Below are 72,089 nucleotides of genomic sequence, written 5' to 3'. Positions count from 1 at the left end.
GATTTTGAGATAGCTATTTTGTTTATTGTAGGCTAGTTGATTTCAAGACAGAAAATATGTTTTTTGGGAGGACACTCCCCCCACAACCCTCAGGGCAAGGGTTTTAAGATATACCTTGGGGGTATATAAGGTTTTTATAAGAAGGTGTTGTTGTAGAAACTTCAAAACAGGCTCATTCAATTGGAAATTCAAAGGGCTAGTTCCCTTCTTAATAGTCGAAAGTGATTGGTGGGGAACTGGCCCCTCCCCCACGCCCATCATTCCCCCAAACACATCCAATCAAAATTTTGAGATAGCTATTTTGTTCAGCATAGTTGATTTCCAGATAGAAAATATGTTTTTGAGGAGGACACTCCCCAACCACCCTCAGGGCATGGGTTTTAAGTTATGTCCTAGGGTATATAAATTTTTTATAGAAGGCATTGTCATAGATACTTCAAAAGGGGCTCATTTGATTGGAAATTCACAGGGCTAGTGCCCTTTTTACTAGTCGAAAGTGGTTGGAGGGCAACTAGCCCCCCCCCCACATCCATCAGTCACCCAAACACATCCAATCAAAATTTTGAGATAGCCATTTTGTTTAGCATAGGCTAGATGATTTCCAGATAGAAAATATGTTTTTGAGAAGGACACTCCCCAGCAACCCTCAGGGCAAGGGTTTCAAGTTATGCCCTGGGGGCATATAAGGTTTTTATAGAAGTTGTTGTTGCAGAAACTTCAAAAAAGGCTAATTCAATTGGAAATTCAAAGGGCTCGTGCCCTTTTTAATATTTGAAAATGATTGGAGGGCAACTAGCCCCCCCCATGCCCCGCCGTCCCCCACACACATCCAATCAAAATGTTGAGATAGCCATTTTGTTCAGCGTAGTTGATTTCCAGATAGAAAATATGTTTTTGAGGAGGACACTCCCCCACAACACTCAGGGCAAGAGTTTTAAGTTATGCCCAGGGGGCATATAATGTTTTTATACAAGACGTTGTTGTAGAGACTTCAAAAACAGCTCATGCGATTGGAAATTCAAAGGGCTAGTGCCCTTTTTAATAGTCAAAAGTGATTGGAGGGCAACTAGCCCTCCCTTTGCCCCCTCCCATGCTCATCATTCCCCTAAACACATCCAATAAAAATTTTGAGATAGCCATTTTGTTCAGCATAGTTGATTTACAGATAGAATATATGTATTTGAGGAGGATACTCCACCACAGCCCTCAGGGCAAGGGTTTTAAGTTATGCCCAGGAGCATATAAGGTTTTATAGAAGGCATTGTCATAGAAACTTCAGAAGAGGGCTCATTCAATATGAAATTCAAAGGGCTAGTGCCCTTTTAATAGTCAAAAGTGATTAGTAATATTTTTTGTTGTTGTTGTTGTTTAGACCACGGCACTTTGTATTGAAGGAGTTGTCATGGGAACTTCAAAAGGGGCTCATTTGATTGAAAATAGAAAGGACTGATGCCCTTTTTAATAGCCGAAAATGGTTGTAGGGCAACTAATCCCCCTTCCACTCCCACCCTCCCATTTGCCCATTATGTTTAAAACAAAAATTTGCCTTAAGATTAAATCAAAATGCACTGTGATAATTCTAATTACCAATAAGGCATATCAGCAGTGTCCCAAGAACAACTGTGGGTATTATGTTCAAACTTTCAAGGCTACTTCTGCTCTTAAAATTTAACCAATTAAAATAGTGTAAGTGTATCCAAGCTGTCAAAGAAAGTAAACAGATTTTTTTTTTTGCAAATGGTATCAAGTTTTCCATTTCAGGTCAACTAGAGGAGGTATGCAACTAAGTTAAACAGTACTATTTATGTCCAGATTTTTAAAAGAGTGTATTTTGTTAAAAATTGCTGAAAATTTTTCTCCAGCATACAAATGGCAGGCCAAACTATAAAGTCTTAAAAAAAGAAAAGATTTAAAGTGTTTTTTTCTTTTTCCCTGAAAAGACTGTCAATATAAACAAACAGAAATTAATTATAAAAAGTTTTTCCACAAAATAAGTTTTTCAAATAAAAGTAAAGAACTCCATTAAACAAAAAATGAGCAAAAATAAAATCAAATAATCTACCAAGCATGAAACTACCACAAATCAGCATTGATAAATAATTGAAACCCAAAATGAACAGAAATTGCAATAAATAACCAAGTCAAACTCAAAACAAGCAGAAATTAACATAAGTTGGGCATTAAACCCCTATGTCTTCCCAAGGCCAGAGCAAAATTTGTACTTTACTGAAAAAATACAAATGAATGTGCATTGTCAGTTTAATATACATATACTGATATTTAGTAATAAAAATTTTAATATTATTTGATTTATTAAAGTATTAAATGCAAAAAGAATTATATTTTTTTCCGTAAATTAAAAATTTTGTCTTGGCCTTGGGAAGGCATAGGGGTTTAGCACCCAACTTATGTTAATTTCTGCTTGTTTTGAGTTTGACTCAGTTATTTATTGTAATTTATTATTATTATTATTATTATTCATTTATTGCCCGTCAAAAAAAAGGTACAAAAGGTACAATAGACGGAGTAATCACTAAAAAAAAAAAAAAAAGAAAAAAAAAAAAAAAGAAGGAAATAAACACACATTTAAAATTCAGAAAAATGACAAAAGAAAACTCTTCATTATTTAATACGAACAGTGAGTATATGCATTACATTAATATAAAAAAATTATTGTGAACAAATTGTTGACCATGGATGATTAAACTTACTTTGAAAACGGGATAGAGATTTATTAATGCTAATATTAGGGTCAGATAGCTTATACAATTGAATAATTTTACGGTTTCTGTCCAAGGGAGCAAATGTAGAAGATATTTAGCAAATCTGAAGAAGATTGATCGTAGGTGCTTTTTATCTGTAACTGTAAAGAATCTCCAGAAAGGAGCAATGTAAAGCAGATGAGGAAGGGCTGTGGCGTTGTAAATGGAAGCTAGAATATATCGGTTGAAACGTAGTTTGCTTTTTACGATTACAGCGTAAGAAATGCTAATTTTACGCTCAACGTGAGAAATCAGCAAACGACGTGTGTGGCCTATAGATTTGCCAATTGGGAGGCCCAGGTATGTAATATGGTCTGAGGGTTTAACAAGAGAACCGTCCATATTTATAAGAGGAGTAGAGGGATTTCGCCAATTGAAAAGGATTACTTCAGATTTCTCAGCTCTTCTTCTTCTTCTATTTAACAGCAGGCGGGCTTTTCAGTAACACTATTTAGCCCTTTTCCTTTTGCTTCACTCTGTGGGCTACAGAGCTACTGGCTTGATTGCCTCATATTTATTAGATATATTCAGATATCTTTCAGCAGATCTTTCGACTCTAGGAGTTCAAATATAAGATGATAGATGTCGATTTCTATACTCTGTGTGCAGGTATAGTTCGCTAGGCTCTTGGCTGATAGTGGGATTTTGTGGTGTTTGAAGTATTTTAACAGTTTAGAAAGCAAGGTATGTTGTGCAGACGTCAGCATATTACATTCAAATAGGCAATGGTCAATTGTTTCATTATTCATATTACAATGCCTGCAAAGAGGGGACAGGGGAATTGAACCACTTGAATTAGAAAGCTTATATGAGAATGCAAGGAAATTTAGTCCATTTGTTCCAGAACGAATTCTATGATAAATTTTAGAAAGATACTTATTGGGATAGGGGGAAAGGATAGGATTAATCTTATTAAAATTAATATCTGATAGCCTACATATGTAAATATCTCTAATAGGTATTGGTCTCCCACTTGTCTGGTCAATATTTATAGAATTTTTTGCTATTTCATCAACATGATGATTACCACTTATGCCAGAGTGTCTAGGAATGTACTGAAAGTAAGTTTTTATGCCACTTGAAGCAAGATTATCAATAATACTGAGACAATGATAAGTGTCAATGTCCAACTTATATTGAGGAGCTGAGGCCAGCAACTCAAGGCTTGATAAAGAGTCGGAATAAATGATAATATTATTCGAATTTTCAATCAAAGATTGGTTTTGCTTAAGGTGTTCTAATGACATGATTATGTAATTTAACTCAGCAGACATTATATATAAATTATTAAATAATATCTCGCCCATTGCAATTTTCAGGTGAGGAAGGAAAACACCACTTGCAACCTTCTCATTCATTTTTGACCCATCAACAAATATTTGGAAGTGATTTTTATAGGTAATTGTATTAAGTTCTGCAAATTTTTTCTGAACAAAAGCAATGGGGGTTAAATCTTTATTCCATTTTGAAAATTCAGTATTTATTATGGGAGATGACCAATTCCATGGAGGGGATTGGGGGAAAGTAGGTGCAATAGACTTTGCTGGTACAGGGAACTTCTTTTTAATATTGGCATACTCATCTGCAATACCTCTATACATGGCTGGATTTCTTAACCAATTATGTAATGTGTGTGAGCTATTTGATTCAATTTTTGTAAGATGTTTTATCAAGAGAAAGCTACGTCTATCTTTTATTGTTGTTAATCCACTCTCCATAAGCAGAAACTTGGTGCTTGTGGGTTTCCTAAGACCAAATATGAGACGTATTATATCATTTTGTGTTGTTTCAATTTTTTGCATCTGGGTCTTTGCACATGCACCATATACAATGAGCCCATAGTCAATATGGGGTCTTATATGTGATTTATAAAACTGGAGTAAGGTTTTCTCTTTACAACCCCAGGGTGTGGAAAGAAGTCTTTTTAGTATATTTGTTTTTCTATAGCATTTTTTTATTGTGTTTGAAATGTGGAGGTGGAAATTAAGTTTTTGGTCAAGCATGAGACCTAGGTAATTAATATTATTATCTTCTGGAATAGTTGTTTTATTTAGAGTTAGTTTTGCATTAACATGGTTTCGCTTCCTGTGAAATTGGATTATTTTTGACTTGGTGGGTGCAATGGGTAAATCTGAATGTTGAGAGAATTTTTCAAACTGGAAAAGTGACTTTTGCAGATTTGACTGTGCTATCTGAAAGGTGTTGCCAGATGACCATAGCACCAGATCATCAGCATATTGTAGATTCGTATGGGGTAGGTTCATGTCCCAGAGATATAGGGCAAATAGGAGGCAACTGAGGACTGCTCCCTGAGGTAGGCCTTTGGATATTGTCTTTTGGGGTGAAGAGGCTGAACCAACACAAACAATGAAACTTCGCACTTATATGAATGATTTAATAAAGGATACTAGCTTGGGAGGTACTCCAAGGTTTGCAAGTTTATTTAAAAGGATTTGGTGGTTCACATTGTCATATGCTCCTTCAAAATCAAGGAAAGCTGCCACTAGGATATTATTTTTTGAGAAAGATTCATTTATTGCATTTGTTAGCAAAATGAAAGCATCTGTTGAGGAGTGGTATTTCCTGAATCCAGTTTGAGTGTGTGGGATCATGTTATTTTTCTCAACAAACCAGAGGAGTCTGTGATAAATCATTTTCTCCATTATTTTCCCCATCACAGGTGTAATCATTATGGGCCTATAAGACTCAGGGTTATCTTTTGGTTTATTTTTCTTTAGGATTGGTAGGAGGGACGAACATTTCCATATATTGGGGAACCTAGAGGATGCCCAAGCGTGATTATAACAATTTAGCAGTTCTTGTTTGTATGAAGGTGTGAGATTCTTTATCCATGTAGGGTGTATATTGTCATAGCTGCTGCTAGTTTTGGACCTAATATGATGTATTGCATTATTCAATTCCTGGATTGAAAATGGATTAGTTATGTACTCGGATCCCGGGCGTGGTTGGTAACTAGGGTTCATAGGAATTGTGGACAGATTTCTTTGATTGTTTGATGTTAGCTTATTAACAAAAAGAGTTGCAAATAGGTTAGCCTTTTCAATATCATTGTCATAATGGGTATTATTATGTATGAGCTCATACAGGAGTGGTTTGGGAGAAGTCTTTTTCCCACATATGTGGCTTATGACTTTATGTATAATTGGCTCATGCGTTTCTCTGGAGAGATTATTTGCAAAATTATTCCAGTATTTATATTTAGCATCTATTATAGTCCTTTTTAGATTAGATTCTGCTTGTAATTTTTTTAAATATGTAGTAGGTGTTGGTTTTTTTATGAATTCTGTCCTAGCTGACTTTTTTATCTTCCATTTATTTAGGCACTCATTTGTCCACCATGCTTTAGGAATTTGTTTAGGGAATGTTTTCTTAGGTGTTGTCCTGGGGATAGCATGATTAGCTGTATTTATTAGTAAAGATGTCAAGGCTTCAGCATGTGTGTCAACGGTTGTGTTAGAAATGCATGAACTTTGGGCGAAACTTGTAATTTCATCATTTAGCTTATTTTGGAAAATAGACCAATTTACTTTAGTGTTGATATAATTGTAGGTATGAGATGAAGTTTCAGCAGGTTCATTTAGGGAGCAAACTATAGCAAAGTGGTCTGTACATAGACTATCAATTTTATTTATGTAAATTTTGTTCAAAAAATTTAAATACACAATTTGTAGGTCAATTGTGGAGAATTTGGCACTTTTGGGGTTAAAATATGTATTCAGGTTTGGAGGGGTAGCAACAGCTAATTCATTATTATTTGAAGTCATATGCTCAATAAATTTACCAGCTTTATTTGCTGGTTTATTCCCCCACAAAAGGCTGTGGGCATTGAAATCACCACAAATAATGATGTTTTTTAACATATTAGAATTATTTATATAATTAAAGAAATCCTTGGCATCTGAAGTTTGGCCAGTAGGGTTATAAAAGCTTATTATGTAGGTTTTTAAATTATTCAGCCAAACACTTATACCAATTACATCAACATCATTTTCAAAATCTGGAAAATTGATGCCACAAAATTTTATATTATTATTAACTAATAAAGCTACACCACCTCCTTTTCTCTCTGAAGATCTATCCTTTCTCAGGATAGTGTATCCCAGAGACTTGATTTGTTGATTTTGGGTTAAATGAGTTTCCTGGAGGCAAGCATTATTAATGGAATTATTATTCATAAAAGATATTAGTTCATTTAGCTTATTTTCTGTGAGTGATCTTACATTCCATTGGAGTATTGATAAATGTTGTTTTATTGATTTATTCTTCATATGACTGTGTATCAATGTTCAGCTTTGTTAAAAGTAAAGCAAGATCTTTTTTTGACTGAATGAGCATATCATCTGGGATGTAGATTTTTGTCAATTCTGCAATAATTTTTGTTTTATGTAGTTGATGTATGTTCATGGCCTGAACTGCATTACAGTTTAGAATGAATAAGCCTATATTTGGGGATTGCATTTTTGGTAGTGCATCCTGTTTGTTGGTTAAGGGATTGATTCCTGGTAGTGTTTCCGGTTTGTTTCTTCTTGGGAGGGAGGGCCAGGCTGGCCTCATCTCACCGGAAAACGAGGCTTGCTGGCTTGGTGATTCCTTCTGATTGGGATTTGAGCTAGGGGGCTTAGAAGATGTTGTTTTATATGGGGTGCTTGATGCATTTGGGGCATTTGACTTGGGGGTTTTGGTTGGTTTCATTACAGGCTTTATTTGGTATTGTTGGGCAGCATTTGCTTCCATTGCTGCAAAGGGGTATGGGATGGCCTTCTCTGTTGATATTTGGAGTGTTAGAGCTCTTTTCTTGTATGCAGGGCATAATGATTTATTTGTAGATTCATGTGGACCTTTGCAATTGATGCATGTAGGCTGGGTGTTTTTGCAAGTTGTCAGCTCTTTAGGATGGAAAGATTTACAATTACTGCACTCTTGGAGAATTTCATTGCATTTGTTTGTCGTGTGTCCCAGTTTGAAACACTTCTGACACTGAATAGGCTTAGGTTTGTATTCCTTGTGTGGTTTGATTTGCCCAAATAGGAATAATTTTTCTGGGATATCAATTTTATCCTTTAGTGTGAATAAGAAGGATCTACTAGTTTTTAGGCCAGTAGAATTAGGTTTTCCAAGTTGGGTAACATCCTCAACTGGGATTGTGTTTCCAGCCCTATCTGAGAGGCCTTCTTTTAACTCCTGAGTAGATATCTCTGGGGGAACATTGTAAACTACAATTTTTGTTTGTGATTGTTTTGGGTTCCAATTAGATGCAATAATTGGGATATTCAAAAGGGATTTAAGGTTAATTATTGTATCTGCTGATTTCTGATCTTCTACAGCTATAAGCAGAGATCCATCACGGTTAATGTTAAGAGAGAACATTGATTTTAGCAATTTAAAAATTGCAACTCTTATTGCAGTGATCATTTTTATTTCAAAGGGGGTATTGGGTGTAATTTTAAGGTAAATTCATAAGTTTTTGGAGGGAGGATCTTGGGCAGGGAGAGGGGAAATGCTTTTAATTGGGGAGATTTTTTTCCTTTTTTTAGAGCTTCTAGAGAGGACCTCTTGAAACCCATTATCATCATTTATGGTTGCATTAGGACCTACAGTTATCATTGTCCTATTCTCCGAATCGGAGCCATCATTAGAACTTTCAGATAATGTGCTTGACCAGCCAGGATGGGTATCTTTCACTATGGAATTTGATTTGGGATCTGGGGGGACGTTTTTTTGGAGGACTTTTGAACATTGCCTATTGGAAAAAGCTTTAAACACAAATATAAAACTAAAATAAGAAGGGAAAATAGATGATATCAAACCATCTGCACTATACTATGGGAAGGATAAACACCACAGTATAGCCCTGAGGATGACTTGAGCAGGATAGGTTTGGCACAACTACTGATTAGAAGCGATAATAATCAAGAAAACTATATTTCAATTTTCTTGTACGGTTGCTGTTGTTGTGATGGTTGTACGGTTGCTCAGCATTAAAAGACAGACCGATTTTTGAATATTCATCTTTGAGGATTTTGAAATTCTGCTCAATGCGCTGGATCGTACGGCTGAGATTCAGGATGTCATCAGCATAACAAATAAGAGACATATCGATCCTCCCAAGAATGCACGAAGGAAGACACTTTGCCTGCGCTTCCAGGACACTATTATTGAACAGGGTAGGGGAAGTGATAGCTCCCTGTCTAGTCCCTTTCTTAACGAGGATGGGGTATTGAAGATTCACAAGAATATTCGAGGGAATCGAAGAGTTTGGCCTCACACGAGAATTAATGCAATTATATATGGAAGGATGAAGAGCTGACTGCAGGGAAAAACGGGATGGAAGTTTTAAACGCACTTTTAGGTTCCTATATAAATCCCTGAGAACACGGACAACTGATCGGTTTACGCCTCGCCTTGCCATATGAAGAAGCATGGACGAATGATTTAAGGAATCGAACGCACGTTTAACGTCATGTCCTGCGAGAATCAAACTTTCTCCCGAAGATTCAGCGTCGGCGAGGGCTGTAAAAACTGCCGTAAGAGCATGAGAACAGCCAAGATTAGCCTGAAAACCGAACTGATATGGGGGACCGTAACATTTCAGTCTTAGCTCATCACGAAAAAGAAGCTCGAAAAGTTTTCATATCGTAGTAGAGACGGTGATGGGACGGAAGGAGGAACATTGCAGCTCAGATTTCCTTTTTTTGGGAATCGGAGTCAGATCACCAATGCAGAACGAGGATGGAACAATGCCTGTAACAAATATCATTTGCATGAGAAGGCTGAGATGACGCACCAATAGATAACTTCCATTAATGATGTGTAGAGTGCTCACCTTATCTATCCCACAAGACGCTTTCTTTTTAAGTTGGGAAATGGCTTTTATAACAGCGTCACAAGTAACAACAAAATCAAGGTCAGGAGATTCATCAATGAATTTGCAGAGCTCGTCACAAAATTGTGACTCTAAAACAGGATCAGGCTCTGAAAATTCATTTGAAAAATGGGAAATCCACTCGGACAATGGAATGTCATTCGGGTCTGGCAAATTGGAGGAGATAGTACGGGGTAATAGCTTCCACAGAAGATCAGGTGAATTCCTGACCTTCTCGGAATAAAGTGTCTGTATTTTAGATTGATGAAGGGCAAGTTCCTTAGCAAAACGTTTTTTTGTCATTTTTCTCAATTCATTGACTATACCTTGACGGGGGCATAGGCAATCTCTCCATAATTTATACCAAAATTTAGCACGGTCACAAGCTTCAGACAGCACGAGATTACCTGACCACCCGGGAACTTGGGTACCAACACGTATTTTTTTAAGAGGAACTGCCCTTTTTTCAGCACACAAAAGTGCATGGCAAATTTCTGCGGAGTATATATCAAGAGTTAATCTAACCTCATTAATGTCTTTATTAGAAGACTTTTGCAGAAGATGAAATGGAACTCGGATCTTGTTTAGGATACTATCTGAAATCTCGATGTACTGAGATGTGTCAATTTTATTCCAATTGCGAGAAGTATACCACCTGTGCCGGTGAACAGTATAAGCCTGTAACACTGGAATCTGAGAAGCTTCTCGTTTGAAACTAGAAGCAATAGGAAGATGGTCTGAAACTTGAAAATTGGAAACTACCTCAACACAAGGTATATCAAGGTTATATGACACAACATGGTCAAGGTTAGATGTGCAAGAGGAAGAATGAATGTAAGTAAACTGAGCAGATTTCTGTTGAACTTTAAAATCATCACCAAATATTCCTAATAGTAAAGAAGCACGGATAGAAGCTGAAGACAACCCGCAGGTTAAATCACAATTAAAATCACCTACGATCAGACACGGGATTTTCAGTTTAAGGACATCACGAAGACAAGAGCTAAGTTTACTAATTGCTAAAGCAAAATCTCTCTCTGAATCTTCATCTTTGTAATCTGTGGGTAAATACACATTTATTATTACGCACTCAACTACTCAAACAGCTAAAAAACTATCACTAGAAAAGAAAACACTAGAATTAAGATTCGATGCTACATAAGTAGCAATACCACCGGAAGCTCTGCCTTTGGAAGCACTACGTTTAGCTGGAACCAAGAAAGTTTTGAAAGTGGAACTAATGTCAAGTAAACTAAGGCTGTGGTTGGTCAGGAAATGTTCCTGCAAACAAAGAATATCATGATTATGAAGTATATTTTAAAGAATAGTTTTTTTTTTTATAATACCACCATTAATGGTCCAAGAGAGAAAACGAATATCCATTAATCTACTTAGATGCCCGTTTATCGGTTTGAGCGTTGCCAGGGCATTTGATGCTGTAACATGTGTGATTAAACTCTTTACATGTAATGCAAAACATGTTCCGAACACATGGATTATCCCTTGTGGAAGAGTGCTCCGAGGAACCACAGCGAGAGCACAGTTCTGCATTCTTACAATCAGCAGCAAAATGTCCTTGCTGATGGCATTTGAAACACCGTCTGGGTATGAATATGAAATTCTGGACAGTTAACTTTTCATAACCCACCTTCACAGAATATTTCAGAAAAGAATCAAGATCACTCCGTTGTTCAAAATAAATCTTGTAGACGCGTGACTTGCCACACTGCAAAGCTTTGACACACTTTGGAATAATTTTTTCTAGATCTTTTTCATTCATTTCTGTCGGAACGCCTTTTATTACACCGATGAAGGCGGGAGATTTAACAGAGGCTAAGAGGCCAGGTTGGAACTTTTTCATCTGGTCAGCAATTGAGGAGGCAGCGGGTTTTCTTTTTACGACAATTTTCCATTCTGATGAAGAACGTTTCACCTCTGAAATATCATTTGCAGCTTCAGGACATATTTTATCAATAAAATCTTTTCTTAATAGTGGAGATGAAAGATTGGACGGGCAATTTTTTAGCACAACAGCATAGGTAGGAGGATTGGATTGGTCCTTGGCGCAAGACGACTGAGCGGAAGAGGGCCAGGCAGAAGTTGCCTGTACTGCGAAATGTTGCTTATTTAGCTCAGACAAACTGTCAATTTTACGGGAAAGTTCATTCATGCGACAGGTTAATGTTGCAACGATCGCATCACCAATTGTTGGAATTTCGCACAGTGAGTAGATCACGAATTTTGGGATCTTACGTTTTTCTTTCGATGCCGTAGATAGCCACTTACAAATGTCAAGGACATTTTCATCGTCTTTTTGGCATCTAATTAAACGTGTTCCAATTTCTAGCAACTGATGTAAGACTTCCTTTGCCTTTAGAATGGTTTCATGACTGAAAAAGCTTGTCGACTTAGCAATTATTGTTTCTACTTTGATACCATCAATCATCGATCGAGAAATAAAATTCAATAATGGATTTAAAATAATATCTGAGTCACCCATTATTTCATAATTGCCCTTACGGTAATAATATTCAATAGACAAAAATCCACGCCAAATCAATGCCAAAAAACCGTCGCCAATATAAACTTTATCCAATCAAGCAGGCAGTGACGTCACAGTGGAGTTACAGCTTAGTAGTCCGAGAAATTGTTTTCAAGGTCACTGAATTAATGAGATTTCAAAATCTAAAAAGATAATCTCACACTGAATCTAAGTCAGGAATTGCAATCACTTACATTCCTTATGAAATATACTTGGGTTGAGTAATAAATAATCCTTTTTGTCACTTACAAATGCTATTTGTTTGGATTGATATTCACAGGACAATGGAGTTTAATGGAGTTAATGGAGTTCAATTGTTTAATGGAGTTCTTTACTTTTCTTTGAAAAATTTATTTTGTGGAAAAAGTTTTTTTAATTAATTAAATACATAACCTAGCTTAGGTATCCTTTTCTCCCCTAAACTCCAAAAAATTAAAGTTTCAATACTGTAACACAATGATAAATTAGTGTTTGCAATAGTCAGCATACAAAATCACTGTTGAAAGAACCAGTTTGACTAGTTTCTTTGGCATCTTTCCTGTACAATTTATTGTGTGGGTAGCAGCTAATAGAACAGTACCAATTCATTTGCAACAAAAATGTTTATTATATTGGGAAAGAGCATAAATAAAGGCATCAAGTGTATGTTTACTTTATTTGTAAGTCAATAATATGAACTGCTAAATATTTACCTTTTTTGCCCTGAATTCACTACTGAAAGGGTAAAATTTAGCTACTTTTTGCTATATTGAAAAGAGATTAGGTTAGGAAAACAAAAATTTCAGGGATGGGTCTACAGGCTAAAACATGCCCTGGGAAGGTATTTTGAAGTACCATGAAGTACACTCCTTCTCTATCTAGAGGATCCTGAACTTTGCCTACACAACAGGTCATCAAAACCTACTGAAATTTTGACAAAACATTTACCTTAATTTTCAGTTATGCTATTAGCCTAGTTTCTTTTTCCCTGGCTTTTGTTCTGAAAATACAATTCCTGTTATTTGAGTAGAATTTCAAGCCATATCAATTTTTTTTTCAAAATTTAGGAAATGTATATGCATATCTTTAAAACCTTGTAAATTGGGACTGAGCAAAATTGTGAAGTTGAAAACAATTTTGTTGTAGCCTAGGCTACTCTATTTAAGCAGAAGATCCATTTTGCAAGGTTTCACTTTTATAACACAGATTTTTAAATGTCAGGACCCTCTAGAGAGAGAAAGAATGGAGGTAGGTACTTCAAAATACCTTCCTAGGACATACTTTAGCTGGTAGAGCCATTCCTGAAAGTTCCATTTTCCTAACCTAACTCCTTTCCAAGATAGCCAAAAGTGGCTAAGGTAGAATTATACTTTTTTGTCAATAGATAATGTACTACATAAAATTTATATTAAAATGTTTAAGGTTGCATAGCCATAGTTTCAATTGTTTCCCATAGGCCTACCTTACATGTAAATCTTCCTGACCTGATCGAAAACGAACATATAAATAATAAGCTTATTATAACGGCACATACTTAAGTGTATACCAATGGTTCAAATCTTAAGTACACTTCAGTAGATTTACCTTTGCAGTGAGCCTACCGCGCTAACCTCGCTTTAAAGTCTTAAACAGTGTTGCCAGGTTTTTGGCATAACGTATAGCCCAAAGAGGAGCAATCATTAGCCCAAAAATAGCCCAAAGTAGCCCAAAAATAGCGAACGCTATTATAACCCTATTATAGCGCTGTTATGGGTAAAACGAGGAGAGATACAATTGGCATATCAGATAACCTAAACTTAAGGATAGGTCAAAAGCAAAAAAGAGCTCTGTGAGCGAACAAAAATAACAAATCTTCTACGTATGACGTCGTAAAATTGACAAGTGCTTCCCTGAAAACAAAAAGGCAATGTATTCTTTAGACACTTGGTTTATTTTATACATACCATGATATCATTGAAAAACAATGTTATGTGAGCTTAAAAGAATACCTAGTAACAAACAGAAAATTCACATCTGCACTGTTTTGTTCCAAGCTTTTAGCATATCACTGGCGAATTTACCGGATATATATGCTCCAGAGGCTCAGAGGCGATAATCGATAATACGTACAGCCCACTAAGTGGCTGTTTTTTTTTTAGCAGTGAGAGAACAACCTTTCTTCCATTTTTTTTTGCTTTCAGTAAATCGATAGTAAATCTATGACGTCACAAGTAGAGGGGTAATAACTTTGTTCGTTTTAAGTTTCAACTTCACTCTATCAACCCATTTAATCCATGGAGCGTATATACTTAATTATTATGTATTGTTAGGCATTCAATCCTTATCCGATATTTTAAAACCTAGAATAAAAGAAAATCAGACTGAAACCACAATTACAGAAAGTTTTATTGTTAATCTGGGTTAAAACTTACGAAATACAAGGAAATCCAATACATGAGGCTCTATTCTAGCCATGAGGCTCCTTAGCCGATCCTTAACCGCTTTGTTGGTCTTAATAAAAACAGTTCGATATTTCGTCGTCAGGATGAAAGGTCGAACGACGTTTAAAACGCTCTATAAGCGCAAATACTCAAGCAAAAAACATGTTAAAAGAAACACTGCAGAAATCCAATTAGTGAGCCACTTCGGTAAGAGGATCAAGATGTTTTTTATTGAAAACTGGAAAATCACAGGTACTGTCGCTTCAATGCCGACTAGTTAAATTATTGGAATCTTTTGATTAAAAAACGTGTGACGTGAACGATACGAGACTTTGGGCGTCTTTTTTCGCTATGTTCACCAATAACTAAGACACTTTTTATACCGCATTCACCGGACATGACGAAGAAAACAGACATAGAAGAAAAATATTAACTGGGGTTTTTCAAAGTACCCTTACTTTTCCATGTGCGAATATTTCAGCTGGACTTGCACCAAGAGTCTTCGGCGAGAAAACTCTGCATCTTCCATGAGGCTCTATTCTTTTGCACTGAAGACAGTTGGTGGAAGTCCAGCCGTAATCATTAACGCGAGTCCGATGATAGCGAAAAATACGCCCTGAGTCTAAATAATTAGAAGCAAAATATTATCCAGCAACAAATGCACCACAGAAAAAATACACAACTGTGGGTTATCACTCCTCAAAAAACTCATCTAACAGTTCAAAAACCGCGATGTCTTCATCTTCAGTTTCAGCATTACTTTTTTCGCACTTATACATAGAGCTGTCGAACCTTTGAAACATTGCTTTCGAAGGGATGAAATTTTGACAACATTTTTCATCCCCATGAAGGCACCCTCTAATCAATAATATCGCCGAAAGCAGCTTCAGGCCCATTCTATTCCTAACTTTTGTCTTAACGCAGTTCATTATACTAAAAACCCGTTCAACAAACGCGTTCGACACTGGTAGTGCCAAAATATTGAGTACAGAGGCGGCGAGTTCTCTAAAACAATATTCTCCCCCTGCATTTGTGTAATTGTACACAGCGACCCAAAATTGTTCAGAATTGAGAGATTCACTTTTCTCAACCACCAGTGTCCAGTCGATAGACAGCAGTCTTCTCCACTGATCTTCTATTAGTTCCACTTTCCGCAAGTTTTTATCTGGCACTGGCACAAGAAGAGACAAAGGTAGGTTATCAAAACTGCAACGAGTCTGACTCAGACAGTGCTCTGGTGATAACAAAACCACAGTTGAAAGCAATTTCATGTGTGAAGGGACTCTTTTCTTCACCTCTTCACACAATTTCTTCAGAAAGTCATAGCATCTTTTTCTAAGTTCACTCTTTTGTTCATCTGGAACTTTCGAGTTTATCAACATTCGACGGAAATTGGTTCCAAGATCAGCAAGTGTAACATCTAAAAAGTTTTCTTCTATCATTTCTATTTCTCGCAACTGAGCGGTAGTCAGTTTTTCGGCCCCTCTCACTACACGACGGAATAATGTAGAAACAAATGATTCAAAATCTTTGAACAACTTGGCTGGGTCGACAGAAGTCTGCTGAAATAAGAGGCTCATTCTGGTGAATTCTTTTGTAATAGGAAGCAGAAATGTCAAAAAGAAATAGTTCACATCATCCTCGTACATAATCGAAAGCGTGTTCGCAGTAAAACATCGCTCAGTCTGCGCTGCCCTTTTGAAGTGAGTCTTCAACTCAAGCCACTGCTCAAGAATCATATCAATGGCAGCCTCTCTGGCGAGCCAACGAGTGCCACTGAGCTGCAAAATCTTCTTTGGCTCTTTTCCCGTACTATTGATCAAGGAGTATATTTGACGATAAGCCTCCCGTCTGAGAGGGCTATTGCTGAACCAGTTATAAGTCTCTCTTAGCAAAAACTCTATGTTTGTTGGCAAAACTTTAGCTGCTGCTGGCATGCACAAGTGCAACGAATGGCAAATGCATTTGATCAAAACTAGATCAGGATTATGCTCCCTTAGTTTAGTAAACAAAGAGCAGTTCTGTCCAACCATATTACTGGCACCATCAGTTCCTAGTCCTGTAATATTCTCCAGCTTCAATTTAATTTTGTTTTCAATGAAGTCCTTCAGTCCATTATAAAGGTTCTCAGCTGTAGCACTTTGAATCTCGACAAGTCCTAGGAAACGTGTCTCTATTTTCTTCCTTCTATTGCAAAAGAATCTAATACATACAGCCATGTATTTGTGCGTTCCAACATCTGTAGACTCATCCAATATCAAAGAATACTTGTTATTACAATCTTGCACTATTTCTTCTAGTAGACTTGGTACAATCACATGCACAATCAAAGCACTGCATTTCGTACGATGTAGTCTAAGTTGATCTGTTGGTTTGGCAGCAGAAGTAGCAGTTGAAGATATAATGACATTAATCAGTTCTCCTAGGTGGTCTACCGTTCTAACAGATGAGTGGCAAGCAATGTGACAGGCAATGGCAAGCTCGTGTTTCTTCACTTTGTCACTTAAAACTGTCACATGGCCATCAAGTGTCTTGCAACCTTTTGACGGGACCTGTTGCATTGACTTCAGTTTATGTTTTTGAGAGCTAGCATGCACTGACAGGTCATTATGATGAGCCCTAATTTCTTTTCTGCACGCCGTACAGTATGCTTTTGACTCATCAGTTGGGCATTGCTTGACCCAAGGAAATTCATTCTCCCACCTTTCATTATATGTTTTGGCATACTTCGCCCATTTTCCCATGGCGACAATCTGAAAAAAGGGATGTTTTAACCACCTGCTTGTTCTAACCATCTAAAGCAAACTGCTGGAAAAGCATGAACAACTTTTTTGTGTCTATCTGCTGCAGAAAAGTCTTAAATGAAACAGGAATAGGTTTTACCCTTTCATTTAAAGCTTAGTTTTGGCTAGAAAGTCCTGAAATTATTAATTAGCAAGCAAATCAAGCTAACTGGGGATTTGCATCAACTGAATTTTTCTGATTGTCACATGCACTCAAGAATATTAAGCTTCTGACAGTTATAGTTTTACATGAAGTATAATTTAATTTGGCATATTGTCTGATAATCCAAAACATACCCCATCAACATCATTGTCAATCTAACCAGCTAGCAAGTTGGCAAGTATTATTAAAAAATTGGCAATTACACCAAAATAAACAAATTGTCACCCATTTTTAGTATGAGGGTTCTTTATAACCATTAACCATTTCACTCTGATTTTTAGTAAGCCAGAAAGAGGAATTATATAGTTTTTGTATAGCCATTAGGGTAACGGAGCTGGTAGCCGGCCCCGGAATATTATCACGACAGAAAAAAATAAAAAAAATTATAAAAAAATATTTTAATAATATATTTTTTTTTTTTTTTTTTTAATTTAGTGCCTGAAAACAGGATTATTTGATGGCATAAAAAAAAAACAACTAAAGATTTGTTTTTACAAATTTTTAATAAAATTTTTTTTTTTTTATTTTCCGACTACTCTGACCTGGCCGACTACCAGCTCCTTTACCCTATGCTACTTTCGTGTAACCATAACCATCAAGTATTTCAAGCTACGAGCTGTTCGGCTCATTTAAAGGGAAGGAAATTGAGGAATCCAAACTGAAGCAATCAACAAAAAAACTTTAATTTATCTTTAAAACCTCTTTTCCTATTTTACCAGATGCTGGAGTTAAGCAGAAGTAAGGTAACATAAAAGCAACAAGCAACCATCAAAACACAAGTTTTGCAATGTCCATTTTGCTATTATGAATCTTAAAAAATTCTGTAGAAACTCAATACTGGTACATTAGTGTCTAGCTGAGCCTTTCCTCTGTTTACTGATTTACTCTGAATATTTTCTGGTTCCTTCTCTAAGCAAATGCTGAAAAACTAAGGTCAGGTAGCCTATATGGTTTTCAGTCGAACGATGCTCTGCTCACAGTCCAGATAAACATGTCCTTCTGTGTGTACAATATAGTATGGTATAGGAAGAAGAGAGATACCGTGAATCTTATCTGCTCCATATCTCCTTCATGCTTGACCAGAAATTAATAATTTTCACACAGCAGGTAAAGCAGACCAGATATTTTCAGCTGTGTAAAAATTTTACACTTCTGGTCCAGCCTTGGGAAGATATAGTGCAAATAAGATTCACGGTATCTGTCCTCGGTTAATTTGGAATATAGGACCATAATGAGATAGCTAAAAAATAAACATACCATTCGACTCAAAATTCAATGCTGTGTCCAAATATAGCAATCATTTCCGGCGGAAACTCATCCCTTATATTCTACAAATCAAGCTTTTCGGGGATACGATGGGATTCGGGGGCGGGCCATGGGGTTGTAGGTGGGGTGGCCTAGACCTCGAATACCGAGTGAGCCGAAAACTAAACCGAAACTAGGTTTTTCCAATCCCAGAATCTGGAAATTCCAGAATTTTCAAAATTTCTAGAATCAATTTCCGCCGGAATTTATTGTTATATTCGGATAGAGGATTGAATTCTGATTCGAATGGTATGTTTATTTCCTAGCTATCTCATTATGGTCCTATATTCCAAATTTACCCTGTCCTCTTCCTGTACCAACAAAATTTAGTGGCCCCTACTGGTGTCAGACGGGCTGGACAATGGCAGAGGTTACGTTTGAGTACTCTCTTTGGAGAATGGTTGGAATTAACTATGGTTATCTTATCTAAGCTAAGTTACTTCAGAATCTTGGCTAATAACAGACACAGCAACTCGGACAGCAGGTCAGTACAATTTACCTATCAATAAAGGAAAAAAAAAGTTTTTCTACCTCTCCCCTTGTTCCAAGATTTATCACTTTCTTGGCTAGAGAATGAGTCACACACTACTCACTGGTCTTTTCTTTCCGTTCTTCTTTGAAAGTTGTTGGAGCTCGGCAGTTCCGCCACAGACAATCTACATGACAACTACAGACATGACATGATGACCGCTGGCTTTTGCATCGTGTCTCGGTCGATTTCGAAATTAAAAAACATGTTTTGTAAATATAGCCCAAAACTAGCAAAATGAAAGGTTTTTTAGCCCAAAAACCCGCGTTGCGGGTTTTTGGGAATCTTACCCGCAAAAATGAAATTTTACTAGCCCAATTGGCGGAAACTAGCCCAATCTGGCAACACTGGTCTTAAATTTGATGCTAAGTTTCTGAAACGAAATGTTGAAAATCTACGTTTGCGCAAAACCCACATTGGACTTGCTTCCGATCCTACTAGATAAAAAAAAAAACAAGTTTTTTATAACTGAAAGTAAGGAGAGACATTAAAACTTAAAACGAACAGAAATTATTCCGTATATGAAAGGGGATGTCCCCTCCTCAACGCCTCGCTCTTTACGCTAAATTTTTTTATATTTTTAAAAATTAGAGTTGTGAGAAAGAGTCAAACTTTAGCGTAAAGAGCGAGGCGTTGAGGAGGGGACAGCCCATTTTTAGAGTTTTTTAGAGTTTTGGTTACTATTGAGCCGGGTCACTCATTACTTGCAGTTCATTACCACGAACTGTTTGAAAAGAAGCAAGAGACAAGTTGCGAGATATCAGTATTTTAAAGTGGTCAGTATCTCATCAGTATTTGAAATGGCTTCTTTCAGGAAATCTGGTGAACGCATAAACTGCTTTCTTTCGGTTATGTTAGTCTGAAGAAGCCTAAATGAGGACAAAGTTTCACACTGGTGGATTCTGCCATCGATGCAGTATATCTGCTAGACATACTTAAGCCCCGTCTTTAAGTCACGGTTTTCACTTTTGGAAAATTTAAATTTGGAGTGCCACTAGACTTTGCTAAGTTTGTTTGTCAGAGGGCTAATAGTATCAATAGTTCCACTTATAACAATATTATGAGTCATAATAATCTTTATATACAATTTAACTCATTGTCAACACTTGCAATATGTCATTTATATGATTAGCTTGTTTTCTCATGAGCTCTATCAGTTCGATTTAGAGCCCCAAGAATGTAACCTCCATCTGCCTTCATTGAGGCTCTTGACCAGTGACCACTTTACGTGACCTCATAGATAAGTTTATGTTGTACACACGCAGCACATCCTAGTACTTTCCTGGCTCAAGGTACACTGTAAAAGCATCACTGGTGTTTGGTACTCATCGTTTTATAAAGCAACGAAAAAAAAGTACTTATGGAGTATCTGAAGTTTGCTGTTATGCTATTACCTTAAATCAGAGCTTGAAGTGAATCTGAAGATTTTCTCCACGATGACTTCTGTAAATTGTTTGATGTGGTTACTTTTTACATTTGGGTTGAGGACTAAATAGCTTCCCAGTATTATATGAACTTTTGCTGCAGCCATTCTTTGTCGAAATTTCACTTGAATGCACCCGTCGAATCAGCAGCCACTGTATCTTTAAAGAGTTGATTCCACAAGTTTGTTACTTGCAGGCTGAAGAAAAGTCTTCTTTCTCGGATTGAGGAGTGTTTCTTGAAGGTTTTCTTGGAATGCCCTCTATTCACAAAACGTTCCGGGGGGGGGGGGGGAGCGGAGACAAGAAAAATATTTTGAAAATAATTTTTTGTGCTACATTCATTTCGCCACGTTTCCTTTGTTATGTGAAAATAGGAAGCTTCAAATGACATAAACGCTCTTCGTATGGCATTTATTTGAGGCCTTCAACCATTTTTGTTTCTCTCCGTTGCACTCTTTCTAGTATGTCTTTGTCCTTCTTGAAGTAGGGTGTCGCAGGGACATTCCAACCTCTAGGCACGGGCGAACTAGTGCCTTTTCATAAATACTTTTCATCCGCGTCATAAATACTTTTGGGATTCTGCTGGAGATAGTTTTTTTGATCATTCCGAGAGACTGGAGGGTACACGACGATATGATTTTTCATGGATGCTGAACTTAAGTTGACGATCAACCACGACTCCAAAATCGCTTTCTTCAGAAACCGCAGAGAGGGTTCAATTTGGGAATATTGGGTAGAACAGTTCCACCCTATATTCCCAAATAGAGTGACAAACTGAAAAGGGTAGAACAGTTCTACCCTATATTCCCAAATTAAATGACATACTAAAAAGAATCCCAAAAAAAGAACATAACCTTAATGTCACATTTCAAAATTCAAATACAATACTGAGGTTTTTCAACACCAGCAAAGACAAAACCAGCTTCATTCCGGGTAGTGGTTTTTATAGAATACCCTGTTCTTGTGGCTGTTTTCATATTGATAGAACCCAACATCAATTAGGGGAGAGGTTATCGAACACAGGTCCTCAGTCAACAAAGCCATGGGGCTACACCAAAGTCCTGAGACTTTTGATTCCGCTTTGGCCTAATATGTATATTACAACCCATATCATTTCATTTTGTTTGATAATATCTCCATTATTGTCTTTGTTAAAGGTCTCGTGCAAGTGTCCAGGGAGGCAGTTGAAATCCAGAAGCACATTCACCTAAAGGTCGCCCTCGATAGAGACACTGGAAAAACTTTTCTAAGTCCTATTTATAATGAACTTATTAATTCCGATCGGTTTTATATTCGTCCGAAAAATTATACTCCGCAATCTAATAGAGTCTTTGATAATACCCGACTTGGCAAGCAAATAGCCTTTAAGAATGCTTTACATAAAATGAAATTGTGAAATGCAATTCAGTTTTGTATTTTTTTTTTATTCAGTTACCCTTTCATCGTTACTTCGAAAGGGTCCTTATTTTAGTTTCAGTGTTTATTTTGAGGTTTGGTTTTTATATCGTCCTTTGGACTTCTATATGCGTGATATGTATTATTCTGCACTAATGTGGATTGAGTTGAGGTCTCAACCTAAATATTTGTATATTTTTTTCTGTTTTTCACTGGTTCTTACTGTCCTTGTTTCTCTCTTCTTTGCGATTTTTCGTTTAGGCATAATTAGCCAGTGAGGTCTCAGAAAAATTGTTTATACAGCCGTACCTCAGACAAAAATATAAGCTCCAAGAAATTTGAACTACAAATGTGAAAAGACTTCCCATCCCTGCAAATTTGCAGTCTGTAAATGTACTCCCGCAACCTATCTTCTTCTTTGCTCCCAGTGTAGACATCAAAAAGGACGATCATAAGCCGTTCTCGCGAACTCCGTGAATATGTTCAGTTTGACTGTGCCGCATCAAAGGCCAAGCGTGATAAACGTGAAGCTCCCGTAGATGCGCTTAAAAGGGAAACAAACACTGGTGAAACAGATCTAATCATTTTCAAAGGCCAAATTGTGACAAGAAATGTAGGGGTTTTGGCACCGAGATAGAATTTGAGGCCATTTTTGAGACTTTAAAAAAGTAGTCACCAGTGCTATGTTATTTTTTTTTTTTTTAGTTTTCACGGATATCGGAAGTATTTTGAATATTTTAACTATGTTAATTTAATTTCTAGCATATAAAAAGAAGTATTTTGATACTAATGGTGCCCAGGTTAGAATTACAGCAGAACTTGTGTACTTTTCAAAAAGTATTTACACTCAGCGTCACGTTCCTTTTTTCCTTGTCAATGCGTGCAGCTTAAACAAGCTCTTAGCAACTGCTGTCAGAGTCAAAGCCATTGCAAAAACATTTGCATAATAAAGGGTGATCCGTCATAAACTTATCATTTACTTTTGTTTTTTTGTGGTTGTTGTCGATATTTTCCCCGGCCACTATGTATGGAAGGAATAGTCGTGGAAACTTGAAATTAGACTAAAAAAAAAAAAATTGTTCTAGTGGCTTTTTTAGAGGCCAGTATGGGTTGGAAGGCCTCTTGGACATTCAACAGACACAATGTGTTTCAAAGTGCCTCCAAGTACACCGGTCATATATCAATAATTTAAAGCAACTATTTTGTTGATTAGGGGGTTGAAGTATGTAATAAGTATACATCCTAAGTAAGCAGGGCTCCTTGTTATGCCAAGGCTACCTAAAGTAAACTAACTGCCCTCTGTACACAGGTTTATATTAGATCCTATCCGTCCAATTCACAAGAGACTCTTTGTGGTTGTCACCTAGGTGAATAACTGCCAAGGTTTTGCAAAGGTAAACTCGTGACATAAGTCACGTAGCTGAGCCCATCAAAAGACAGTATGTGCACCCTATACAGTTTCAACTATGATATCTGCAAAATCGTGAGAATGCCTAAAAGGATTAACCTGAAACTTTTATGGAGTGTTGGGGGTAAGGGATTTCACACATTATATTGGTGGTAAAGATTGGGAGTGGGAAGGAGAGTAAAAATGTTTATAAAACCGGAGAAATCTGGGGGGGGGGGGGCTGCAAACACGGGAAGTGTCAGATGATTTGTCCCCAGCTACACATTGTACTCCTAGCCGAAGGCAGTGAATCAGGAGATCGGTACTTGCGCAACGCCGGCCTTTGGTCAGCATGCGAAAAAGTTTCAGATTTTTAAAGAGTCTTTCTTTTACGGTGTAATAGCAACGTGAATTGAAAAGAACAATGTATTCTGAGCCTCTTCAAATTAAGGGTCTACAACACTTTACCGGAATGGATAGGGTGGTCATATCACAACTTTTAGGGATTGTTCACGTGTTCTGTGAACCTAAGATTTTAATCTGGAGGATGGGGTGGAGTAAAGACAAATGTTTTCAATAAAATAACCCAAAACACATTGTTTTTTTCGTGCCACAACTCAATCTTTTTAGATGAAGGAACTCTTATAAAAACACATAAAGCTAAACCGAAATGAGTTAAGGCTTAATGTGAGATTTACAATCACGGTAAAAAAAACCTCGGTAAGTCCCAATTAACATTGTATTTGTTAACTGCATCAAATTAGGAAGCCTTGCAGAAATCTTGTAGACTCACCCGGACTGATATTGTCATTAAAACTAAACATAAAATTTTAATTGTACATATTTTAAGGTATTTTTCTCAAAAAGTTTAATTTTTTGAAGAAAATTTAAACAGCATTCAATAAATTGGTTCTTAACAAATTACAATTGGAAGCAGTATTACGTAGGATTATAGTGGTAAAAGCAACACTAATTGAAAACGAACAAATTAACTTCAATCACACTAAACATACTTTTTGAAAGAAAAATAAATAGTAATGCCAGTTTAAAACCAGCACGTATAGAGTTAGGAATTTAGCTTGAAAGGATAAAAAACTATTGTAAATCTGTAAATGAGACTTAAAAAAACGTTAGTAATTGCTTTGGTAAGCCCTAAACCCAAAGAAATTGTCATGAGAACTTAACAAAAATAATCATTTTTTTTCTATTACACCGCAGTCTCATTAATTATATTCATTTGTGGGTTATAAATAAATGAATAAATAAAAATCGAAATTTATGTTGAGGTCAAACCTCCGTCAGAAATAAATTACGTCAATAAGGATTCAGTGACTACAGGGATTACTTCAAAGAGCTCAAATTAACGTTTAAAAATTTTGAGTGAAAGGCCATGCTATTAGTTATTATTAAGCCATTTGTTAGAAAATATGAACACATCATTGAAACAGGACAAACCTTCAAAGAGGAGAATACGAACCATAAAAGTGCAAACCCTTTTTTTTGTCAAGAAAAAATCGAAAATGAAAATTAACGAGGGGATATAAAATGGACATAAAAAATCTTTTTTTTTACAAGAAGGGGTCTTTTTAGACCTGAGAAAAAGTCACCTAAAGGGAGAAAGTTTCAGAAAAGCAAGAAGTCCAGTGAACTTTGGCACCTAAACCGCGTTTTCAGACACCGCGGGTCTCGACACGGGCTGAACGCGTAGAGTGCGACAAACGTTTTTAAAGTGTAGGTTCTACCTCCAAACAACAGGGTTAGAACCCGCTCTACTGAAAACGCCTTACGGTGGGATTGAAGGGAAGAATTCAAAAGAATATGAACTTCTAAACCGATGTGGACTCCAGTAGCCTTGAGGTTTAAGAAGAAAAGAATTAGATCAAGAAGTACAAATATATTTGTTCGTTTGTTATGTTTAAAATTTTCATTGATTTTAAAGGTTTTCCAAAAAGATAATTCAAATCTTATAAGTTGTTTCTATTATTGCATTTCAACAGTATTATAAATAGATGCATAAATTGGTCTTATTGTAAAAGAATGAATTTATGAATAGTTTTCAGCACAATGACAAAGGCCCCAAAAAATTGAACAACAGATCCTAATAAACAAATTTCATCAACTATAAACCAGTTCCAGTTTCAAAAATTTGCAGCAGGGTATACGAACTACCAATAAGTCGTTTCATCCTTTGATACTCCAAAAAATATCATCAGGTATCTAAAGCCAGCCTCCATTTGGCAGATTCTGCATATCTACACCGCCAATCTGCAAATTTTATTTCAATCGAGACTTCTTTTCGGTTCCTTATTGGCAGTTGCTTTTTCTGCAAGATTTTTTCTGCATTCGACGTTGCTTTTTCTGCAAGATGGCAAATCTGCCAAATGAAGACTGGCTTTTAGAAATCCATTGTCCTCAACTATAATCCAGTCTTCTTATCGGTTAAAACAAACCAATAATCGCAATTGAACTTCCAAATTCTGCTGATGGGTTGTGGGAAGTAAGGGTACTTGAGTCATCTTTCCCCATCAATTTAAGACCTAAAGGCCGGCCGGTACCAATACGGCTCTTCATCAGCTTCGCTCTCTATTGCACTTTCCAGAGTAAATGATGAATAGCCTTCTTCTTTTTAATGACATCATTATCCAATAATAAAGACTAATCAATTAGACTCTTCTCTAAGATGTCAATAGATGCCTTAAAAATCTTTTTATCTATGTGCCAAGGCAGATTCGAATTCAGGATTGCTGTGTAGGTTAGACCCCGAACCCGTGCCGAAAAGTCGGCGGCGCGCCACCTAAAAAGAGTCGGCAGCGTGCCACCGAGCGTGCATCGGCGCGCTGACGCCGCCGCTGATTCTAGCAGCGGCGGCGTCACTAATACGCCGCCGTGGTTTTTTTTTTTTCTCTCTTTTTTGGTTATCGATATCGACCTCCGGGCTTCAACCGTCATCCCGGTTAATCTGTTTGTTAAAGATAAATACTGTCATCTTGGGTTCGACATGTATATCAGTTTGTAGGAAGAAGGAAAAGAAATTTTTCTTGAAAAAAAAATTCTACCTTCAACTTTAAATTTCTGTTAATTTTTCTTTCTGATTTTTTTCGGATTAAAAGAGGTAGATAAAAGAGCATTAGGCAATTCAGGATGTTATAACAGACAGCGCAATCGCTCAGCCTGAGTAAAGAACAATGTTAGCACAATGTATCATTATTTTTTTTCATACCAGGACAATTCGTATGGAAAGAGTAGTCTTAGAACGTTTAAAAAGGGCTAATTCGATTGGAAATTGGAATGGCTAGTGCCGTTTTTAATTGTTCAAAGGGATCAAAAGACAGCTAACATCCCTTCCATGCCCACCACTTCCCCAAACACATCCAATCAAAATTTTAAGCTAGCCATTTTGTTCAGAGTAACTGATTTCCAAAGAGAAAATATGTTTTTTGAGGATGTTACTCCCCCACAAGCCTTAGGGCAAGGGTCTTATAATTATACCCTGGGGGTAAATAATAACGATGTTGGCACAATGTATTATTTATTGTTTTTTCCTTTCGACCAGGACACTTCATATCTAAGAAGTTGTCGTAGGAAGTTCGAAAAGGGCTCATTTAATTAGAGATTGGAGTGGCTTATGCTCTTTTTAATAGTCGAAAATGATTGGAAGGCAACTAACACCCCTTCCACGCCCACCATTTCCCAAAACACATCCAATCAAAATTTTAAGATAGCCATTTTGTTTAACGTAGTTGAAAGTTCTGGAAATTGGTCTTTGAGGAAGACAACCACCCTCACAGCCCTTAGGGTAAGGGTTTTAATTTATGCCCTGGGGGCATATACGGCGTTTATAGAAAGCGTTGGCATAGGAACTCAAAAAGGGATCAATCAATTGGAAACTGAATAACCTAGTGCCCTTTTTAATAGTCGAAAGGGATTGGAAGGCTTGAAATTTTTATAGTAGAGATTGATGTGGGTATAATGTATTATTTTTTGTTGTTGTTGTTTAGACAAGGGCATTTCGTATCGAAAGATTTGTCATAAGAATTTCGAAAAGGGCTCATTCAATTTAAAACTGAAAAGGATAATGCCCTTTCTAATATTTGATAATAATTGATGTGCAACTAGACCCCCAAACCAGCCCAACCCACCCTATGCCGGTTATTTTTAAAATATAATGTTGCCTTTATATTAAAACAAAATGCACTCTGTTAATGCTAATTCCCAATAGGGCATCTCAGCAGTATCCCAAGAACAACTGAGGGTATTATGTTCAAACTTTTGGGGTTTCTTCTGCTCATAAAATTTGACCAAATCAAAATAGCATAAATGCATTCAAGCTGTCAAAGAAAGTAAAAAATATTTTTTGCGAATGTTATCAAGTTTTCCGTTGCAGGTCAACTAGAGGAGGTATGAAACCAAATTAAACACTACTATTTGTGTCCAGATTTTTAAAAGGGTCTATGTTGTTAAATGTTGCAGAAATTTTTTTTCCAGCATACAAATAGCAGGCCGAACTATAAACTCTTAAAAAAACGAAAAGATTTAAAGTATTATTTTCTTTTTACCCTGAAAAGACTATGTCAATATAAAACAAACAGAAATTAATTAAAAAACTGTTTCCGCAAAGTAAGTTTTTCAAAGAAAAGTAAAGAACTCCATTAAACAAAAAATCAGCAAAATTAAAATCAAATAATCTACCAAGTGTGAAACTACCACAAATCAGCATCGATAAATAAACGAAACCCAAAACGAACAGAAATTACAATAAATAACTGCGTCAAACTCAAAAAGAGCGGAAATTAACATAAGTTGGGCTCAAAACCCCTATGCCTTCCCAAGGCCAGAGCATAATTTGCACTTTACTGAAAAAAACGCAAATGAATATGCATTGTCAGTTTAATATACTTATACTGATATTTAGTAACCAAAATGTTAATATTATTTGATTTATTAAAGTTATGAAAATAAAAACATTTATATTTTTTGAGTAAAGTGAAAATCATGCTCTTGTCTTGGGAAGGCGTAGGGTTTTGAGCCCAACTCATGTTAATTTCTGCTCGTTTTGAGTTTGACTCGGTTATTTATTGTAATTTCTGTTCGTTTTTGGTTTCATGTATTTATCGATGCTGATTTATGGTAGTTTCCCGCTTGGTAGATTATCTAGAGCTAGTATAGAAATATATCTATAGAAATGAATTACATTTTTTTGCACAGTTAGCAGAGCACACTGAAGTTGAAGTAGCCTTAAACTTTGACTTGAAACGTTATAGCTTGACCACTTCTTTTAGAAAAGAATTTTGGAGGGTTATTCCGTGTTGATAAGAAAAGAGGGTAAAGGTGCAGTTTAGTTCTTCCTGTAGTGTAGGGCACAGGAGCCCTATGGTAAAGGTGCAGGTTTGTTCTCCTTTATAAAAACAACTTATTTCAGCAGATACAAAGAAGAAGCCCATTTGCGGTATTCTGTGGGACCCCAAGGTTCAATGCTAGTATCAAATCCCGCGAGTGGCAGTTTACGCTCGTCTAGTTCTGGCTGTACCGGCCACAAGTGCCCCAGCTAAACGGCTTTTTAGCATGACAGGACTGATAGTGACTACAAAAAGGTCAATGGCTCCAGGCAGAGTGAACAAACTCACTTTTGTTACATCAATTGTAACTGAAGTGATGTAAGCGCTGATTTAAAATTGTTGGTGTTGTTAATCCATGGTATCTGACTTGTATACAGTGTTTTTTTTATGTTGTTACTTGTTGTTGTTTTTTCACTTCCTTTTCGTACGTATTTGATGAACAAGAGAAGTTTGAACTTCAAACTTTGAAAGTTATACACACATTAGCCCAAATAATTAACAAGAAGGAAATGACTAAACACGGGATTTTCTAGGAACAAAGCGATGTTAAACATAAACACAACAAGTAAGTAAGTCAAGTAAGTCATATTGTTCCTGTATGTTTTTAGCCAACCATTTAGAAATCCTTACTAAAATCGAGGTTTAACGTGCTTGGTGAAATGGATGTTTATTATTATTTTTAATCAGAAAAATCGGCGCGCCGTGGTGTCCCATTGGTCTAAAATCGGCGGCGCGCCACCAAAAAAATTTCGGCGCGCCTGGCGGCACGCCACCGCCGATGCTAAATCACATATTCGCCACCGTCATGTCGCCTCGGCGCGGCTTCGGGGACTAGTGTAAGTATTAGGAATATTAGCCATAAGGCATAGACGTTTAAGGGGAATAGTCTCCACACTCAGGGGCTGACAATAAAATAAAAAATACTGGATTGGTTCATCCGTTGCAAAGCAGACCCGGCATAGAGGGGAGCGATGTAGCTTCCAATTAAATAGCAAACTATTGAGACGAAGGGCACCTGATTTGAGACAGTAATATAGCACTGTGCGTAATATTGTACGAAAAGAATATAAAGTCAATTTGCTGCGATTAACATTAAATCTTTGCCTAATAATATCACGTGAGTTGAGGTCAGAGAGAGAGGACCTGGATTTAGCAAAGAAGACTTGGCGGCCAGTAAATCCGCAGTGTCATTATATTTGATATCTTTATCGCTTGGAACATGTTGGAAATAAATCTGATTGCCTTTAGTCTGGAGGTTCAGAAGCTGTCTTCTAATGTTGAATAGTTCCTTATCATTGGCAATTCTATTAATTTTTTTTTGAGCAAAAGTATTGCCGATTTTGACTCAGAAAGGCAAAGAATATTCTCCTCCCAATGCTATAATTTAAGAGAACATCTACAGCCAAGCGAGTAGCACATAATTTAGCAGACAAAATGGAAGATCTCAAATGGGGGGGGGGGGTGAAAAAAAGTTAAGGTTCAGCAATGGAATACATACTCCTGTTCCATCTCTCTCACCCTGAACAGATCCATCAGAATAGATTTTCCTGTGAACTCGGGTTTGTAGTTCATTTTTAAATTTTAGCGTCAATTACTGTGAACCCCGTGTTTGAACTTGGTTTTAAAGCAGGTTCCAGATTTAAGAAACCCGGGCTTAAGCACGATAGAAAACACGATGGCTGAAAACGGTTGTTAGTAGACTCGTGTAGAACCCAGACTTCTGAAAACGACTGGTGCAAAGCAGGGTATCAACCCATATTTGAATCTTATGTCTGATAACGCAGCTCTAAACACTGGTGAGCACTCGTAATGATAAAATGTATAATTATTAATTGAAAAAAAATGAAGAACTTGATTATGAAATACTAATCAAAAGTGTGCCAGCTTTTTCATAACAATAATTTAGTCATTTATTTATAAGATTTTAAATCTGTGACCCACCAGTTTTTATTTCTTTGTTCATATTTTTGTACGAAATAGTTAAGTTACCGGTAACTGGCAAAGTTAAAACTGGCAAAACTAAAAATGATATCTTTCAAAGCAGTATTATTCCTGTATCTAGCTACTTTTGTCTGTGCAAAAGAGGATGATATCTTAGATATTAATGAGGATAACTGGAAAGACTTGTTAAAAGGCGAATGGATGATTGAGTTGTAAGTAGCCTAACAAGCTAAGACTTCTCCAGCCAGCAGGATTGGCCTGATTGACCAGGCTAGAGCAAGATCCCCAGTAGCTTAGGCCCATTCAGAGAGTTAATCACTTCCTCAGCAGTTAAACTTTTGGAGAATCTCTTTCACACCACCTAGAAAGTGGATTGTTTCACCAGAGGATGTGTGAAAATCTTCACATTAAGAATTTGATTTGCACAAATAGGGTAGGGTAAATAAACAGTATCCAATTGAGCAAAATTATGTAAAACTAAAACCCTCACATCTTGTTACCAAAGAGGAATTGAGAAAGATTGGTTATGGTAAAATTCTACTTTAGCTAGCCTACTTTGGCTAGCCTATCTTGGAAAGCAGTTAGGTTAAGAAAATAGAACTTTCAGGGATGGGTCTACAGGCTAAAGTATGTCTTGGGAAGGTATTTTGAAGTACCTACCTTCATTCCTCTCTCTAGAGGGTTCTGAACTTTGCCTACATGATAAGTAGGCTAGGCCTATTGAAATTTTGACAGTAAAATTCTACTTTAGTTACTTTTACCTATCTTGGAAAGGGGTGAGGTTAGGAAAATGAAACTTTCAGGGATGGGTCTACAGGCTAAAATATGTCCTGGGAAGGTATTTTGAAGTAGCCCACTTACCTCCTCTCATTCTCCCTCTAGAGGATCCTGAAATTTGACTACATGACAGGTCTATACCTATTGAAATTTTGACAAAACAAAATTTTACCTTAATTTTCAGTTATAAGATTCTTTTTCTCTGGCTTTAGTTCTGAAAATGCAATTCCTGTTTTTTAAGTAGTATTTTAAGCCATATCAATGTTAATTTTCAAAATTAAGGAAATGTATTTGCATATCTTTAAAACTCTATAAATCAGGATTGAGCAAAGTTGTGAAGCTGAAAACAATTTAGTTGGACTTCATTTTAAGCAGAAGATCTATATTGCAAGGTTTCACTTTTATAACACAAAGATTTTTAAAGGTCCCCAAAGGTCAGGACCCTCTAGAGGGGGAATGAGTAGAGGTAGGTACTTCAAAATACCTTCCTGGGACATACTTTAGCCTGTAGATCCATCCCTGAAAATGTCATTTTCCTAACCAAACTCCTTTCCAAGATAGCCAGAAGTAGCTAAAGTAGAATTTTACCATTTTTAGTTTTACATAATTTTGCTCAATTGAATAATGGTGTTTTACCCTATATGATTAGCTTGAATAGCCCATTTTCACCATATACTTACAAAAAATTCAAAAACAAACTGATAGACAGCAATAGAGTCTAATCTTAGCTACACATCTAAAGCTTGAGCAAAATCTTTGAAAATGTTGTCCAATCTTAGAAATAGGATCTGAATTAGAACCAGACTGACAAAATTGTCCTGTCCACTAACAAACGTGTACAAATAAGCTATATTAAGATCCCAAAAACACCTAAAGCTCCAAGGCATCAACACTGCATGCTAATGCCTTGGAACTTTGGGAGGGGAGAGGGAGTCCCCCCTGCCTAAGCTCTGCCCCTGGTTAGAACAACATATCCTAATCACAGACATAGTCAACCTTTGACAGATTTAACCTAAGTGGAAAGAAACACATAATTGTATTTGAATAGGTTATAGCCTACTGTAGGGTAATTTTGTCTGAATTCAAACATTGAAAAACCAAAAGTTTTCTAAGATTTTAGTCTACCAGTCCCAACTATCTAAACCTATATACATGTTATCCAAAATTAGGAGCCTGTTGTGTATGCAGAAGAAAGATACTTTTAATCACAATATCTGTGTGAAATTAGGCACTGGCTGAATACTGGGGACCTACCCTATAGTTACTCTATATGTATATAATGTCCAAGATTTGGGGCCTATATATAGGAAAGTTTTTGGGAAAATTCTAGTTTAGCTACTTTTTTGCTATCTTGGAAAGGGTTTCGGTTATGATTAAATAAAAAAAAAGTTTTTTTAACTGAAAATAAGGAATGATGTTAAAACTTAAAACAAACAGAAATTATTCTGTATATGAAAGGGGCTGTCCCCTCCTCAACACCTCACTCTTTACACTAAAGTTTTTTATTGTTTAAAAAATTTGAGTTGTGAGAAAGTCAAACTTTAGCATAAAGAGCAAGGCATTGAGGAGGGGACAGCCCCTTTCATGTATGCAATAATTTCTGTTCATTTTACATTTTAATGTTGTTCCTTACTTTCAGTTAAAAAAAACTTGTTTTTTTTTTATTTAATTTTTGAATGTTTTTGAATTGATGCAGGTTTTGATTTTGGCTCACCATACATGAATAATGAAAACAAAATTTGCATATTAATTTTACTTTTATTTGGTTAAATGGTTTTCTTGAAACTTACCTTAAATTACCTTAAATCGCATTGTCCAGCAAAATAAGGAAAGATCCTGTAGAGTCGCTGGTCAGTGATGATGAGGAGTCACTGGTTTGGTGGCGTCCCACTCTGTTTTCCATGGTTTGGTGGACCAATTCTTATCAATGGCAATCTTGAATGCATTGACAGAGGGAGTGGTGACAGCTGCATTGGGAAGACTGTTCCAGGGGCCCACCACTCTATTGGAGAAGTAGTGGTTGTGGAGTCTGCTGTGAGCTCTTTTCCTGAGCAGCTTCTTACTATGCCCCTTATCCTGGATGATTTGTCAAGTTGTAAAGGACTCTGAGAAGAGGAATCAGCATGCAGTAGCTTATAAGCCATAATGACATTGCCCCTCTGCTGTCTGTAGACAAGTGTTGGGAGCTGTAGTTTGTTCAGGCAAGATGGATAGTTGAGGCTCTTGCATTCATCAACAGCTTTGGTTGTACGCCTTTGGACAGACTCTATTTTCTGTTGGTCACTCTTATTCAGAGGCGTGGCAACACACATCCCAAACTCCAGCAATGGTCGCACAAGACCCTTGTACAGCTTTGTCATGACTTTAGATGATCTGCTACATACTGTATGCTTAATTATTCTGAGGGTCTGAGATGCTTTGGCAACCGCTGTTTGTGTGTGTTTGTTGAATTTTAATTCTTCATTGACGACTTCATCAATCGACGAAACTTGTTTAATTTTAATTTACAAACGTTTTTATTAGTAATAAATATACATAACTTACAAAACAAACTTCTATATTCATATATTTTTAATACATATATTAGGAGGTTTGCCCCCTAGTCATTACCTTGCTCTTTAAGCTAAAGTTCAAATTTTGTTCTAATTCTTTAAAAATGACCATCACTCTGTTTTCCATGGTTTGGTGGACCAATTCTTATCAATGGCGATCTTGAATGCATTGACAGAGGGAGTGGTGACAGCTGCATTGGGAAGACTGTTCCAGGGGCCCACCACTCTATTGGAGAAGTAGTGGTTTTGGAGTCTGCTGTGAGCTCTTTTCCTGAGCAGCTTCTTACTATGCCCCTTATCCTGGATGATTTGTCAAGTTGTAAAGGACTCTGAGAAGAGGAATCAGCATGCAGTAGCTTATAAGCCATGATGACATTGCCCCTCTGTTGTCTGTAGATAAGTGCTGGGAGCTGTAGTTTTTTCAAGAAAGATGTACACTTGAGGTTCTTGCATCCATGAACAGCTTTGGTTGTATGCCTTTGAACAGACTATATTTTCTGTTGGTCAATCTCATTCAGGGGAATGGCAACACACATCCCAAACTCCAGCAATGGTTGCACAAGACCCTTGTACAGCTTTGTCGTGACTTTAGATGATCTGCTACCTACTGTACGCTTAATTATTCTGAGGGTCTGAGATGCTTTGGCAACCGCTGTTTGTGTGTGTTTGTTGAATTTTAATTCTTCATTGACGACTTCATCAATCAACAAAACTTGTTTAATTTTAATTTACAAACGTTTTTATTAGTAATAAATATACATAACTTACAAAACAAACTTCTATATTCATATATTTTTAATACATATATTAGGAGGTTTGCCCCCTAGTCATTACCTTGCTCTTTAAGCTAAAGTTCAAATTTTGTTCTAATTCTTTAAAAATGACCACTTAATCACAAAGGCCGTTAAATAGAATAAATAGCTCTTAGGAAAGTATTAAAAAATTTTTGGCTTAAAGAGCAAGGTATTGACTAGGGGGTGAACCTAATCATATATGTAATATTATTTGTTCCTTTTAAGTTTTGATGTTACTCCTTACTTTCAGTGGAAAAACTTGTTTTTTTTTTATTTGATTTCTGATCTTTTTTTAAATAATGCTGGAAATCTGGCACCCCCTTCATAGCACTGTCCCCACCCCCGTGAAAAGTTCCTTCATGGAAAGATCCTCCCACATAACCCCCAACCCACCCACCCCCTACTACCAGAAAAAATCCCCCCTGAAAACATCTGTATGCTTCCCAATAACCAATACTATATGTTAACATTGGGTAAAGTTCATAACTTTCAGCCCTCCCCCTGGGGACTTTGGGGGATTAAGTCATCCTAAAAGACATAGTTATCATATTTTTGACCATGCTGAACAAAATGGCTATTTCAAAATTTTGAGTGGGTGACTTTGGGGAGAAAATGAGCATGGGAGGGGGCCTAGTTGCCATACATTGTTTGGTCACTTAAAAAGGGTACTAGAACTTTTAATTTCCATTCCAATGAGCCCTCCCACAATATTCTAGGACCACTGGGTCAATATGATCACCCCTGGGGGAAAAAAAATGCATCCATGACCTTTCTTCTGGCAAAAAATGCAAAATCCCACATTTTTGTAGATAGGAGCTTGGAACCTCTACAGTAGGTTTCTCTGGTATGCTGAATATGATGGTGTGATTTTCATTAAAGTTTTAATACTTTTAGGGGGGTCTTTCCTCCTTTTTTCAAAAATCAGCCAAATTTTCTCAGATGTGTAACTTTTGATGGGTTGGACTAAACTTGATGAAACTTATATATTTGAAATCAGCATTAAAATCTGATTCTTTTGATATATCTATTGGTATCAAAATCCTGTTTTCTAGAGTTTTGGTTACCATTGAGCCAGGTTGCTCCTTACTTACAGTTCGTTACCACGAACTGTTTGAAAATGAGAGTTCCAGTAATGAATTCAGGGCCAAAAACATACTCTGTGAATATATTTCCAAGCTTCTATGTTAATCTTCTTCTGATTTCTAAGTCATGGAAATTTGCATACCTATTGAAATCTTGACTAAATAATATTTTACTTTAATTTTCAGTTGTCACTCTTTTTTTAGTTCTAAAAATACAATTCCTGTTATTTGAGTAGAATTTTAAGCCATATCAATGTTTTATTTCTTCTAAATTTAGGATATGTATTTGCTGGTCTTTGAAACGTTATTAAAAGGAACTGAGCAAAGTTGTGAAGCTGAAGACAGTTTTTTTGTACTTCATTTAAGCAGGAGATCTATTTTGCAGGGTTTCACTATTATAACTCAAAGTTGTTCAAGGTCATCAAAGGTCACTGTCCTCTAGAGGGAGAAGGAGTGGGGGTAGGTACTTCAATATGCCTTCCCTGGACATACTTTAGCCTGTAGATTCATCCCTGAAAGTGTTATTTCCTAACCTAGCCCCTTTCCAAGATAGTAAAAAGTAGATAAACTAAAATTTTATCTGCTTTTTTGTCAGGGTTCTTTTTTGCCCCACCCCCTATATGTGATATATCAAATAATATGTAACCTATTCTGATTAATGATACAATAGTTCTAAAGGAACTTATGTCCCTAAATATGAATGAATCTCCTGGTCCAGGTTGCATTCATCCTTCTATCCTCCATCAATGTCAAACAGTTTTGTGCCAACCTCTACTGTTTGAGTTATCATTGAATCTTTCCAGATTACCTCTGGATTGGAAACCAGTCAATATCATTCCAATATTAAAGAAAGGTAGAGAGGACCTTGCTGAAAATTACCAACCTATTAGCATGATATCAGTAGTTGTTAAGGTTCTTCAAAGAATAATCAATTCTGCAGTTATTAGACATCTTGAGGCAAATAATCTCTTGCACAGCTCACAGCATGGCTTTTGTTCTGGAAGATCTGTTGATACCAATCTCCTTGAATCATATGTATTGTGAGATTCAAGTGTATGAATCACACACTTGAATCTCATTGAAGTTAGTAAGACCTACTATTGAGTATGGTAATGTCATATGGGGGCCTCACTATAAAACAGACTCAGCCAAGATAGAAAAAGTTCAGAGACCAGCCACAAAGCTTCTTCCAGGCTTCAAAGAGATGATTTATGAAGAGAGGTCACAGAAACTGGAACTTCTAACACTCAAGTACAGAAGAAAAAGAGGAGACCAAATCCAGATGTACAAAATGAAAAACAAGTTGGGAAAACTCAGCTTTGAAAATTACTTTCAGCTCCCCAAAAACCCAGACTAGATGAGGTCACTTGGTAAGTGTTCAAACCTATGCCCTAAATAAATCAAGAACCAATTTCTGGAGTGTAAGAGCTGTAGACGACTTGAACAGTCTCCCAGAAGGTTTTGTGAAAGCAGACACCCTCAATGGACTCAATCAATTAAAAAATTAAAAAATGGACTTAATCAATCCTGGAAAGAACACATGTACACACACAACTCTTAAACATCTGACTTTATTGACTTAAAACTGTTAATACTACCATCTGTGCACACTCTTCCAAAGTTTGATCTTGTGCTGGGGCTGCACTGGCCATACACTCTGGGGAGACCCATACACATGGTTTAAATTGCAGAATTTCAGATAGTCAAGTATCAGAGAAACAATATTTGATGAACCAACTGACAGCCATCTAGAGAGTGCCATAACAGGGATGTTTCCCTAAAGGCACTGAGGATCCTGTAAGTTAAAAATATGACCATATTACTAAGTTACTTGATACAGGGGTGCCTGCTGAAATGATTCTGCTTGACTTTTCTAAAGCTTTTGACAAAGTTTGTCACAAGTGACATGCAATCAAATTACGTGCTGTCAAGCTTGAAGAGAAGTGCCTGCTCTTGATCCATGATTTTCTTTATATGCAATCTCAATGTGTTCAGTTATTTGATTACTCTGGTAGCCATATTCTTTGTTTGTCTAAGCATGTTTTAAGTGGAGTTCCTCAGGGAAGTGTTTTGGGTCCTACACTTTTTAATATCTTCATCAATGATGCTCCTTCCACTATCGGCAGTAAGCTAATGCTCATTGCTGATGACCTAATACTCTTTGGAACAGCCTTGTCCTGTGAAGATCATGCCCTTCTACAAAATAATCTTGGACGGCTTGATCAATGGGCTGAGGCTTGGCCTCTTAGATTTAAGTTGTCAAGTGCCAAGTCATTCATTTTTGCAAAGTGAACCCTTGTTGCTCTTATTTTACTTCAGGTCACCCACTTTCCTCTGTAAATATTGAACAAGATCTTGGAATCACTATTGGTGTTGAATTAAAATTCAGTACTCATGCTAAGAAGTCTGCTGCTGGTGCTAGTTCAACCATGGGGCTGATTAAGCATACTCTTTCCACTTGTTCCCCTAAAGTCATAAGTCTTCTGCATAAGGGACTTGTGCATTCTAAGCTTGAAGTTGGAATGTCTCTAGAATGGCTGACTGAAGATCTTAAGTAGTTTTTCACCCAGTAAAGCATAGAGAAGGATCTTTCTCCTGTGCAGTTTGTGTCTGACACATTAAGAACCATTCTTAAGGCAATGTCAATGTTTGAATATATGTCAACTGCATCAAAATTATGTAGAACCTTGCTAACATTAGTCAGTCATGCTTTTTTTCCTTCATCAATATTTTCTACCTAGAAGCATTTCAAATGTAAGCATTCATATACATCATAGGCTCAAGATTGTTTAATACAAATTCAATAGCTCACTTGCATGCTTCTTGATTTCTGAGGCGTGGATTTGCATGGTAGCAGAGTGCACCTGGCAGTTTGACAGTAATTCCCACCAGTCCAGTTTTTGTTAAGAAAAAAAATTGTTCAGTGATAATCTATTGTGCGCCCCTAGGCCTGGGTCTATTGGTAAATCCTGGCCTTCCTGGGCAGAATTATTGCTAAAGATGAGGGATGCAGTGAAGATGTTAAAAGTAGGGTATTTTTTCATACTTGAAAAAAGTTAAGAAGAATAAGAACCCAAGTCTGCTAACCAAGATTAGAATATTGGAAGCAACTATGATAAAAGAGGTCAAGTATGGTTCTGAAAGTGGGCATAACAAAATACAGATGAGTATTGTCTGGTTATTTTCTGTGGGAATTCTACCTTAATTTGCACTTAGGAGCAAAATTAAGGTCCATGCTGGATCTGTTGTACAGTGTGTTGAGGGTGGTGAAATGTCACTGTGTTGGGGCCCAGTGACATATTGTAAAAGAGGTCTGCTGTAGAGATGCAATTCAAGCCCACTTGGTAACAATGACCACATGGTAGGTATGGCCTGTAATGACCTTTCTTCAGCAGTTTAAAGCTGACACAACTGCAACTTCAGATACATTATGCAAGATGGTTGGGTATGACAAGCAGCATCAGCCTCCCAGCAAAACACTCTTATGATAAGGTTGGCATCAGTGGGTAATTGAATGGTATGGGTAGTTCAGATGCTTGGAGAAGAAATGTTGCTGCATTTCTGTATTAACCAGATGTTTTGGCAGCCTATGTGAGTGGCCTCTTGCATGTTGCTGGCTTGAATGGTTGGTGAAGAGGGGCTTATTTGGTTGAGTATTATGCTTGTAGGCCAGCATCATGTCACCATGGCAGTGTGAAAACCAGTTTTGGCAGCTGCAGGTGCTCAAGTCTCTTGTTTTTGGAGATCATGTAGGCCAGCTATGTACTTAGTGGTATTCCTCTGAATTCCCTGAATTAAGCTAATATCATTCTTATATGAACAGGATTTGAGACATCCACTGAAATCCAGATCCAATAGAATCAGGTCCACAGGGATTCCTTTATACTAGTGATTTTTAATGATGTCATATGTCTTGGGACCTTGGGACTGATTAAGTGTACTATTTCCACTTGTTCCCTTAAAGTCATCAGTGTTCTATATAAGAGACTTGTGCATCCTAAGCTTGAAGTTGGAATGTCTCTTGTCTCCCCATATTTAAAAAAAAGACATAAAAGTTCTTGGAGATGTGCAGAGACATACCACTAAAGTGATAGCTGGCATGTGGGAGCTTTCCTACCCTGTAAGACTATCAAAGCTCAATCTTCCTACACTTGTTTACAGGAGAAATAGAGGGGATGCCATTTTAGCCTACAAGTTATACTACTACAAGTTATACTAGGGAACACAGTTGGAAACAAAACTATATCAGAAGAGAGCTGCCACTAGACTACACAATAACGTCTTCACTAATATAATAGTGAGTTTATGGAATTTGCTCACCAAAGAAGTGGCCACCACCCCCAGTACTGCTGCCTTTAAAAGTTGTGTTAATGGAGAATGGTCATCAAAGCAGTGGCGAACTGAGTGGGATGCCATTGAGACATCCAACCATCATCATCACTAACCAGCGATTCTACAGGATTTAATTCTTATTTTGCTGGACAACGTGATTTAAGGTAAGTTATTGAGGGCTAATACTCTCCCAGTATTATTCCCTACTGTTGGTACCAACTCAAAAACTAGAGATCATCACCTGGAACTTGTCAAGCAGTCTACAATATTTAGAGTCCAAACTCAATTCTTTTCAACATGCATTGTCAACAGTTGTAACAAACTGTCTAATGGAACAGTTACTACTGAATCTGCATATGTTTTCAAACAAATGCTGATGCTGAGTGGTCCTCCATAGAGTGTAAACTCAATTGGGATGCTACTGAACATGGAACATCACCTGGTCACTAATGAACTTTGTATACAACTCAAGTCATCATTCTGGAGCTCTACATGGAGAAATCCTTAAATTACTCCTAGGTGTAATTTAAGGTAATGTATCGAGGAGATTGGTCTCAACTGATATCCCTGGCAGAAAGCTGTGCTGGTGAGGGGATAGAATATAATCAGTGAGGATTCTTTTGGGTAACATCTTGCTGACCATATTTTAAATATTAAGCTATACAAAAAATGTTATTCAATCCTGCTTTCTATGGCTATTATGAGAGAATGGTTCATAGGGCTAGGACATGTTCTGCAAATAAAGGATGACAAATTGCCAAAGATCTTCCTTTTTGGTCAACCATCTAAGGCCAAATGAAAAGCAAGTTGTCCCCAAAAGGGTTGGCAGGAGATTGTAAGAAAAGACTTGAGAAAAATTGGAACTTCTTTGGGAGGGTGTAAAGAATAGATAGGAAAGGAGGAATAGGATGCATAGCTCTATTGCCCTCAGGTGGCTTGGAGCTGCAGTGAGTTAGTAGTAGTATAGGAAAGAAATCAGATAGAAGTCAGAATCTAATAAGATCTCACATCCTTTGACAGAAAGCAACATTTTAGATATTCTGATGACTTCAATTATATTTCTCAGGCCAATTTTGAATAAATTTATTAAAAATTGAATAGAACATAAGCTATGCCCCTGGGAGGTATTTAGCTGTATCCACCTCCACCTCCTTCAAAGGGCAATAACTCATGAACTTGTATTAACTTTGTTCTATAAAAGTTTGTGTATTTTTGGAGATAAAGAGCATGTACCATTTGAAGTGTCATTCAATGCTATTTCCAGCAGCCTCTGCTTGCCTTAATCATCCCTAATCATCATAGCTGCAATAGTTGGAACTTATTAAAGAGCAAACCATGACCCATAGTAATTAAAAACAGGTTTTTAATGGAATGTGTATTGAAAAATGCTTTCTATTTGTTACTAATTCAGAAATTGTATACTTTATTCAATATCTTATGAATAGTATTAGTACTTATAAAGCCCTCAAAAATGGTTTAAAAAAAAAAACAAGAAATATACCATTGAGATTACCATTGTCAAAAGCCCATCATTGGCAGTCTCCAATCTTGAAAAACAAGAAAAATCACCATTCACATGGGAGCATTGATATTTGTTGTTTTTTCTCTGCTTTTTTTTCATCCAAGTGATTATCTGGTGCATGTATCCTCTGTTAGGGGTTTATCAGGGACATGTTGCCAGGGTTTCCCCCATTATTGTGTTCAATTGTTGTTTTTTTAAAGTTGCACTGCCATTAGCAATGTTAACAAAATGCTAACATTCACCATGATTTATTATCTTTTTATCTCTATGACATGCATGATATTTGATTTGTAAAAGTTTTTTTTTGCAAATTCATGGTATAGACCATCATTGTAAGGTTTAAATCACAACGGTCCTACTTGGTGCTATTTCTATGAATTGGAGTCTTTTAGACCAGACAACTGGAGAGCTCTGGAATTACCTCTTTTTTCACAAGTTTCTATGATTTTCTTCATTTCTTGTGTTTCTTCTTCCTTGTTTTTTTCTTTTCCAGCTTTTTGGCCTTTCTCTCAGTGACCCTCTTGGACCCCATTGGTCATATTCCTGGCTTATATCACTTCCTTATAGAGGATTGTCTATGATTTTTAACATTTTCTTGTCCCTTTCCTCTTCCTTTCTTCTTGTTTCCCTCCATTTTTACTCCCTTTTCTTAGGGGAATGGGGCTTTAAACAACAAACTTACCAAGTCCTTGCCTAATATTATTTCATTTTCATGAGTATCTGTAAATTTACTATTTTCTTTTCTTATTTTTTTTTGAATATGTGATCCTTCTTGTACTAGGAAGGGGAGGAGCGGGCGGGAGGAGGGGTCCAAAGTTTCAGTGAATGAAAATTGTTCTGAGATAGCTAATTGTTGAAAATTATTTAAAAGCTGTATATAAAATCTATCCTTCCCCAAAATCTTTACCACTTCCCAAATGTCATTTCTTTTTTTTGCAGACACCATTTTTCAACTGTCCAAGCAAAATTTGTTAACTGCAAATTTTTTGTGAATATGAAGCCATTTATTCAAAAACTGACCAGTGTTGCAAAGTTTCTATTTTTAAACATTAAGAGGGAATTTATGACAGCAACCAATGTAAACCATAACAAAAAATACCTCAAGCAAATTCTTTTTTTGGTTTCTTGCAAATATCTTCAGGGATGGGCTAGCCTGGTTGGCTATGCTTATCTTTTTTTCTAAACCTGAATTTTTGTATTTGCTGTAATTAATACATTTCTAAGAATTTTCAGGTGGGCAGAAAATGGCTAGGTTACATTAGGCCTGTTTTATGGATAATCAATTTGCTAAGCCTGTATTTTGACAAAAAAATTATATTGTTTAGAAAACCCAAGGGCTCTGATGTTACTACTCAGCCTGGTTTTAAAAAAAAATATCAAAGTTCATCCTACCTTGATCAGTGGTTTAACAACTTGTCAAGCTCTAAGATTGTAGTATTTTGAATAAGAAAAAAGAAAGAAAAGAAAAATGAGAAGAACTATGTAAGATGAGAAGAGAAAGATCTTGGCAAATTGATTAGCCAAAATACAAGGCTTTTATTAGTGAGCCATTGAACAGCTGAAGAAAAAACTGTAGATTTTCCTGATATGAACACTTCAGACGATGCTCCTCTATCACACTGAAGTCATAATGTGACAACAAAATTTTAACCTCAATCTTCAGTATAAAAACAAGTTTACTCTTACTTCTATCAAGTTACTTCAAATAGTGTCATCCAAGTCAATTGTTCAAATTTTACATAAATTTTCTATAATTGCCTAAAGATCTGTTTTATCAGGTTTATTGTGCAAAAATTTATTGAAAAAAAGAAGTATTCCTGGTGAAAGCAGAGAGCAAAGGTTAAACCCAAAACAAACAAAACGATTGCTTTGTATGCTGTGCAACATATGTTGCCAATGTTATATATCTATTTGGATATCAGAAGCAAGTCTTGTGTAAAGCATGAAACCCTAAAACTACCTTCTTTGGCATATTGAGAAAAAAGCAAATGATCCTAACCCTAATGCGAAGCTATACAACCAATGAAGGCGTACCCCCCCCCCCCTCCCTAACATAGTCGAAAGTAGTGTAATTTACTTAATTAACGCAAGTTTGCGTTAAATAAACTTGCTCCTAACGCAAGTTTATCGGATTAACCTATTTTGCCCCCCCCCTCCCCTAAAAAAATCTTGGATTCGCCACTGGAACACCCATTTATATAAAAGAGGAAATTCTCTCTACAATTGGTTCAAAACATCTCTATAAGAAAATTAAAAAGATTCCAACTTTTTTTTTTTTTTTTTTTTTTTTTCAGTGAAATTATTATGGTGAATAGTTTTGCAGCCATGAGCTTTAAATAAGTAATACAACAATTCTTTGAATATAACATGAAGAAAAGGAAAAAATGTACATGAAAAATCAAATCAAATAGGTGAGAAAAACGAGGGTAGTGTCAGCCAGTGGAAAAATATGAAACGAAAATAAGCAGATATTTTGACAAGGACCTCCAACAAGTCGTCTACAGTGCTCAGAAAAATAAAAAGAACGAATACAAAAATAACCTTTTGAAGTAAACTTCACAAGAAGAGAAAAGTAATTTTTATTGTTTCTGTAAAATGAGCTCTTCATTTTACAGCAATAATAAAATAATCAAATTATATTTGTCCTAGTCATGCATAATTTTTTCAGTCATGCTTCATGGTGTCCAGCATGTTGGACTCTTCAGCCTGTCTGGGAAGATCTGGGATCCTGGAGTCATGATCTTGGCATTAAGGTGGCAAAAGTAGATGTCACTGATGCTCCTGGTATAAGTGCAAGGTTTATGGCCACAGCTCTGCCGACAATATTTCAGTAAGTTCATAGAATTCATACAAATAATAATATTATTTTAAGCTACTTTTGTTTTTAAATTACCCATAGTTCCTATGGGTAACCCAGCTGACTGGTTTACATGAACTAGCTTACATTGTTGCTTGTTGCCTCACCATAGTTTGATCTGTTTGTTTTATTAATTTTATTTTTTTAATGTTATTGTTGTTTAATTTTTATTAGTGAATAATGTCTTTATGTAATATTATTGGTGATTTTCGTTTTTGAATCATAATTTTTTCTTGTTATTTGTTTTCTAAAATGTTTACTCCACTATTTATCTTGTGATGTGTGTGGTTTACAAAAAAATATTATTATTATAGCCTTCTAATTTCCTGTTGTGTTGTCAATTCTGTCATTCCTAGTTTGCTTTAAGCCACAAAGAAAGATTAAAAGGATTTATTGCACCAAGCTTTCTTTTCTTTTCTTTTTTACAATTAATCTCTACTTATTCAGAAATTGACTGCCCTAAAAAAAAACGTATGTTGGATGCTGGATCTAAATCTGAAAAAAAAAATTAACACAAATGTCCTTCAGTTTTTTTTAGTAGTGCTGAAGTATATGAATTTTAAAGCTCCTGTTTGAATGAAAGGCAGTGTGGACTTTGTTGCTAGATATGTAAACTGCTCATATAAAACAGAAGAGTTGTAGATACATCAGAGACAAAGCTCTATTGTTGCCTGCAGTAAAGAGCCATTAACCTTCATTTTTTTTTCAGAGCCACTCTCTATGGAAGGGGTCGATGTAGTAACTTCAGAGTGAGCTCATTTGATAGAAAATTAAAAGTTCTAGTAACATTTTTATGAGTCAAAAGTGATTGGAGGCCAACCAGCCCACTCCCTTGCCCTTTTTAGCTGCCATCCCTTAAAGATGTCAGCCATTTTCTTCAACGAAAGTCAAATAACTTTGTCTGGGAAGACATGACCTCACACAGTCCCTGGGACAAGGGCTGTAAGTTATGCAAATTTTCCATTTTTACATACAGGTTTTGTTATTGGGAAAGGGGGGATGTTTGATCCTGGGTCTTCAGTTGTCAAAAGAAGTTATCGGCAAAATTTCAGGTAACAGTTGAGGGCATTAAGATGCAGTTTTTGTCCAAATTTGCGGAATTTAGACAGTTAGAACATTTTTATGATGAATTTGATTTTTGGTTCAAATACTCTAAATGTGTACATATTATAAAAAGATCACTCATAAATATGCACATACCACTAGGTTTGTGTGCAGAAACTTCTATCACAGTTGTGGTGGGGGCAAGTTCACCAAAGCTTCAAAAGCAAATATGCTACACTTTAATTATTGAAAATGTGGCAACAATTATAAGAATTTAGAGATTTTGACAGGGTAAAAAGGATTATTTCCCCAATTAACGTGCTTGTTCCCCCTCTTCCCTCCCTCCTTAAATGCAGTTAAGATAGTGAGGACAATAATTATTTGCAATTTTAATTTAATTAAGTTTAATTACATTTTTTTATTTATTCTAACATTTGATTGAATATGCTGAGGCTTTCCTAGGAAATATATTTTTAAAAGCAAGCTTTTTTTGCAAATAGTGACAACATAGTCTATTTTTATTTAATCCTTAATTCTTAAATTACTTGAAATTCTTTAATTATTTAAAGTTCGTTTAATTACTTAAGGTCTATGTTGTCCAGAAACACAACTAATATATACTAGTTGATGAACAGCCATAAAAAAACATTTAACCAGTATTAATCCACTTTACTTCGGGTTAACAATCAATAACATAAACGTTTTAATGAATATCCTTAAGCGGCAATGTGAAGTATAGATAGCAAAAATTGCACACAGAAGGCCAAAATCCTTCCAAGGCTGGCTAGAGGGACTTCCCCTCTCATCTAACAAGTTAGGCTAAAGACATACTGTTTCGTTATTAACGACTCCTCTCTTCTCGCTTTCAAAAACCTCAAGACCTGTGCTCACTTGTGTGTGAAGTCAATACATTGATAGCAGTGATGATCATTTAAAAATCTGTAAATTTTTAGTGCTATTGATGGGGAGTTTACAAAATACAACGGGCCAAGAGGAAAAGATGATTTCATTGCATTCATTGAAGAAAAGAAGTGGAAAGAAATTGAGCCACTCTCTTCATGGAAAGCACCTGATTCAATTTGGATGTCTACTGTAGCATGGTTTTTCAAAATGTCGATGTTTTTAAGGGTAAGAAATGTTCTTTTATTTATAATTATATATATTATAATTATTATATTTATAATTATAAAATATATATATATATATATATATATATATATATATATATATATATATATATATATATATATATATATATATATATATATATATATATATATATATATATATATATATATATATATATATATATATATATTTTATTTATTTATATATACTCGCCAAAGGGTTGGGTATCAGGCTAAAAAAAAAAATAGGGCCCTGTACTCTTTTGTGAGAACCAGATTAATGGATATTCTCCATCCTCTTTACCCCACGGCAAAATTTGAAGTCCTAGACCCCCCCCCCCCTTTCCTCCCCAGAAATTTTTTTCCTGAAAATTTCAACTCAATCTCCCCATATAAGAAAAAAAGACAGAGTAAACCACATAAATTCATCACGATTTGCGTCAACCTGCTTACCATGTAATGAAAAATGCTTGTTTGGCTTCAGTTACCCATTATAGAACGTCTCCACAGCTGTCTTCATTTCTGAAGATTAGGGGTTGGCATGGAATAACCTCTACCAGTGTATATATAGGTAGAATTAAAAAAATCATTTATCTAGAATATTCCAAAATCTGATTACATTTTTGAAATTAATAAAAAAACCAAAGAAAGCTCTAAAAGGTTAACATGATGTTTTTCCGTATTGACAAAAATACTGTAAAATTTGTTCAAGGGGTACCCACTTTCACAAAATATGTTCACCAGTTTGCGTGTGCCAAGCGTAGCGGAACTGTTTGCCACATATGGCGTTCTGAGATCTCCACCAGATGGCAGAAAGTGGGCGCCTACGCGGTTTGTCGATGTTTTGATTAATTAGCCTTTAGATTAAGATGGAGTAGCATAAATCATTATTAAATGAGAAATACAAAACAGATTTTCAAATGAATTGGTTATTATTCCTTTTTTTTGCAAAGCAGTTAAAATTTTTTCTTCAGAAATCAAACAGTTCGTGGTAACGAACTGGAACTAAGTAGCAATGCAGCTCAATAGTAACCGAAATTCTAAGAAACAGATTCTTTATAACAACAGATACACCAAAAGATTCGAATATTGATGCTTATTCAAAATATATAAAATTAATCAAGTTTAATGTTACACATCAAAAGTTACAAGCTTGAGAAAATTTGTCAAATTCTTTCAAAAAAATTTGCAAAAAAGAAATTTTTCAAAAAAGGGGGAAACAACTCCATAACGTCAAGTGATCTTAATGAAAATCACACCGTAAGACTCAGCATATCAGAGAACCCTACTGTAGAGGTTTCAAGCTGCTATATACAAAAATGAAGAATTTTGCAGTTTTTGCCAGAAGAAAGATCACAGATGCATGCTTATTTGTTTGTTTGTTTTCCCCAAAGGTGATCGTGTCAAACCAGTCATCCTAGAGGATCAGGAGAGGGCTCATTTGATCGGAAATCAAAAGTTCTAGTTCCCTTTTTAAATGACCAAAAATATTGGAGGGCAGCTAGTCCCCCCCCCTCCCACGCCCCTTGTTTCCCCATGTCACCTGATCAAAATTTTGAGGTAGTCATTTAGCTCAGCACAGTCGAAAGCTCCAGTAACTATGTCTTTGAGGATGACTTGACCCCCCCCCCTCCACAGTCCCTAGGGAAGGACTGCAAGGTATGAACTTCGCCCATTGTTTATATATAGTATTGGTTATTGGGAAGTGTACAGATATTTTTTTTTTGGGGTGGGGGAGGTTTCTGGTGGGGGATTATGTGGGAGGATCTTTCCATGGAGGAAATTTCGTGGGGAAGGGAGTTTTCCATGGAGGGGAAGCCAGATTTCCCGGCATTATTTGAAATACGATCAAATATTAAATAAAAAAAACAAACAAGTTTTTTCAACTGTAAGTACGGAGTTACATCAAAATTTAAAACGAACAGAAATTATGACGTATATGAGGGGGATGCCCCCTCCTCAGTACCTTGCTCTTTTCAGGTAAGTTTTTTTCATAAGCTTTAATAAAGCTTATTATTTTAATAGTTATTTTTAAATAATTGGAACAAATAGTCAAGCTTTAGTGTAAAGAGCTAGGTACGGAGGAGGGAGCGTCTCCCTCATATACGTAATAATTTCTGTTTGTTTTAAGTTTTAATGTTGCTCCTTACTTTCAGTTACAAAAACTTGTTTTTTATTTAATATCTTAAGGGCTGTTTTCACAGAATCTAAATTTTTGCAGAGGCATGTAATTTTGTTGATTCTACAGATGTCAAGAAATGTTCTTTTAAAAGACTAGCCAAAAATTCTGTCAGACAAGAGGCACAAGGAAAGGAACAAATTTGGACGAATTTGAAAACTCTGTGTATACATTGTAAAAGCTTATGAAATTAATTAGGATATTTTAGCCCAGATTTTCTTGAATTCCTGTGTGGCGTATATGCAGTGAGAAGGGGAGGGGTAAAAAATGCAAAGGGCAAATAATTTATATGGAGAATGTTGGAAATTGAAGGAAAAATTGCCAAAGACTTGATATGTTAGGAGCTGTCTTTGTACCTGATTTCATTTTTTTTTCAAGCTTAGTTCACTTCTCATTTCTTGTATTATTACTCTTATGCATGTTAACCCTATATTGGTAGATAATTGGTAGATAGTTTGCTGTACTTACTAAGTTTTATTTCTATACCTGTCTATCCCACGGATGTTGCTTTACTTGTCTTTATATTAGTTTTGTCATTGTAGTTTTGATCTTAATCTAAGTTTTGTTCCTGCATGATGCTATTGATCAATTTTTTTCCCATGATCAGATCAAGTATGTAACCAATAATTGGGTGTGATTTCAACCAACCAATGAAATCCCTCTTTGAAGATTTGATGGGTCAATCTTGGGTGTTAAATTTGAAATCCAAGACTCGTGGTATTTTGAGGACAATAGAAAACAAGTAGATAGTGTTTAAAATAGCATATGGTTCCAACTTGAGCAGAAAAAGTTTAAGTTGGGCTGGAAGGACCCTTCTCTCCCTGGAAAATTTAAAAGATTTTGGCCTAAATTTGTTTTCTTCTAATTTCAGCCCCTCCCCTCTTGCGCTACCTTTGAAAAAGGATGTGATATCTCCACTTGTAGGGTTGTCATTTGTAATAAACGTTTCGTCATAATCCCCTTCTGACACCAGTGAGTTTTAGGCTGTCAATCACAAAAATATTTTGGTTTTGGAAAAAAGTGAAATCATTTCTTAAATTCCTGTTCATTTCATCATCTGTATAAATTATATACATCAATGATGTTAATAGCGTTTCGTTTTTGTCAAAACTTGACATTACTTTCTGATATTTATTTTGTTTTATAGGGAGCTTATATCTACCTGACAGAAGATATGGGTGTGCCTTATTGGGCTGGCTATTGTGTTTTTGCAGCTCTTACAGTCATTGTTGGTGCAATTCTAGGCTTGGTAAGTTTAATTCCTTTTTTTCGTTAATTATGTCTTTTGTTGTTGTGTGAAACTTGATTATTTGACATGGTAATCTGAAACACAATGGTAACCAAATTGGAAAATTTGAAAAAATTGCCAATACAATTATTAATGAAAAATAACTCCATATGAAGTTTTTGTAATAGCGGCCGCCAAATTAAAAAAACAACAACAAAAAACATGAATATATAATCGTCAAAAAATAAGCTAAAAACATATTGTTCCAAACAGCTTACGAAGGTGTATCTCTCCTTAAAGGTAGTTGCCTATGGAAATCAATAGACTGTTAATGTTTTGATTCTCATGAAAGAAAAATACCCTTAAATTTAACCAACTAGTTCTGTTTCTTGTTTTTAACGATTCAATGTGGCAACACTGACAAATATGATACTGTCCTGAAAGCTTCACAATTTTGAAACAACTAAAAGAAAATCTGAAGAAATTGCGATTTTCAGGTATGAGTAGGACTAAGATGGGTCCGAGGGGCAAAATATGTTTTGATTTAGATGACCTTGGTGCCCTAAACAAAAATGGGTCCTCTGTAGGGTTTATTCAGAAACCTTATGCAAAGACCTACTATACCTATTGGAATTGATTACTTAAATGCAGGTGGTGGGGCACTTGGGTATTGGTTTAAAATTTTAAAAAAAGATGTTATAACTTGTAAAACATTTGACTAGTTGGTTAATCTGGTGGATGTGCAATGGCGAAAAGGAGATATTGAACCAAGGGTGTATCTATGATTTTTTATTTGGGGGAGGGGAGGTGGGAAGATTCACATTTTTTTTAACATATCAAAAATTATGTTTACATACATTTTGTTGAGTTTCAACGAGTTTGGAAAAAAATTTTGGCGGGGGGTTAACCCCCCCCCCCTCCCTCGATACGGCCTTGTGTTGAACTGTGATTTTAATTTATCAGTGCTGCTGCTGAATTTGCGACTGTTTATCACATGAAACAATTACCAAAATCACTATGCCCGCCTTATCTTGAAATATTCGAAACTTTGTATTTTCACTGAAAACTTTAAAGGGGCTTGAAGTTTCAACCACTTTGAATTCTGGCTAAAAGAAACTGGGAAATAAATAGGAGTTAGACTTAAGGTAATTTAACACGGGGAGATGGGACGTAAATACCACTAACGGTGCTTAGGGTGCAGGACCTGAAGACATTATTAAAAGAGTAGAACGTTTCAAAGATAATTCGTTATTTGATATGGTTATTCCACAGTGCAATAGCAGTAAATTTGATTTTTTTCTGTAATTTATAAATTAATAACTATTTTATTCAAGGATTATTTTAAGTCAAAATCGAGTCTGCATAAATAGGCCTCGGTTAGCTGGGGAAAACTTCGCAGGTGAAGTAGGCTACTTTTTTTTCTATAAAAAATGCTGGTAGGTCTACTGGGTTCAGAAGTAGGCTTTCTTTATCCTCTGCATTCTCAAGTGCCTGAAAAGACAAGCACGTCAAATTTTAGGGTCAAACAAAGTCGCCAACCGGAGATGGTATCGGGGATTTTTTTTTTTCGATATGTGCTGGCTTTCAGTCATTTACGTTGTTCTTACTTTTTGGTCTTAGAAAAAAAAATGTGTCTTGGTCATGGAGGAGCCAAAAGTAAGAAATGGTGAAAAATTCTCCAGTACCCCTTATAAACTTGTGCCGTCCTTATGGTTTGACACAATAGATTATCTCTGAAATGCACATTATTATTGCCATTTATTGTTGTTGCCACAATAATAGATTATTTTTTGAAAACTTACCTAAGGTTGCTATTAGTTGTACTTATAATTCTTAGTTACCTTGAGCGTTTGCTTCAAGTATGTTAAATATAAATAATACAAACAAGAAAAAGCCTATGGCTTTTTTTTAATTGGAATAGTAAGAGACGACCTGGCTACAACCTATGATTATGTCGTCATTGATCAATCTTTAACATGAAATATGCAGTTTTTCGTAGAAAAACTAATTCTATTTTAAAAATTATTTATTTTAATTACAAAAAGTGTTAGAAAAAAAATGTGTCTTTGGTCATTGAAGAGCCAAAAGTAAGAAATGGGGGAAAATTCTCCAGTATCCCTTATACACTTGTGCCATCCTTATGGTTTGCCACAATAGATTATCTCTGAAATGCCACGTTGTTATTGTCCTTTATTATTGTTGCCACAATAATAAATTATTTTTGAAAACTTACCTAAGGTTGCTATTAGTTATACTTGTAATTCTTAGTTACCCCGAGTGTTCGCTTCAAGTATGTTATTTCGAATCGGTTTCTTAGTATCAAAGACTGTTGATGGTTTTATTACATTTTTTATTCGCTCGTGTGTTGTAAGAAGTTATATGATGTTTATATTGAAGTTGAGTGTGTTTTAGATTTACCAGCCCTGTTAACATATTCTAAAGCAGGAACCTGAGTGAGCAGGAACCTGAGCAGGAAAGTGAGTAAACATCTGCGTTATGGTCTCATCAAAATAAGGTTTTTTTTTAGATCTGAATCTGTTTGTTGCTTATTTTTCTTTCTTACTGGGGATTGGGCTTTTGAATGATTGCTGTTTGAATTTCGAATCTTACAATTTTACAAGATTACTACAGGAAAGTAAAAAAAAAAGTAATTTTAGGTTTTTTGTTGGAATTTATTGTTCTTTTCTTTCTTTCTTTTTCGAGTTGATTGTTCAGGATATCTACCTCACTTTTAGAATTCGTTTTTGACATTTTTATTCTTACTGTTAGAAAAAAGGATTGATTGCATTTTCTCTGGATTTAGGTTCAGATTTTGTATTTATTCTGTTGTATCTGATAAGTCAAAACTTTGATTATTTTTTTTAATTTATGCTTTGGACTTAACTTTGTTGTCATATTTAGGTCAGGTTTGACTGAGTCTCACTCTCTGGACTTTATACATTTATTCAAACTAGCATTGATGGCATAACCTATGCTTAAATTTTTGTCTTGAGCTGATGTCATACTTTCATACAGAAATGCTTCAGTGGGCGAGGCAAAATTTAATTCTGAAAATCAAGGGGGGGGGGGTATTCTTGTTTTGTGTGAAAATACCAAAAAATGTATTTATACAAATTTTGGTGGGGAAATAAAAGGGAAGCAAGGCCATTTTTTAATATATTTCAATTGGTCGTTTTGGTGAAATTTACTATTTGTTTGTCCATTAAATTAGCAAAATTTGAAGTGAAGTAGAGCCAAAAAAGAAGGAAAGCAGAACCAAAGACACTCAGTTTAAAAAAAAAAATGAACCTTTTCTCGTGGCAACTTGCAATAGAACCAAACAAACTCTATTCAAAACAGATGCACTTCTTTGTGGCAACTTGCGATTTATTTTTCAATATTTTCCAATAATATTTTAATTTCCAATTTTAATTTGGTCCCTATTCCTGTAATTTTATTCTTCTTTTTTTTTTAAACAATTTAACAACTGAGAAATCGGTGATATTTTAGCAAGCATTCTAAACACATGCACAGACAACTTCGATGAGTCATTCTCTGATCCTCATTGTACTCTGGTAATACTAAATTATTCTTTTCTTCAAGATTATTGTATTCTTCATCGACCTTCTTTACCCGCCGAAGACTGAACCAAAGAAGAAAGCAAAATCGGATGACGAAAAGGACAATGAACATGTAAGCTGCCACTTTTTTTCTGTAGACGTGACAAAAATTGGGTAGCAACCCTTAAGAAACTGCAAAAATTAGAATTCAATTTCGACCGTAAATAATTTCTTAATCCTACACTGCCTTTCAAAAAAAAAAAAAAAAAAAAAAAAAAAAAAAAAAGGTTGTATATTGGCTAGCCAACCCGTAATAAAATGGCTCAACGAAAATGGGAAACCAATAGGAGTTAGATTTATGATGATTTAAGATGGGAATTAATTGTCCCTATCGCCGCTTAGGGCGTGGTATCTGAAGACATTATTAAAAGAGTAGAAAGTTTTTTTAAAATAATTGTTCTTTAGAGATACTTTTACTCATTTGCACTGCAATTAATAAAACTTTTGCAGACACTCATGTTTTTTCGTTACAAGTTCTAATATTTTACATATTAAATATATAATTGATATACAATTTATATATTAGTTATATATATAAATATATATATATATATATATATATATATATATATATATATATATATATATATATATATATATATATATATATATACATAAGAATCCGAACAGTTTCTTTTCTCACTTGGAAATGTGTTAAATAGTAAAATTAAATATAAAGAGAAAAACTTCATTTTAAGTAAGCAAAAAATGGTAGAAAATGAATTGGGAAAATATCTTGTTTTTCTAATGTCTTTTGATGCAGCTTTTCTTGTCTTTTTCTTTTTAATATTTCGTTTTCCATGCTGAAAAACATTGTTGATGTGAAAAGTTTGAAATCATTTGTATTTTTTTTTTTTTTTGTTTAAAGTATGTCATTGTTATATAGTGTTTGATGAAAAACACTAATTAGAAAATTCTGGATGAAAATATTAGTTGTGTTCATTTCTTTTTTTACTTGACCTTTTCATATAGCTTAAGGTAAAATAATTACTTTTGCCAACAGGGTAGAATATAGTTTAAGGTAATATATATATATATATATATATATATATATATATATATATATATATATATATATATATATATATATATATATATATATATATATATATATATATATATATATATATATATATATATATATATATATATATATATATATATATATATATATATATATATATATATATATTTATATATATATATATATATATATATATATATATATATATATATATATATATATATATATATATATATATATATATATATATATATATATATATATATATATATATATATATATACTTTTATGAAATATTTTAAAACTAACCTAAACTAGCCTCACCTTTTTTATAGTAAAGAAAATAAATAATAAAAAGATTCTGCATAGTTTTATTAGATTGCAAGCTAGATTAAATAAACTTAGACCTTCAAGGGGTTGCATATTTTAATGATATCTACACAGCGCTAATCTCTCAGTAGCACTAGGGGTTCTGAGTTCCATGAAAGCCATGTGAAAGCATTGGCGGACTTCTTGTCCTGTAACTCTCCTATTCTATTTGGATCCAGCCATCCACTTTGAAGTAGAGGGCAGTTTTCGCGGGCTTGGCTGTTCATCGACACTCGTAACTAGCAGGAAGCTGCCATGCCGATATTTGCGAGAAGACAAGAATCGGATAGACTTGGAAGGTGAACTCCACGCCGCCATTGGAAGTTGTTATTAGCTTAAGTTTTTTAGCGCCAAAATCAAATGATTACGCTTGTGGGTTTAAAATAACCACAAGTTCTAGTGTTCTCTTTATTTGGTAAATTGGATTTCAAAATATTGTGCTTATCTTTTAGCACCAGAATCGAATCATTACATTCATGGGTCTAATGCCGCGATTCCAAACGTGGAGCGCAGGCCCCAACATTATATTGTCAATATTGTCATATATCATCATTATGTTGTCATATACCGCCATTATATTGTCAATATTGTCATATATCACTATGATATTGCCATAGTTTTTCAATATTGTCATATATCACCATTGTATTGTCATAATATTGTCAATATTGTCATATATTGTCATATATCACTATTATATTGTCATATATTGTCAATATTGTCATATATCACCATTATATTGTCATTATATTGTCATATATTGTCAATATTGTCATATATCACCATAAATCCTTTCGAATCCTTTCGAAACATTAGAAAATCCTTTCGAAACATATCGATTTCCTTTCAAAACATTAGAAAGGGAATTTTATTTTTCATGCAGTTACGAATAAATACGCCCTTGCTTTCTTGAGCCATTATTAAAGTACTTCCTATCACATTGTCCTTGTGCTAGGGCCACTCGTTCTTTAAAGATCAAAGAATGAAGTTAAACTTCAGCGTAAATAGTGTGGTTTGAGGGGGGACAATACGCCTTACAGAAATAGGATAATTCCTGTTCCTATTAAATTCTAATATCGTTCTTATGCTTCGTTTGAAAAATTAAAAATACTTTCCGGAGTTATCTTAAGTTTGAGGGGAGATGGGGTTAAGACCCAAAGAGTCTCTTCTCTTTCTGTTAAAGTTTAACCTTTTGCATAACCATGCTTCGAGAAAAAAGAAAAACCATGTTTCGACTATTGACATTTAAACAAAGGGCTGGTGTTGAAATAATCATAGTTTTGAGTGATTCTTTGAATGATTCTTTGAGTGAATCATTCTTTGAGTGATTTCTCTTTTTATCTCTACCGCCCTGCGGTCATTTCTCAATCTAGCCTCTTCTGAGCCCAATTTGTTGATGTATCCATGTATATATTAAATGATTGTTGGTGCGCACATGTCTGTAATCAACTCTTGATGCCTCTCAAAATCAACATCAATTTGATTGGCTCTTTAGTGTGAAGCATTAAGCTAATAAAAAGACCGGAGTTTTTGTCACTACATTCTTTGAGTGATTTCTCTTTTTATCTCTACCGCCCTGCGGACATTTCTCAATCTAGCCTCTTCTGAGCCCGATTTCAAGCCATGACTCACCGAGGTATTTCTAAAATTCTGGTGTCCCCCTCGTGATATTTAAATTTTGTTAATGAAAATTTAAGTTAAAACGAGAGCCCGTTGCCATTCTTTAGTAAATTTGGACAATAAGCTCCAAAACTGTTATTTTTTCCTTTGCCCAACTTCTTCTACAACAGTGAAGGAGTAATTAATTTTTCAGTGTAATTAGCTTTCATTTCAGTCTAATTCAGTGTAATTAGTTTTCAAGTTAAGTGTCGTTTCTGCCCTGACCGGGATCTTGCTTTCTCTCGGCAACTGTACTGCATGCTTCATCACATATTCGTCCAGTCTTCCAAATGAAAGAGGCAGGAGGTTGGAGCCATATCTAAATGTCTATCCAATTCATTTGAAGTACCTTTCATTGTTAGTTTGAAATGCGGACCGGAAAACAAATTGTTGATATTTTTAGTACCTCGCCTCCCTCCTGCACTCCGTATAACTTCCTTCCCTTCCTATAAAAGAATATACTGCCTCTCACTCGAATAGCCGGTGTGCTGGTCGATTCGCCAGAATATCTTCTTGGTGTTTCTTTTTTTTTTATTAAAAAAAAAGACTGGCAGATAACAGATTCTCTTATGTTGATCTTAAAAAAAAAAAAAAAAAAAGAAACAAATTAGTGATCAACACCACATATTCTGACGTATAATTAACACTCTTAGTGTTAATTAGTGTTAATTCTGTTTCAGGACATTAACGTTTTAGGGGTATTTAGGAGGCTGGTCTGATTTCCTTAATAGATTCCGTTTTTTTAATTATTTCTCAATAGAAATCCTTATCTTTAAATATAATACTTCAACCTTGTGTGCTGCGCAATTAGTAATTAGTAATTACCAATTAGTAATCAGTAGTAATTACTTTAAAACCTACGTGTAGTTTTTATTATTTTTACGTCTCAAGTTAGGCAACAAATTTTGAGTGAAATTTAGATTTTGTAAAACAGCCCATCTGAAATTATTACTTAAAACTTAGATGGCAGTAGAGAAGTTTTGTTAGGAATATTTATGTAGAGATAAGGAGGAAAAACTTGTTCAGTCTTTTTTTTTTCGTATCTTGAGATTGAACTTCTTTTTCTACCTTTCGTAGAATAACTCTTTTGTTCAAGTCTTTTGTAGAAACCATATTTGTAGCTTTGGTTACTTTTACATTTTAATGTTTTTTTTTATCCTAATGCAAGCAGGTATTTCCCGAATGGGGTAAGAAGAGGTACCAAAGAAAGATTTAAAGGAAATTAGAACTTAAGACCCTGAATTGCTGTCCGCCCAGTCCGTGGATAAATACAATAGCGAAAACAGTGTGTTCTATTATTTATTAAAGTATAAATTTTTATTATAGAGATTAATTATCATAGATGCACATGGGTCTTACCCTCAGTGAGAGCGTGGTTTTGGTTTCTTTTGTAGAAACCACATTTGAAGCTTTGGTTAGTTTTCAATTTTAGTGTTTTTTTATCCTAATGCAAGCAGGTCTTCCCCGGGTGAGAAGAGGTACCAAAGAAATATTTAGAGGAAATTAGAACTTAAGACCCTGAGTTGCTGTCCGCCCCGTCCGTAGATAAATACAGTAGCGAAAACAGTGTCTTCTATTATTTATTAAATTATAAATTTTTTATTATAGAAATTAATTATCATAGATACACATGGGTCTTACCCTTAGTGAGAGCGGGACAGGGAATCAGTGGGTTTATCTATTTAAAAAACGAACCAGAAAATGTGCCAACTACGTCATCTTGTTTACTATAGGGGGAGGAGATCCGTTCTGCTCCCATGTAGGCTGATATAAACATAACAGTTTCCATACATTCACGTTCCATTTTTTTGCTTTTAGTCTATTGGTACGTATAAAAAATGTAGCTATCGAAAAATAGAACTGGAGAATCCTTAACTAGAGTAATGAACAAAAATGTAAATAAAAGTCATTACGGTGACCCGAACAAATAAACTTTCAAATGGGGTTAAACCCGTGAACTTTCGGGTGACCCGAAAAAGAATAAATGTAATTTTTTTTTGCAATAATACTTACGTATTCAGCTCCAGGGGCGATCCAGGATTTGTTTTAGGGGGGGGGGGCAAAATAGGTTGATCTGAGAAACTTGCCTTAGGAGCAAGTTTATTTAACGCAAACTTGCGTTAATTAAGTAAATTACCCTACTTTAGGGGGGGGGGGGGCGCCCCCATCGCCCCTTCCCTGGATCCGCCTCTTTTCAGCTCTGAAAGATAGTGACTGGTTTTCTAATCTTTTTTTTTGTAAAGTAGGTATTTCTCGTTCTATTTTAAAACTCGAAATAAAGTATAATTGTCCCTCGGCAACAAGAGGGAAGCTTTCGCCCCTCGGCACTCGTACTGAACTCTTCAATGCTCTTCCTAATGAAGGGAGGTCAGAGGTTAGGTCATAATCATATGGTTGGGCGAAAGGCCTACCACCTGTCCCTATAAGAGACCCAGCAACTATAACGTCGATTTGACGCCCTATGCGCCATCAATGGCTATGGGGTATCTTTATTCTTTTTTAATGCGCATCTACAGGCTTGAACGCGCAACCTTGCGACATTGCTGCCTCTGAAACTGGGAAGCTACACTTTTTTTTCTTGATAATTTGAAGTGGAGTGGCTACATAAAAAATGTTTACTCAATTACTTTTCTCCCAGTAAAACACAATAGGTTTTCTGGTCTAATTTTTTTTTTCTTAAAATGGGTTTTTTAATTCTTTTCAGAATCTTAAAGCAGCGTTCACATGCGTGTCTAGCTAGAATCTGTGGCCAGAAATCAAGGTCTAGACAACTATCGTTCACAAGTTATATTTGGTGCTTGGCTAGACAAGTTCCAGCTAAGCATCCAGTTGTAGACTCTAGAACTCAAAATCTAGGATTTTCGACTACAGCCAATCAGAATGTTTCAAGTTATACTATTTTCATCATTTATGTTTACATTTTTTAAACTGAAATTTAATTTTTGTTTTATTATTAATTGTTTTTTTCATTTTTGGCAAATATGCAACACCAGACATAATAGCACACAAAGGCATTGGTTTGGCTTGTCTCATCCATTATCTTGTGACAGTAAAAACAGGGATTACAATTTTAAAAATTTTGCCCACATAAGCTCTTTTAATTGGCTAGAAATGACAACTGTAATCCGTTTGAAACTAAATTTGTAGTTTTAGCTAAGCACTGAATTCTTCGTGGGAACGGTAGTTGCCTAGACATTGATTTCTGGCCAGTCACGTGTCTAGACATGAGCATGTGAACGCCGCTTAAGTGAAAGTAGAACCGCATTTCTTTTGAACTAATGCTTCAGCTTTCGTAGTGATGGCTGAAACCGAGGTTAAATGGGCCTTCCCTTCAAAATATCCCAGGGATGTTTCGAATGTTTTTGATCAGTGATTGAAAATATAGGTTGTATGATGATCACCAAATTAAGAGTGGTTATTCTTTGAGTGACTTACTCCATGATACTCTATTACCTGAAGCCAGTTTCTTTTTATATGATTGTTATTAGTGGCAATATGTGGAAGTAGTAACAGTATCCAGAATAACAATTCCGTTAAATCAGTTCATGCGTTTTTTGAATATGGATGTTATTGAAAACTAGGTTTTACTTCCTATTACAAATATAATTTTACTACAACGAATGCAAAATATAGTCGTTTTGGCTGAACATTGTGTTTTTTGGTTTATTGACTTATATTTGTTTTATTATTTATATTTGTATTTTTTAAATCAAGAATTAAGACAAAAAGTTTTATATCACAGTAACAAGTCTTTTTTGTCTGTCCACATCAAGTTGTAATAATAGTATTTTTTTTTTGCACAAAAGCCAACAAGGGCCGTGAAAAAAAGAACAAAAAACAACAACTATTAGCACTTATCCTAATATAAAATTCAAAAGTACAATCCATCATCGATTTAAAGAAAAAGAGCTCTGCTTCAGTAGTTGTCCCAAGAATTTCCGTAGGATTTTCCCCAGGAGTTCCTCAAAATCCGTATTTGTCAGTATCCTCATCCAGTTTTTTGTCAATAAAATTTTTTCCTGAATTTCGTCAATTCTTTATATTCCGTACCAAAGACAAAAGTTTTTGCCTATACCCCATACTTTGTCCATGTAATAATATATGAGTTGTATTATTTATTGTTGCATTACTTTCATCAAGAATTAAGTTTCTGTTGCTGTTGTCGAACTTTCTCTTCTTAGAATTAGGAAACCAGCATTTTCATGCGAAAATACGTAACGATAGTGGTAGTGGATGAAACAATAATTAGTCTATGCCTTATCCTAGTTATTTAAATATGTGCCGTTGAGAAGTCAGTTTGTCCAACTCGCGCCTTTTTTAAGATTCTTGTCTTGATTACTAGAATAATAGAAAACACCTTAAGGTAGGATCGAAAACCCAGCTTGGCTCGTATGATATATCTGGTGAGATGTTATTGTTCTTGAACAACGCAGTGTCTACCTAGAATTAAGGGGATTCGAGTCCTGTTACTGCCATATTTTTCGCCCCAAATTTCCATTACTTGTGATTCACACTTTGTCATATTACTGGGGAGTCACAAGTTGCGAATTTACTTAATTGACTCTTATAGCTCTTTCACACAACGCCGTGAAACCTTTCGCAGTTGTATAATTAAAAATCTTATGAAGGATGATAGATTGCCGAAGATTGTTTTATATTCATTAAGGAAGTAGAAAATTCTGAACATTCTACCAGATTAGCGGTCTAGTGGAATCAAAACTGATTATGTATCTTTTTTTTTCGATGTTGGTCTATTAAATAATCTGACAGGTGAATCACCCCTGCAATATTAAACCAAATAAAGAGCCATCTGTGTTACAGGAGGACAAGGATGATGTTGTTGCTGAAGATTTAATTGACGAAGCCGCAGAAAAGAAAGAAGCCGAGGAGACTGTGAAGCGAGACTCTGAGCCTGATTCAGGTGTAGAGGAGACAGGTAGTCCCCGAAGTCTTAGAAAACGAAAGTCCCGGAAAGATTAGAGCTCCTGTTAACGTGATAAATATGGAACATTTTTTTCTTTTTGTAATTGTCTTGATCTGATGTTTTTTGAGTGGAAATCACTTATGTCTCTTTGGAGCTGCCTTATTGTTTATTCAATAACTTTGGTGTTGGCATTCTATTTACTTAGAATTGGACAGGCTACTGGAAAAGGATAAAATTGGAAATAACTTTATTGAAACAACTCAATCTTGAAAGTAGTTTTGCGGCATTTTAAGCAGTTTTGCAACATACTTATTTATAAGATTACCGAAAATACTGGCCCAAACCTATGTGGAAATATTGTGCACAACTCTTTTTTTTTCAAAAGTGAGTTTTTTTTCTTGCTGCTAGAAAAGTGATATTATTCTGGTTTATCTGCATTCCAATGGCCTGTTCAATTGCAGTTACGAAAGTAGGTTTGTATATAAGAAGGACAATTTTACCATAGGTATGTATTCTTGAGAGTATTTGGTTAGGTGCTAAACTTCTGTCTTATGTCGAATTTGTTATGCTTTTACTATATGTTTATATTAAAGGTTGAAATGTTCTTTCTTTTTTATGAGTGATTTGTATGTTGAGGGTGGGGTGATTTACTCCTGTGGATTCCAAATACTTATTATCATTTTTTAAAGAAGTACTTTTATAAGGAAGAAGTAATTGGTTATTTTGGTTAACTTTAATAAACGTCATCGAAAATTTGAATGGTCAATCTTTGCCTTTTTTTTTATACCAACGGTACCGGCTCCTATGCATCGCAGTTCCTCGTAATTAAACGCCCCACACCCGTACCAGTGCACAATTTGAATGCATAACTTATCCACCCCATCCTGTAATTGAAGAATTTTTCCCCGTCCAGCTGAATATTTGTTGACATTTGGAACCTACTTGTTGAAATTTTTCAGTCTAACCATAAATTTTGTCCTAATTTTGGATTTCTTAAAAATATAATGTAAGAAAAACATTAGGCTCTCTCGAAAGAATAAGTCGGAATTTCCCCGCAATTGAATCTCGAGTAATCTAATTAAGTTAAATGTGAATCGAAATTAATTTAAATATAGACATAAATAAAAAAATAACACAGAATTTTTGACACTTTTATTAATATACATCAATATTAAAGCCGAAATAAGAGATAACTTGCGTGTTTCACTCCCTTCTCCCTCCCTGCTAGTTTTGAACACAGCTTCTAAATTAACCATTTTACTTGGAACCGATTTTTTGTCTCATTTTCTATTTCACAAAACATCATAATAAATGTATAAGACCGTAAAATTAAAAAAAAATGGACATACGCTGCATTTAGGGTATAAAGAAATGGTAATTTAATTAGTTTTCATTCGGGGGCAGTAAGGGAAAACGATTTGGCTGTGGTTCAATTTTGGGGCATTGACTATACCATGCCTATAGGCAAAACATTGCCACTAATAAAGTGACTGTGATATCTTAAATCTCATGAGATAATACACAATACGTCAATATTCTAATCCAAACCCAATTTTTATGTTTAATAGAGAGGAGAAGGGATTTGTACAAGTTTCTGAGTGATAGATCATATGAAAACAAAAGGAAAGTTAAGAAAGTGGAGAAAGCATTAAAATATGAACTAAGGGTGAAAAGGAGGCTATGGATAAAATTGCCGAGGATCTGGAAGATGAAGCTATAGGACATAATAGGAAAATATTGTACTGGTATGCTAATAAATTGAGAGGGAGTAGTCAATCCGAACTTGTCCCAGTTAAAGATAAAAACGGGCCACAATTAGTGATAAGGAAAGAGTTGAAGAGAGATCGCCGGTGTAATTTTGAGAATGTGCTATACCGAGATACAGATGCAGGAAAAGATATGGGGGAAAATGAAAAAAGTTTGTGATACCTTTGTATGAGAAGGAAGATTTGTTTTGTGAGGAAGAATTAGCAACAGTACTAAAATGATTAAAAAATAAAAGGCTCCAGGTGCTGATAGTGTGGTAAATGAGTTTTTTAAATATGATGGTTATGAAGTTAGAAATAAGCTACTGAAGATTATTAATATGATTTTTGAAAAAAGGTGAAGTACCTACAGATTTTAGGAAAACCTTAATTAGACCACTGTATAAGAAAGGTGATAAGAGTGAGTGTTGTAATTATCGAGGCATTAGTCTGGTTACTTAGTAATATGATATTTTTTAAACTGAGAAATGCTGTAGACGAAGTTTTAAGATAAGAACAGTGCGGTTTTAGAAAAGGCGGAGGATGTGTCGACCAAATTTTCACTCTTCAAGTTCAAGTTCAATCATTTTATTATTAACATATACATGTATATAATTGATATAGGCCCATGGGGAGACAAGCTCGAAAAACTAGGTCTAGACAAAGATACAATAAAAATTTTTACGCTACAATACAAAGATAATTACGACGGCAAAGATACAATAATACAACAATAATATGAAAGTAGCAGCTAGTCCAGGATCCAAATATAAATATATAAAAAAAAAGAGAGATCAATATTATTAAATATAAATTCATACTAAAAGATAGCCGAGAGGCCCACATTCACTTAGAACAACAATCCAAACTAACTTAATCATATTAAAAAGACACTTAATTAAAAATAATCCTGAACTAAATGAAATTTAAGATTCCTTTTTAGTAAATGGATAGAAAAAAATTTATCAATAAAATCCTTGTGAGCATCCCAGCACCGGGCTATTGACACAAACGGGGCGAATTTAGATCTCTCAGTACTATACTTGTCAATGAAGATACTCTTTTTTTGTCGCGTGTTATAACGATGTAAATCTTGTGATCGGGAGAACAAACTTTGATTGAGGTAATACGGCGGTAATTTATTAATGTCATAATTAAATTTGAAAATAATTGCTCCAAAAGTAAATTGTTGAGAAACTGGAAGTATATCTAAATAAGTATATAAAGATGCTGTAGAAGACTTATTTGGAAGTTAAATAGGCGATGAAATAAAAATTTTGAGGATTCTTACTGCTTTATTTTGTAAAATCTGTATTGGTTTAATATGGCTTTTAAATGTAGATAAATACACTAGAGAACAATAATTAATATTAGACTGAATCAGAACAAAATAAATGCTTCGTAAAGCAGAGTAGGGCAAATAATGCTTCAACCTCCGCATTAAACCAACATACCTTGAAATCTTTAAGCGTATATTTTGAATGTGTGTTTTAAAAGATAATCTGTCATCAATCACAAGTCCAAGGTACTTTATCACTTTCGCCCAAGATATTGATAATTGATACTTTGAAGAAGTAACTCGGGTAATACGAGGTTATATATTTGACTTCCTGCCGAAAATTATAAAATCAGTTTTTGATAAATACAAAGCAATAAAATTTTCAAAAAACCATTCAAGAACAATAAAGAATGCAGTATCAAGTTTTGAATCCAACTCCTCGTCATTCCTATCAGAAATTGAAACTGCCGTATCATCAACAAAATGCGTGCTGAGACATGGGATTGCCAAAGCGCGGTGAAAATCATTTATATAAACTAGAAAAAGCAGAGGACCTAGGACAGAGCCCTGAGGCACCCCAGCTATCGAGGACTGAGGAACAGGCGAAGAGAGAAAATTACCTCCATCTATTAGTTGCTTTCTCTTATCAAGATAAGATTTAACTAGATCCAACGCCGGTCCGCGCACACCACAATTATCCAATTTACGAAAAAGAAAACAATGGGATATTGTATTGAATGCTTTTTTAAAATCCAAGTATATTGTTGCTGGAATTTCACCTCTATCTAAGCATTCATGAATATATTGGATGAGAGCAATGATAGCGTGCTCAGTATTGTGTCCAGACCTAAAACCAAACTGGGAATTTGTGAAAAAATTAAACGATTTAAGAAAGTCATAAAGCCTCTTATAAATTGCCTTCTCAAATATTTTAGAAAATGCTGACAAAATAGAAATAGGGCGGTAATTTGTTTGGTTTTCAGGAGAGTCACCTTTGTGAAGTGGAATTATCCTCGCTTCTTTAAAAGCAGACGGGAAAACTCCAGTTTTAAATGAAAGATTAATTATATGCTGTAATGGTAAAATTACTGCAGACAATATTTCTTTAACAATTATAGAACTAGACCCGTCAATTCCCGCTGAATTACCTGGATTTAGATCACACACTATCTTTGTTATTTCAGACCGAGAAATAGGCGCAAGAAAAATTGAATTACTTTGAGGAGATGGAAGGTATGAAGAAAAATGTTTATTACTGCTTGAATCAAACTGGTTCATTACTGATGAAACAATTTTCTTTCCTATACTAGCGAAATAAGTATTCAAAACATCAGCCACTTTCTCCAATTTGTTAGAAGTCGATCCATTTTCCAAACTAATAACTTCAGGCAACTTAGAATTCCTTTGTTTTTTAATAATAGAATTAATTAAAGACCACGTTTTGCGAGGAGAATTTTGAGCTTCTTCGAAAGACTCTTTATAATATCTATTTTTCGACAATCGTATCAGTGCGGTTAATTTATTTTTGAAGATTTAAAATTTTTAATATTGTAATCAGTTGGATTCTTTAACTGCTTTTTAAATAACTGGTTTTTTTTATTAACTGATATCAAAATTCCAGACGTTATCCACGGCCTTATAGGAAATTTTTCTCTGCACATTTTCTTCGTAACAAATGGGCAACTAGAATAAAGGCAGCAATTGAAATTTCTTAGGAAAGTATCAGTTGCCACATCTGTATCCTCCGTGGATATTACATCCTTCCAATCCAATAGACCAAGGTTTTCATTCAGATGCTGTAATGTTATTTTATTTATTAACTGTACTTGACGTTCCTTACTGACCTGCGGTATTTTATAAGTAAAAGCTAAATCTGAAACCAGCAGGGAATGATCCGATATATCACTTAAAACAGCAAAATTTGCTTTAATTGGTAAGGTTGTAAAAATATTAGCAATGAGAGAAGCAGAACTTGGCGGAATTCTTGTAGGTATCAGGCCAGTAGGGGGGAGATATTCGGAACAGAAGTAGGAAAACACATAAACATAAGAGTTAGGTTAAGACTTCGGTAGATTAATGTTGTCATACCCGGAGATTACAATATGTTTGGTTTGAAAATGAGGTTGGTGCAAAAAATCATGTATTGTAGAAATGAAAGACTTGGCTGGAGACGAATGAGGTCTGAGTGCTACGCAAAAAATTATATCTTTTCTTCCAGGACTAATTTCAGTTACCATTACTTCAAAAAGCATTTCCTCATGAGAACCTTCTAGATTTACAAGGCGTCGAAAAGAGATACCATCTTTAACTAATACTGCCAAACCACCTTGGCGCCTTGTCAGTCGGTTTTTGAAAGTAAATTGATATCCAGGAAAAGCAATATGAGGAGCCGTGTCTATGAGAAAAGTCTTACAGAATCCAACGACATGACAAGATAGCTTATGAACTACATCGAAAAGATCATCCTGTGAACTAAAAAAACCTTTACAATTTAAAAATCCTGTTCTCACAACCCCGGTATTGGGAAGATCAGAAACCTCGGAAGGTAATTTATATCTACATTTTGGAAAATTAATTAGCCCAGCATCATTTATCTCATTTCCCAAAAAATTATCATCGCTCTGGAAAATAGAAAAGTCAAAAGGGTTAGACTCTAGGTCTCTCAGTCTTTCCCCAATACAATTATCATCCAATGTAAATAATCAGATTTATGATCAGGACTAGCAGAAACTTACGCAAAATGCACACCGTCTGAGTCTTAACGTAGCAAAAACAACTGAACCAGCGAGAACTCGAAAATAATGATGAAAGAAAAAGAAACTGCTTGAAAATAAATAGAAACAAGAGAAAGAAACTGAACTTATTCATTGTAACATAAAATGATTATACATAAAAAATTATTGTACTCAATTACTTCATATAAATAGAAACACACAAAAAAGACAGAAAATAAACTTATAATAAGCTACAGAGGGACAAAAAACCTCACAAGAAATAAAAAATAATAGAAACAAACAAAAAAGACAGAAAATAAACTTATAATAAGTCTACAAAGGGGCAAAAAACCTCACAAGAAATAAAAATAATAGATCCTATGAACAGAGAAACATTACATAAAGTAATAAAAATAATCTCACCAAACGAATGTCATTATTAATCACCGTAACTAGTCAATCTTAGCCCACTGTGAAGACGGACACTTTTTAAACTCGAGCCATAATTTACTCCCCTTTTGTTTAATACGCGTAAGATGAACCGAACCCGAATCACGCATGTCCTTTCCCTTGGACAATAGATCATTCCGTAGGAAATTTAGCTTTGGTGGGAGATCAGTGCAAATGCGAATTCCACTACCCTTCAACCTATTCACCTCACTGAGAATCGCCTGAATGCTATGATCTATGTCTAGCGATATAAAAACAGGGGCCAGTCAAACACTAGTTTTCCTACCAGTGATGTTTGGACTTCTATTTCTCGCAATGTAATAAAACTTGGTAAGAGAAATGTCCTCGGTAACTTGCAATTTGTCAGAAAGAAGAGACTTTACGTTGCTAGTCGCTGATTGATTATGCTTTTCAGAAGGCAGACCATGAACAATCAAATTCAACTTTCTTTCTCTCACTTCAATGTCCAGAAGCTTACTCTCCAAATCATTATTCCGCAATTTTTCTTGCTCTAGATCATTTCGAAGCTTTTTAGATTCCTCTCGTAGATTCGCATTTTCAGCTGATATTTGCCTAACTTCATCTTGAAGGGAAATTATTGAGACAGAAAAACTTCTCTGCTCTGCTAATATTTTATCCAGCAACGCCTGAATCCGTTTCATTCCTTCATAAAATTTTGCTTGAGTTACAGCCATAATGAGTGCTATAATCCGCACGTAGAAGTCTACACTTGCATCAAATTACGCAATGGCAAAGTCCAAAATAATATCAAATTTAATCCTTTGAACTTGAAAAAGTAATCTGATTATAGGAGTTCGCTCTTCAAAAGCTAGATACTGACTCTTAGGTTAATAATTGAGAAGTGCCCGAGTTGTCAAACACCTATGGTCCTCAGTTTTATAAATTATGAGCAAGCGATCGATTCTATTGATAGAAGAGCTTTAGTAAAGGTCTTATCCTTGTATGGTTTACCAGACAAATACACTAAAGTGATTTAATTTGCAAGTATCTGTCACTGCTATGACTGTTAGTCTCCCCACACTGGCTGACATATTAAATATTAAGCGCTTCCCCACGATGACCTCTCTAGTCCTGTAGACCAAGGATCCTTTAGGACCAACCTGTATAGCGCAGTATTCTTCTCAGAACGTCGCCCGAGTGAAGTTTTCTCGGATCTGTGTCAGAGGCGTAGTTTCGTCAAAATCGGGGGGGGGGGCAAAGTTGGAGTCAATTTTCCCAAATGAAGCGAAAATGACAGGGAAAACTGAAAATGAGTCATATATTACCATAAAGAAAGACACATATTAAAGAAAACTAACCTGTTTCTCTAGATACTTGAATTATGAAGCCGTATCCTAATTTTGAAAAGATTTTTTGCAGAAACTAAATTTCAGCTGGGGAGGGAGGCATTGTGAGGTCTTGGGGGACAAACTTGAGTCTGGTGGGGGCAGTTGCCCCCGTGCCTCATAGCAAATTACGCCCCTGGTCTGTCTCTTATGATGCTGGGGGGAACCAAGCACCACACATGAGGTAGATGACCTTCACCCCTCCTGTACCATGCATACACAATGCTTTTTATTTCATCTTCCCTCTTGTAATCTGTCAAAAGGGGTGTGTTTTGACGCAAGACCGGTGACCACTATTTTTCGTCGTTTTTGCGATACTGAAACAGTTGCTTGGACCCAAAATAGTTCCTTTTTTTTTGTCCGCAGATTTTAGGTCTCCGAAGAATTTGTAGTTGCACGGTATATTGTGAATCTGTCGGTGTGTAACGGACCTGTCAATCTATCAGTTTTAAGGTATCTGGAAAAAAATGCGATTTTATGGCAATGTTTTTCTTTTGGTGTATTTAACATTTATTGTCTAAAATTTTCCTGAAATGAGGAATGTGCATGGCTAACAATTGTCCGGAACACTGGCATGGAACATTGGTCTTAAGAAAGAAAAATTTGTATTGGCTGAAGAAAAAGTATCTTATTTTAGTTAAGATCCGCTATAATTGCAACATTATCTATAACATTTTCGACTCTATTCTTTTGTTTTTAATAAAAAAGAGGTACCAGTATTTAGTATAAAAAAGAGGTACCAAGTGTCTTAAGTTGCAAAATGTCAGTTGAGGGATGCATAAAATCCTAAAATATAAAAGGTTTTAAAATCTACATCATTACGTATTTAAGAGATGTATGATGTTTTAATAGACCTTGAATTCATAATTTTTGTGTCAAAACAGTTTTTCTTCTTTCCTTTTAAAGGGTAATTGAAGGTATTTGGGGTTAAATTAAGATGCTTTTCGATAGCACGTAAATGCAAATAATCTCTGAAAGCACCAATGACAGTGAAAATGAAGTTAGTTGTTTCACTCATGGGAAATTTAAGTTTGACTTAAGGGGGAACTTAGCCAACAATATATATCTTAAAAAGAGAGAAAAGAAATTTAGAATTCAATTTTTAATGAAAAAGATTTCTGCATGCAGTTATGCAGAGTTTGGTAGTAGCAGGCGCCAAATTTAAAAACAGAAAGAATTGTGGGTGAAATATCAGGGAAAGCTAAGCTAAAAACATATGGTACCTAGCAGCTTATGAAAGCGTTGCTATTCTTTGAAGGTGTTGTCGTCTTTTGGAATCAACAGCTTGGTAATGTGGGAATGTTTACGGACGAAAAGCACTGTCAAATGCAACTAATCAATTTTGCTTAGTTGTTTTTCGCGGTTCAACGTGGCAACACTGACGAAAATGTAAAAACTGTGGTAATTTGGAGCAAACAACAGAAAATCGTGGTTTCCGAGTATGAATAGATCTGAGGAAGGTCCAAGGGGTATAAAGAAATATATTTACTTTGATTTCCATGGCGCTTGAAACTTATGGTAAATTAAAATAATGTAGCTATTAAGCTTTGGGCCAAATTTTATTTCTTTAGCAACGCCATTTTCAAGTGACAACATTTGTAAATTTGCGATAATATTAAAGCAATAAAGATTTCGATAGTTTTAAATTAAAAATGATCTCAAGCGAAAAAATGTAATATTAAAAACTGAATAAACAAACTTTAAATACTATTTTTAGTTACATTATATGTTTTGCTATGCTAAAATTCATTCCAATATTTCAGTGCGCGTGAAAACATATAATCTTCTACTGCACAGTGCCTGAGTATGCGTCAATGAGCCACAAAAGAACGAGCATTTCAATAAGGAATTATTTATATTTCTAATAAACATTATATCCAATCTAAAATCATGACTATATCAACGAAATATGCTTCTGAATGTGTAAATAGTACATCTGCAAATTAAATAAATAAACCTTTCTAATGAGATATTACTTGCAATGACAATCTTTTTGTCAGTCATATCTGAACTTTCATAAAGTGGGACATTACGTTGGACTTTCGTAGGACTTTTAATTATTGGTCAGACTTCGATCATTCATAACGTGTTACACTCAAAGAACATTGTGGTATATTTAAAGAATGGATTTCGCAGCCTAACCACTAAACTATATCTTTAGCTACGCCAGAATATTCCTGTGTATATTCCAGAATAATTAACTGTGCCAGTATCTAATACATTATGAGTGCAAGAATAATTCCAGAAATAGAAAGCAAAAGCCACACAATAATGGCGACAGGGACCTTCTTACTGGTGAAAAGGTAGCTATTTAAAATTCGGAAATTTTTTTTTCTAGTGAAAAAAGATCTCGTCAAGCTTGTAGAAAGTAAAGAAAATGTAGAAAGTAAGTAAAGCCTGTAGAAAGTAAAGCACACAAGAAAGTAAAGAAAAACACGAGACACCTGATGAAACGGGAAAAACTTAAAAATTTAAAAGCGTCAGATGGGGGGAACAATTAGTAAGTCGAGTCAGTATAGTTGCGGGAAATTAGATAAACGCATTCGATTTGCTGGTACTCCTTGAGGGTGTTTTCCGCTTAAAAAAAGTGTATACTAAGTGGCGCTTGCCATGCACGGTGGGATTGCGCTACACGGG

The 72,089-nt window shown here is 35.3% G+C and overlaps 2 protein-coding genes across 6 annotated transcripts in view; one reads left to right on the top strand and one right to left on the bottom strand.

Annotated features, from left to right (window-relative positions):
- Window positions 1-13,795, bottom strand: part of tzn (hydroxyacylglutathione hydrolase tenzing norgay) — a 33,349-nt gene extending 19,554 nt beyond the window's left edge. For 3 of the 5 annotated variants that reach the window (XM_089091960.1, XM_089091959.1, XM_089091962.1), the window contains exon 1: window positions 13,751-13,795. The gene's annotated coding sequence lies outside the window, so the exon portion shown is untranslated. Of the gene's footprint in view, window positions 1-13,700 lie in introns of all 5 variants that reach the window. The other 2 variants (XM_089091961.1, XM_089091963.1) reach the window with 2 other exon arrangements.
- Window positions 13,796-30,889: 17,094 nt separating this feature from the next.
- LOC148949862 (thioredoxin-related transmembrane protein 1-like) lies at window positions 30,890-62,524 on the top strand. Its single transcript, XM_089091340.1, has 6 exons — window positions 30,890-31,061; window positions 44,577-44,738; window positions 46,763-46,937; window positions 50,263-50,364; window positions 53,926-54,015; window positions 61,816-62,524. The coding sequence occupies exons 1-6, from the start codon at window positions 30,934-30,936 to the stop codon at window positions 61,972-61,974; spliced, it is 816 nt and encodes a 271-aa protein (XP_088947466.1). The 5' UTR covers window positions 30,890-30,933; the 3' UTR covers window positions 61,975-62,524.
- The last annotated feature ends 9,565 nt before the right edge of the window (window positions 62,525-72,089 follow it).

Source organism: Artemia sp. Qi Xiang Cuo, chromosome 7 (assembly GCF_049724085.1).
Source record: "Artemia sp. Qi Xiang Cuo chromosome 7, ASM4972408v1, whole genome shotgun sequence".
In the NCBI taxonomy this organism is placed as follows: Eukaryota; Metazoa; Arthropoda; class Branchiopoda; order Anostraca; family Artemiidae; genus Artemia; species Artemia sp. Qi Xiang Cuo.
The sequence above is the reverse complement of the archived record's forward strand: the minus strand, read 5'-3'. Positions and strand labels throughout refer to the sequence as shown.

Coding starts and splice junctions, on each gene's coding strand:
- LOC148949862 (XM_089091340.1), top strand. CDS start 30,934: ATGATATCTTTCAAAGCAGTATTATTCCTGTATCTAGCTACTTTTGTC. Junction 31,062..44,576: donor GGCGAATGGATGATTGAGTT/GTAAGTAGCCTA, acceptor TAATTTTTTCAG/TCATGCTTCATGGTGTCCAG. Junction 46,938..50,262: donor AAATGTCGATGTTTTTAAGG/GTAAGAAATGTT, acceptor TTTGTTTTATAG/GGAGCTTATATCTACCTGAC.